Source organism: Camellia sinensis, chromosome 8 (assembly GCF_055761805.1).
Source record: "Camellia sinensis isolate YWXY chromosome 8, ASM5576180v1, whole genome shotgun sequence".
Lineage (NCBI taxonomy): Eukaryota > Viridiplantae > Streptophyta > Magnoliopsida > Ericales > Theaceae > Camellia > Camellia sinensis.
Window position 1 is genome coordinate 48,218,937 of NC_138968.1, and position 72,089 is coordinate 48,291,025.

A 72,089-nucleotide genomic window follows, 5' to 3' on the forward strand; every position below is an offset into this window, starting at 1 on the left:
ACTTTGAATGGTCTGGGGTGCACTGTCTTGTTATACTTCTTGGAGAGCTCTTGTTGGTAGGCGGCCACATGGATGAGGGCTTTCTCCCGGCGCTCTTCCGCTAGGTCCAGCTCCAATGCAATAGCCTCGGCATTTAGCTCGGGCTCAAAACTGTCGGTTCTGAGGGTGGGCATTTCAACTTCCAAGGGTATGACCGCCTCCATGTCGTAAGCCAAAGCAAATGGAGTTTCCCCGGTTGAACGTCGCGGGGTTGTTCGGTATGCCCAAAGTACACTGGGCAATTCCTCAGCCCACTTTCCCTTGGCCTTTTCCAGCCGTTTCTTCAACCCATCCAGTATAGTCTTGTTCGATGCTTCGGCTTGACCATTGGACTGCGGGTAGGCCGGGGTGGAGTTGTAGAATTCTATCTTCAGATCTTCACAAAATCCTCTGAATAGGCGACCGTCAAACTGGGTGCCGTTGTCAGAGATCAAAATCTTGGGGACGCCAAACCGCGTGACCACGTTCTGCCAGACAAATCGTTTCACGTCTTTCTCTTTGATGGTTGCCAAGGGCTCAGCTTCAACCCACTTTGTGAAGTAATCTGTGGCCGCGATGAAGAATTTCCGGTTGCCCAGTGCTGTTGGCAGTGGTCCCACTATATCTAGCCCCCACATGGCGAAAGGCCAAGGACTGGTGAGGGGAAGAAGTTCCCTGGCAGGCTGGTGGATCTGATGGGCGAATTTCTGGCATTTTTCGCACTTGCAGACATATTTTTGCGCATCAGCCTGCATGCACGGCCACCAGTATCCCTGCGAAATAGCTCGGTAGGCCAAGGACCGGCCCCCTATGTGGCTGCCACAAATGCCTTCATGAATTTCAAACAAGAAGGCCTCCAAACTGTTCGGGTGCACGCACTTGAGATAAGGACCGGTGAACGACTTCTTATACAACGCGCCAGATGGAGAGAGCCAAAACCGCTCTGACTTCACCCGGATTTTGTGTGCTTCTTTCTTGTCTGTCGGAAGAGTCCGGTCTCTGAGGAACAAGATCAAGGGGTCCATCCATGAAGGATCTTGCGCGGCGCAGAGTACATCCGTCTGCCCGGCGTTTTCAATGCTCGGCCGCGGAAGAAAGTCAATTAACAGGGGGTTTGGAGACGTACTATCTACCATGGAAGCGAGGCCGGCGAGTTCATCAGCTCGGCTGTTTTCTTCCCGGCCAATCCGTTGGACTCTGATTGCCTCAAACTGCTTGATATGGTCCCTGACCAGAGCTTGGTACTTCGCCATCCTATCGTCCTTCGCTTCATAAATCCCCGAAACTTGGTTAACCACAAGCTGGGAATCACTGTATACCAGGAGCTCGGCGGCCTTCATTTGAATTGCGCTCTTGAGCCCGGCGAGAAACGCCTCGTACTCAGCCTCGTTGTTAGACGCCGGGAAGCCAAGTGTGATAGAATGCTCAATGGTTAGGCCATCCGGGGATATAAGAACAATACCTAGCCCGGCACCATGGCGGTTGGACACTCCATCAACAAAAAGCTTCCACACCACAAAAAGCTTCCAGCAGTCAGATGGGTCCTGAGAGTTGCGAAGGGCAATGGGATCACAACTGCTCGGCTGTGCGATGTCAAGTGTGGTGTTGACCGGTTCAAATTCAGTGCCCCTTTGTGATTCAACACCGGACTCAGCAAGTTTGTCTGTAATGCTCAAGTCCGTAGGCGAATCACCAAGTTACGGTGTGAAGCCGGCCGCAAGTTCTAAGCTGTCTGGAACCATTCCTTCCCCCCTTGATGATTCGGCACCGGACTCAGCAAGTCGGTTCAGAATGCCCAAGTCCGTAGGCGAATCATCAAGTTCTGAGCGGTGTGGAACCATTCCTTCCCCCCTTGGTGATGCGGTACCGGACAGAGTGAATGGGTTGGCGATAGACAACTCCGTCATCGCATCGCCGGGTGGTATGACCGTGAAAACTGAGGGAACTTTGTTGGTGCGCGCTAACTCCGCGGCGCGACCTTCTTCAGCTGGTTGTGCCTCGGTTGGCATTGTGTGCGGCTCATCATCTGCCTCGGCAATGTCGACCGGGCATACCGGATGAGTGCCAGGGGAGAACTCGACAACAAAATCGGCCAAGGTTTGGGCTTTGATTGCGGTGCGCGGCTGGAACTTCACATCGAACTGTCCCAACTCGACCGCCCATTTTAAAATTCGGCCTGAAAAGTCTGCGCGCTCAAACAAGGCCTTGAGGGGAAACTCGGTCAGTACGACGATGGTATGGGCGTGAAAATAATGTGCCAATTTCCTCGAAGCCATCATCAGAGCCAACGCAAGCTTTTCCAGCGGTAAGTACCTCGTCTCAGCCGGCAGCAAGGTCTTACTTACGTAAAAAATTGGGAGGTGCTTGATTCCTTCAGCCCAGACTAACACCGCACTTACTGCGTGCTGGGAGACGGCAAGGTAAAGGTAGAGTTCCTCACCGGGCTCTGGTGTAACCAACAGCGGCGGAGAAGACAAATAATCCTTGAGCTCGGCCAAAGCTCGGTCACACTCGTCATCCCATGAGAACTTTGACTTCAATGCTTGAAAGAAAGGGCGGCAGTGATCTGATGACCGGCTTATAAATCGATTAAGCGCGGCGGCCATCCCGGCCAGATGCTGCACGTCCTTAGCCGAGATGGGCTGCTTCAACTCTTGCACGGCTCTAATCTGAGTAGGGTCTGCTTCGATGCCTCGGTTTGCGACTAAGAAACCCAAAAATTTCCCGGATCCCACACCAAAGGCACACTTCGAGGCGTTCAAGCGCAGCTTGCGTTTCTTCAGAATGGCGAACATCTCGGTTAAGTCGGACAAATGGTTTGCCTCATGTCGGCTCTTTACCACCATATCATCGATGTAAGCCTCCATTGTCCGACCGAGCAGAGGAGCAAACATTTTGGTCACCATCCTCTGAAAGGTTGCCCCGGCGTTTTTCAAACCAAAGGGCATAACTCGATAGCAGAAGAGTCCCCTTGGAGTCGTGAAAGAGGTGATCTCTTGGTCAGGCCCATGCATGGCAATCTGATGGTAGCCGCGGTACGCATCCAAGAAACTGAACCGATTGTGTCCAGCCGTCAAATCCACTAGCTGGTCAATGCGCGGCAAAGGAAAGCTGTCTTTTGGACAAGCTCGGTTGACTGTCTTGTAGTCGACACAAACTCGCCACTTTCCGTTCTTCTTAGGCATCACTACCGTGTTGGAAATCCACCGAGGGTAGTGCACTTCCTGTATTGCTCGTGCCTCAAGCAAGTTCTTTACCTCCTCTGCTACTACCTCGGCGTGATGCAGCGCCGATCTCCTTGTTCGCTGGATGACTGGCTTTGCTCCAGGGAAGACATTGAGGTGATGGCAGATAAAACTTGGGTCAAGGCCAGGCATGTCGTAGGGCGACCATGCAAAGACTTCGATATTCGCCATCAAAAACTCAATCATCTCGGTTCTCTCCATGGCCGAGAGACTTGAACCGAGCAAGAAGAATCTGTCCGGCTGCTCGGCATCAGTCCGCACCTCTACCAATTCTTCAACAGCCTTGTCTTCGGCTTTGGTGCCAACATCATCCAAGACACTCTGGTCCTGCGGTCCCTCGATCAATTGAACGAATCCTTTGGCAGCCCGGCTCCCGTTGACCGCCACGAAGCATTGCTTGGACATGACCTGATCACCCCAAATCTCCTCAATTGCCCCCATAGCCGAGAGGAATCTCATCACCTGGTGGTAGGTCGATGCCACGGCTTGCATGGCGTGAAGCCATCCTCTTCCAAGGATAAGGTTGTACGTTGAAGGCACTTGTAGGACCCAAAACTCCACTTACTTGACCACGGATCCCGCTTTGACCGGCAGGATAATCTTTCCCAATGGCCACTCCGGCTGCGAGTTAAATCCAACCAGTGGCGAAGTGGCCGGAGCCAAATCTGTCTCACGGAGTTTGAGCTGTTTGAACGCATCATAATACATGATCTCGACCGAGCTTCCCTGATCGATCAAGATCCGTCTAACATCAAATTCTTTGACGCGTAGTGTTACTACAAGAGCATCGTTGTGCGGCGTCTGGATACGCTCTAAATCCCTTGAAGTGAAACTAATCACGTCTTTCTCTTCTGTCTTTCCCCTTTTGATGGCAGGCTGTACTGACAGAACTTCCCTCATATGTTCTGCCTTCTCATGCCCCGGAGTTCGCAAACACGCTCCGGTTCCACGATGCCGTGGATGACATTAATAACTCCCTGCGGTGGTGCATCCCGGTCGTCCTGTCCCCTGGGATCGACCGGAGCCTGATTTGGTTTCACGCCGCCATCAATGTAAAGGTCCAGGTGCCCGGCCGCAACCAGTTCTTCCAAGTGTTGTCGCAAAGGCAAACAATCCTCAGTCCGGTGGCCCCTCTCCCGGTGAAACATACAACGATACCGCGGGTTGTAGCCCTTTTGTCCATCGCCCAACTTAACAGGAAACCGGACATACTCCTCGTCTCGGATTTCACTAAGTATGCGATAAATTGGAATCTTGAAGACCGTGGTTATGCCAGTCCTTGCCTTCATTCTTCTGTTTGCGTCTTCAACGTCATCTCGGGGGTAATCATCCCGGTCATTCCGACGTCCTCTACCCCTGTTTCTTCGATTTGAACCTCGGTCTGATTCCTCTGCTCGGTCATTTGAGCGGCTGGACTCTTGCCCAACTGCGTGCACTTTGCCTGCTGTCTTCTTGTCTGTTCCGACCGGAGTAGCCTTCACGGTGGAAGCCGACGCATCATCCTCTACTCGGATGTGCTCATTGATGCGCTGCATGAGCTGGCCCATGGAGGTCGGTTGGTGCATGGTAAGCGAGTCCCGCAGTCTATGTCCGACCGGGAGACCGCGCTTGTATTGCGTGATAGCAAGGTTGACCGGGCAGTCTAAGATCTCGTTGAAGGTTTCCCAATACCTCGAATTATACGCCTTCAATGTGTCGCACGGTTCCATCTTGACACTTAGTAAGTGATCGACTTCCTTTGGTGTTTTTGTGTTGGTTTTGAAGCGCGTAACAAACGCTTCGGCCAACTGATGCCACCTTTGTATGCTCCCTTCCGGCAACCTCTCGAACCACTTTAAGCCCAGCTCGCCTAAACTCGACGGGAAGATTAGGCACATAAGTCCGTCATTGCGTCGATGTCCGGCCATAACCTGTCGGAAGTGGCTCACATGCATGTACGGATCGGTTTTTCCGTCGTAAAGAGTGAACTTAGGCTGGTGGAAGCCTGCCGGAAGCGGTGTTGTTTCTATTTCCAGGGAAAAAGGAGTGGCACTCAGCCTTGCCAAGTCTGTATCTTCAAATATTGGCACTGCTTGGCGGGGTGGAGGCATTCCGACCTCCTCGCTGCCGTGAACCCCGTAGGAGAGCCGCTGGAAAGCTGGTATTCTCTGAGCTTCGCGTCGGCGAGCCCGCTCCCTTAACACTACCCGTAGGTCCTCTGACTGAGCAGAATAAGAGTACCTCGACGTCGTCGCCGGACGTGAGGGTTTGTAGGTGCTGTCTTGCGCGCTAGACTTTTCTGCGCGCATGTCGGAATCACCAACCTGGTAACTCCTGGTGATGGAAATGGACTGAGTACGTCGCTGACTCTGATCGCCTGACCGGCGGGATGGGGTGCGCTCACTGTGGTCTCCCACTCCAGCTACACCCTTCCCTTTGACATGCCGCTTAAGATCCTCCATCTCCGCCGCCATCCGCCTGATGACAGCGTCTTGGTCCCTTAACTTGCTTTCCAGTCGCCTGGCGTGTGAGTCTCTCCGCCGGTGACCGTCTGGACTCCGTGAATGCCCATGACTCCTTCCGCGCTTATCCCGCGCGTCTCCTGACTGTCCTCTAGCGAGCGTCCCCAAGTCAGCCATTGGGTGGACGGCAGGAGGTCCCTCTCTCCTTCGGGTATACTCCGGGGTGGCTCCGTCGATGGCGGACAACGGGAACTCGTCGTTGTTCGCCATGGACGGCGATCAGATGAACCTGGAAGACAAGGTTTTGTCTGTCAAGCTTCCCACAGACGGCGCCAATTGTACGGGGAGCAAATATTCCGGCGTGCCCGTATTCCTTTCTTCCGAGTTCCGTCAATATCCGATCACCTGCGCACAGGTATGGGTGAGCTACCCGGGGGTGTGTGGCCGGAAAAACCCTCCGACGATCAAGTTAGCACACACCTTAGAGGGAATAGAGAGAAGGGAGAGAGTGTTTGAGTGTAAGGATTTTCTTACAGATATGTTCGTCTGTCGTATGGGGGGCGCAGACATGCTAATATACCTACTGACCCCCATATCCACTCCCTGTCATCTCCTGACACGTGGCTCTGCTATCCCATCTGTCAGCATAAACCATGCCATTCATCACCTGCTCTCAACTGCCTGTCAGCACAGCTGGAGCTCGGCAGCCGGGCTGCCCTTCCTCGGTCATACCATGCTTCATACCTCAAGCGTTTAACCAGATAAACACGCGGAAGACCGGGCTGAGCGGCATCCCGGCCGAGCCTAGCCCGGATACTTACTTTGATCGGCCTTCCTGCCGATCATACGGTCTCCTCGGCTTACCACGCCTTTCCGGGCACCGGCCTCTCAACTTCCTCGGTTGTCCATGCCTTCCTGGATGCCCGGTCACTCGGCCAATCCAGCTTTGGCCGTCCTCGGACCGAGCATCCTGGACCGACCGAGCGCTGCCTTGCCGAGCAGTTTCTGTCCGGTCCGGGGTGACACTCTGCCCGGCCCAAGTTCTGGCAGCCCATTTTGGCCAAACAGTCGATCATTTCGGACCCATGCACCGTTGGGCCCTCCACTTGCTCGGCCGTTACCTCGGCCCAACTTCAGATCACAATTCACCCTCTCAGAAGACATTAAAAAAAAAGAAAAAGAAAACATTTAAAAATCACAATTCACATATATTGATAATTGTAAACACAATCCGTGCATAGCACGGGTGATATGCTAGTATATATTAAGGAAAAAAGGAGTTTTTCAAATCCCAAGCCTTATAGGAGCTCCAATCTTCCAACCTTAATTTTCTAAATTTTTTATTTAAAAAAAAAACTCAGCATTTATTGATTTGATCAAAATCTCTTTATCAGCATTTATTAACTTTTTTCAATCTACATGTTTTTCCACATGTCTGCGTTTATTGATTTGATCAAAATCCCTGATCAGTATTTAAAATATCCTCATACAAATAATAATAGATACAGCCTGTGCATAGTTACTGCAGTAGCCTTTTTTAAAAAAAATTATTTAAAAAAAAAACCTTAATATTTATTGATTCAATCAAAATCCCCTGATCAACATTTATTAACTTTTTTTCAATCTGCATGTCTTTCCACATGTCTGCATTTATTGGTTTGATCAAAATCCCTGATCAGTATTTAAAATCCCCTCATACAAATAATTATAGATACAGCCCGTGCATAATTACTGCAGTAGCCTTTTTAATTTCTCATATACATTATGGTTAGTGATAAGATTGTTAAATTATTTTTATAAAAAATCTTTAAAAACATAATTTATATATTAAAAAAATTAATAACAAATATAAATATTTATAATTATCCCGCGCATAGCACGGGTGATAAGCTAGTTGTAAGAAAAAAGAAAAAGAAACAAAAATAAAATTTAAAAGAAGAATAAAATAATAATATCTATTTACATAAACTTCATTTCCCACGCACGCAAAAGCTCATTTAAGTACATATTTCAAATGTAAAATAAATACAATTGAAGGGGGAAAAAATGCTTGTAACTTGACTTTAATGCAAGATTTTTTAAGCACCGTGAAAAGGAGTTAAAAAAGGACTCAATATTGATTGTGCTTATCATCTTTTCTTTTCAATCTCCTCTTCCTGAATCCTTTTGCAAACACTTATTTTTATATTGAAAAGATTAAGTTTAGACAAAAGATATTGAAATTTTATCATATTTAAAATTTATGTGAATAATTAATTGATAATTTTAAAAGATAAAATATTAAATTCAACTTGAAAATAAACTTTTAAAGATTAAGTTGAAATATATGGATATTTTACAACAATCATGTTCAAATAAAAAATTTTAAAAAAAAATCAAAATTTTAAATTAGATTTGTTTAGATAAACTTCAAAGATTTTTAAAATTTAAAATTAGATATTGAGAAGTAAAATAAAGATTTTAACTGAATAGATAGAGATCAAATTTATTGATTTTATTGTATATTTGATTTTTTATATTTTTGTTATGTTTATTATAAATAAAATTAGAAATTAAGAAAATGAGTAACTGAGACTCCAGAGGATGTCATATTAGAAAAACAGTGCCTGACAGGTTAGCATTAACAGATTGGAGGTCTTTATTCTTATAATATATAAAATATATATATATATATATACTAAAAAAAAGGTTATTTCGAAACAAATTATATGATGTATATATGAAATCTAATATGATATGAATTGCAATTGAAATAAATTTGATTTATATTATATTATTTTATTTTAAAGGTCATGTCGACATATTTTTTGAGGATTGCATTTCAATAGGAAGAATTTAAATAATTATAAAAACACGAAAGTGCAAGTAGAGTTTCAGTTAAAAAAATAAAAATTCAAAATAATTATAAAAATATGAATGTGTAACTGCAAAAAATCATGTTAATTAGACATATATGTAGTCTTATAACAAGACCATATTTATTTTTTAAAAAATAAATAATTAACATGATTTTAATAATTTTTTTATAAAATAATTAAAACTTTATCATGAAGCTATAAATATCTAATTGACTTCATTTTTTTTATAGATAATATATTTAACAAATCAAACAATATAAACAATCTAAATCATCAAAATAGAGTCGGAATAATTTCCATAAAACACAACGGCCCTCTTAAAGTTTGTCCTACTCAAACCAAACCGGGAAAGGGGTATCTGCTGTACAACAGGTACTTCTGTGCGCCAAAAAAAAAAAAAAAAAAAAAAATCTACCGTTTTTGCATGCACGGCACACCCTGCTGTGCTTTAAGCACAGCAGGTACCCTTGTCCACTCAAACCCCATCCTTCTCTCTCTCTCTCTATATATATATTATTTTTTTTGGATGCGTAATGAAATAGGTCGGTCCAAGCACAACTAGCGAACAAGAGAGACATGTTGTCATAATTATCAGTTAGTAAATGTTCATTTAAATTCTGTTCTCACATCAAGCCCACCCTCTCTCTCTCTCTCTCTAACAATGTCTACTACATCGTCTTCTTCGTCCTCATCATGGAGAACCCTGAAGATAGGTATAATAGGCTTCGGCACCTTTGGACAGTTCCTCTCCAAAACCATGATCAAACAAGGCCACTCCATTACAGCTACTTCTCGCTCCGACCATTCACAGCTCTGTCACGATTTGGGTATCTCCTTCTACAGGTATATATATATATATATATATTGTGTGTGTGTTCCATGTTTTTGTAAGAGTCAACACCCATGTAAATTACAATTCACCCCTTTAATTTAAGACTAATATAATTCAAGTTAAAACTAATAATGATTTAAAGTAAAATTTGAATTAAACTACCTTGCTAAAAAAGTGTAATTTATCTTATATTTTTGTTTTATGACAAAGAATAACTGCTGATAAGACCAGTCAACAGAGCTTTGAAGGGTGGATAGCTTGGTCCTGTAACTTTACAATCTTTCCAAAGCACTGGGAACGATTTTAACTTTTTCTACTAAAAACTTAGTATTCGTAAGATATGACGTGACCCCTAAATTAAAATAATAAAAAAACAAACAAACAAATTAGACCCCTAACTGAAGGTATTAAAGTAAAACATCACAATAGTTTAGAGGGTCTATTTTAGAAAGCAAAATGATACTTTTCAATAGTTTAGAGAATCTATTTATATGCTTTTATAGTTTGAGAAATCAAAACAATAATAGTTTTCAATAGTTTAAGGGATTTTCATATAAATAATCCTTAAGTTCAATCCACTGTCGGTGATTAGTCTGCAGAGTCTCTTCATTTTTAATTCATCTTACAGATTACATGTTTTGCAACTCCTAGGGACATGGATAGATTTCTTGAGGCAGAAAACGATGTGATATTGCTATGTACATCAATCCTGTCCCTATCCAATGTCGTAAACTCAATTCCCTTGCACCGCCTGAAACGGCCAACGCTCTTTGTGGATGTACTCTCTGTCAAGGAACACCCAAAAGAAGTTCTATTGCAAGTACACACTATCACACCCCCTTTTTAACTACAGTACAGAACCTAAGTTTGATTTGTGTCTCCTACTAAGAATGTTTATGTATGTATCATAATGTGCACTTGGAAGGTACTACCCCCAGAGTTGGACCTGCTTTGCACTCACCCGATGTTTGGACCACAAAGCGGGCGAGATAGCTGGGAAGGCCTAAATTTTATGTACGACAGGGTCCGAATAAGGGATGAAGCTGTGTGCTCCAGTTTCCTTCAAATTTTTGCAAGGAAGGTATGTATTAGACAGAAACTGGGATTATAACTCGCAAAAACTCCCCTTGTTTCCTGTTCCCACTCACCACTAGACGGATCTCTCTTAACTCTGATCATACAATAGGCAGCATGTTGTGTAGGTTTGCTAAATCTACCTTATTGGAGATTGCTAAATCTCACATGGTAGACCCTATGTTGTGAAAGTGAGAGTTGTGGAAAGGGTTAAGTATACCAACTCCATCAACTATTAATAAATATCACTTTACCCCCCACCTATGAACACATACATTTTGATCCCCTGAACACTTTCACCCCTCCAGATCACCTCCAAAATGGATGTATTTGCAAGGGTTGTATCACAGCAGGAATTAATACATGAGGGAAGCAAAGTGATATTTACTAATAGTAAAGGGGTCTTGGTGTAGTTAACCCTTGTGGAAATAAATGCAAGTAACTCGTTAAAAAAAGTTATCTAAGAGCAAGACATTTGAAAATAAACACAACCGTAAGCATGTCAGGACCAAAATCTAAGAAAGCTATGCAACCTTCCATTTAATCAGTAAACAACCTTTCACATTCATATCCCAAAACCAACCTAGAGTTGCCAAAACGACTGCCAAAAATGTAAAGTTCATTTAAACTGTGTCAAGAATTGATCTCATCAACATATTCTTTTGTTCTATCCTGTTACCATCTATTACCTACCGGTATGCCAAAATGTCAAGGTTGGACTAGAACCGAGCTTCCATATTCTTCCGATGAACTTAACATATACCTCATCAGTTTCCATCAAAAGAAGTTGTCTTTAAGACCAAGTGAAAACATTCAATAAATTTACCCAATTCAACCCCTCCATCTGATCTCCTTCCACCTATAGTTTTTACAAACTTTGTCCGAGAAACTTAAAAAGAAAGGCAAGAGTCATGATGCCTAATTCAAAATACATGTTTACCTTGCTCATATATCAAGTGGTTGATCCAGGGTTGCAAAATGCTGGAAATGTCTTGTGAAGAACATGACAAACTGGCTGCTAGAAGTCAATTTCTCACTCACACAATTGCCAGGTATTACAATGTTTCCCCCCACCTACTCACCTATGAACAAACTACAGAAAAAGTCAGTCTTGGGACTTCAAATTTCATTGTTTGGCAGGGTCTTATCGGAAATGAAGGTCAAGTCTACGCCTATCGACACCAAGAACTTTCAGACACTTGTTCAATTGGTAAAAGTTCAATGCTTCATATCTTTCCTCTTTGTTTTCCTTTATTCAGCTTCATCTTCTTGCTCCAAGAATGAAGGAAAAGATTCTATTTTCCTTTTCCTTTTCCTATATCTTCTAGGCAACCTAACAAAGTCCAAACTACATATTATGATGAAGAACACTAACATGGGATTATTGGCAGAAAGAAACCACAATGAATAACAGTTACGATCTGTTCAGCGGGCTATTCATCCATAATAAGTATGCCCAAGAAGAGGTATGGAGCTGATTCTTATGTTCTAACAATTGATTTAAATTATGAAAATAATGGTGTATAGATACTTTGTTGAAGAGACTAAGGTTGAAATTATAAATCATGGCGCAGCTGAAGAACCTAGAAGTGGCTCTTGAGAAGGTTAAACAGAATCTGTTGGATAGGATGAACGAGGAGCTGGATCCGAGTGTCTCTAAACACTAACGAGGAAACACTGAGCAAGCAAATTGTTATGACGATAATTCAACTCATGTCTTTTTAATATATGTACTCTTTTTAATATGTACTTTCTATTATTATTCTCATAATTACTTTTACATTATAAGGACAACGAAACCTCTGAGATCAAGGATGACAAACTTCATTTATTTGATTCGTCCGTCTATCATATTTGTTGGGACCTAGAAATACAATCTCTTAAATGTTAAGATGTTCACACTTTTTCAAACAATTTAATGTCCTGAAGTCAATAATAGAAATTAGTGTATAAATATGGTAATTGATTGAATCAAGTTTTCACATAATGAAGTATTCTTTCTTTGGGACAGTTCTATTCTAAAATGTAACGAGTAGCAGTTGGCTAACCCAAAGGATAGTTGAATGGATTGGATCCCACTTAGATATGGAATTGATTCACCAATATTAGCAACTTAATCATAAAATTTTAAATATACCACTTAAAAACAAAGGTTAACTGTGCATAATGAAAGAAATTGCAGTGATTTTTAAGTTCACTACAAAAGTGGACACAATGGTCCAAAGTTATTGCGATGAAATTTTCTATATTGGAGCAGCACTGTTTTGGAGCAGATCAGCTCCCTTTTTTGTATTTTGCATACTTGGTATTCCATCCGCAACAAATAACTATAACCTCACTCGTATACAGAAAGATACCTAATACAACTGATAAAAGTTTTTCAATTTCTAATATAAAATTATTTATTTCCGGATCTAGAGTCCATTAAACTGACAAATAATAGCAAGTTCACATTACCAGCTACACCTGTGTCCCCGAATTTTGCAATGCAAGGAAGCATAAGAAGGAAAGAACTGAACAATTTGTTAAAGTAAACTGCAGACCTTAGTGATCTCCGACAAAGCTGAGACTATATTTAATCACAGATAGGAGACAGAATTCACTTGATACCATGAAATGATGGCAAGACCGCAATAAGAGGATCCCCGTAACCAACAGCTTCTGTAAACCAGTGTAAGAAAAAACAATAAGCAGAAGTGTGGAGCCAAACATATTAACAAACCAACGCGCCAACTATAGAAGCTTAGACTACTGGACAACATATAAAGATTTCTTTTTCCTTCTTTCTTCTTCACATTTTATTTATTTTATTTTATTTTTGCGGATTCTGATTATGAAATACATAAATTGCTTGTGCATAGAAGCAGCATCACCTCAACCTCAAAGATATAGCATGTCAGTATCACCTCAAAAACGTGTCATGTTTCAAGAACATAAACAAAATGATATCGTTGGTGCCATTTTATAAGTACAGTTCTTCCATTAATTTTCATCTGTAAAGTTATCTCTTAGGTGCAAAAAAACTAGCCTTCATTTAATTTGTCAATGAATACTACATCTGCAACTGGCTTATCTGACCCAATAATGCTTGGTTGCATAACAAGTCAACTAAATTATGGTTTGAAACCTGTTCTATCATCAATCACACTGAATCAACTAGAGTATGACAATCATATATATCTGTTCTAGGGATTTCACCATGGTTTGTGTTCACTTGAATTGTCCCTACACTGTCCATGAAACAAATTTGATAGCAATTGACCAATATTTTGTGGGCAGCACATGGGGTGCCCTACATGAAAGCACATGTAGTGCACAACTCCTACTAATAATATTGCATCATCGTACTAAAGCCCAATAAGTCTTACATATTTCCTGAAGCAATTTGAGATGTCAGAGACCCAAAAACATTAAAAAGAACTTGCAAATAAAAAAAAATAGGACATCATACCTCCATCATTGAAGAGAAGCTTTATGACCTCTCCAGCAACATCGGACTGCTCAATGAATGTCACAAAAGAAACAGTCATCAGACACATCCATCTTAAGGGCCACAACCAAAGGAGCTTAAACCAAAAGGCTCACCTTGACAGGAAGTTCAGTGCCAAACTGATCTAGAAAGCCTATCACTTGTCCTTCTTTGATTACTTCACCCTGTTTATAATCAAAAAAGAAGGAAGAAAAATAAATGAGAGACAGAGACTGAAAAAATATCAATTTGGATCTCAGTATTTAGGTTAAATTTAAAATAGTAGCTTTAAGCAGAGGTGCACAACGTGGTTCCTTTACTGTTGTTAGAATAGTCATATGTTATTATTTTATTAGTTTAGGGTACTATGGTCATATTGTAATATGTCTTCATAGAAATATATACTGCGGGAGTAGGGTTGATTTTCACAACTCTAAACCAATTAGTCAAACCATCTTCTCTTCTCTCTCTTCCTCTCTAACCCTAACCTTAATATTCAACTCTTGTGCATTCTAACTTGGTATCAGAGCAAAGCTCCTGCCTTCTCGAGTGTTCATCAAAATCTGGAGACAATTGTGAGGTGACAGCAATGTGCTGATGTCATCATCCGTATGATGTCATCATCCGTACGATGACATCAGCGTGACATCATCATCCATACGGACAAGTTAGGCTCTCAAGGATAGATTCTTCCTTCTGAGTTCAATGGTGATTTTTGTGGAATTTTTTGGAGCCATTTGATGTAAGTTTTGTATTTTTGAATGATTTTCAAATATTTTTGGTGAAAAATCAAAAATACTACTTCTGCTCTACTTGTGCGAGTTCTACCTGTCTATAGGGGCCGAAAATCATCAAGGTCTTCCTTGAGGTTTGTTTTGAGATTTGGTACTGTTTTGTTGGATTTTTGGTACTTTTTTGCCTCCTTCCCTATTCGGCATCTCTGGGTTTGGTCATAGACTTCTCTGTTTGGTGTTTTCCGCTATTATTTGGCTGCTTTGGCTGTTTTGGTCACAGACTTCTCTTACTTTGGCTGTGTCGCTGTCACAGACTTCTCTGTTTGGTGTTTTCTGCTATTATTTGGCTGCTTTGGCTGTGTTATTTGGCTGTTTTCTGCTAGTGTGATCACAGACTTCTCTTACTTTGGCTGTGCTGCTGTTCCCTCTTTTTTTTTTTTTTTTTGGCTGTGTGTTTTCCATGGCTGAAACCATACCTCCTGTGGTTAAAGATGATGAGTTGCCTAAGTCTATCACTACCAAGAAACTTAATGGCTTAAATTATCTGGCTTGGGCTCATGCCATTAAAATCTTTTTGCAGGGAAGAAAAAATCTCGTTTTCATACTGAACTTCCTCTTGCTGTTGATGATAAAACCTATGATGACTGGTGTAGTGAGGATTCTTGTGTTATGAGATGGCTCTGGCATAGCTTGGAACCTCATGTTGCTACTACTGTGGAATTTTGTGACACCTCGAAAGAAATTTGGGACTCCCTTGTTGAGTCATTTTCAAATCAAGTAGTGTCTCCCAGGTCTGAGTTATATGAGGAGATTTTTGCTACTCGACAGTCTGGTCATTCTCTTTCGAATTATTACAATGGCCTTAAGAATGTATGGTATCAGTTACTACAACACAGACCTTTTACTATTGATTTAGCACAACAAAAGCGGAATTGAGAGGAGTTTATAACGGCCTCTATACTTGTGGGCTTAGATTTTGATTTACGGGGTTTCAAAGATCAGATCCTTGCTAGTGAGACGTTACCTTCCGTTGCTAATGCCTATTCTCGGCTATTGCGTTCTTCTATGGGACAGGGTTCACCTTCATCTAGTTTCGCCTCTCAGACTTTGGCCTCTTCTGCATTGATCTCTAGTAGTGGCAACCGTGAGTCTCCCCGTGGAAGTTTTCAAGGCCACTCTAGTCAACGTGGCTCGTATAGTGGTCTTCGTGGTTCCTGCGGTGGTCATTCTTCTCATGGTTCTCATCATGGTGGTGGGCATGGAAATGGTTCTGCGTCCCGTAGTGATTGGAAGTGTACTCACTGTGGTTCCTTGGGTCATTTTGAGCCTTGGTGTTGGCAGAAGTATGGTAAACCTGATCATGTGAATCAGGTTATGGATTCTCCATCCTCCCAGTCGACACATTTTCCCTCTAGCACAATTGCTTTCCCAGCTGATTCTCATGACGCACTCACTACTCAAATTAGCGAGCTTACTGAGCTAGTCCTCTTCATACTACTAACCCTTTATACTCCACAGCTACAATGGCTGGTTCAGGTAATCTTGCCTATGTGGCTCAATCTCCCCAATCTTAGCTCATAGACTCTGGTGCTCATTCCCATATCTCCAGTAATTCATCTCTTTTCCATACTCTTCATCCTGTTACACACAATATTATACTAGCTGATGGATCCTTCCTTCCTATTAGTGGCAAGGGTATTCTTTAGCCTACTCCGTCTCTCTTCTTACCCTGTAGTCTTTATGTTCCTACTTTTCCATTTAATTTACTTTCTGTTTGTCAATTGACTAAAGCTCTTCACTGTTCCATAACCTTTTCTCCCACTACGTGTGTTTTGCAAGACCGACCTCCAGACCAAGAGGATGATTGGTTCGGGGCATGAGAAGGATGACTTATATTTTCTTGACACTGATAGCCCGTCTCGTTCTACTTCTGTTGTTTTGAGTGCTACAATGTCTCCTCTGCAATGGCATTTTTGCTTGGGTCATCCGTCTTTAGCCAAGCTGAAATTAGCCATTCTTAGCTTGAGTCATGTGTTTAACCTTGAGTGTGATGCTTGTCAGCTTGGCAAGCACCACCGTAGTTCATTTCCTAGTCATAGTGTTAGTCGTGTGTCCGCATCTTTTGATGTAGTCCATACAGACATATGGGGTCCATCTCGAACTCCCACTGTTAATAGCTTTCTTTAATTTGTTATTTTTATGGATGATTACTCTTAGATGACTTGGTTGTTTTTACTAAAGCAGCGGTTTGAATTACCCCATATAATTTCTAAGTTTTATAATGAAATCTTTACTCAGTTTGGAAAACGTATTAAAATATTCCGGTCTGATAATGCCTTAGAATATATGCTATCTACTGTGGATCTTTTTTGTGCTAATTGCAGTATTATTCATCAGACTAGTTGTGTTCACACATCACCCCAAAATGGTGTTACTGAGCGGAAACACCACCATTTGTTAGATGTTGCTCGTGCATTGTTGTTTAACATGCGCGTTCCTAAACAGTTTTGGGGTGATGTTGTGCTCACTGCTTACTCTCTTATTAATTGCATGCGAGGTTGTGTTACAAAACCAATCTCCCTTCTCTCAGTTATACCCTGATTGTTCCCCGTTTCCTCTTTCTCCTCGTATTTTTGGCTGTGTGGCTTTTGTCCATGTCCTTGATCTGGGCCTGGATAAGTTATCTTCTTGTGCTTATAAGTGTGCGTTTTTAGGTTATTCTCTTACTCAAAGAGGTTATCGATGTTATCACCCTGAGTCTCGTCCTCGTCGATTCTTTGTCAGTGCTGATGTTACCTTTTTTTAATCCACCCCGTTTTTTTCTTCGTCTGGCGGCAGCAATTATTAGTCGATCTTATATCTTGTCGTGAGGGAGAGCCAGCTCCTCCCACACCTACTTTTCCAGTGCCTTGTGTCTCCTCCTCCTCTGTTTCACCCTCCATCAATGTAGATCCCTCTTCTTCACCTCCATCACCTCTCGAAGTTTATCAGTAGTCCCAAAATCGTCGCCTTGTTTCTTATGGCCCGAACAATTCATCTTCTTTGTCAGAGGCTCCTGGCCCTCCTACCGTTTTGGACTCATGATGATCTTCCCATTACTTTACGTTGAGGTAAACGTGCTTGCACCCAACATCCCATTGCCCATTTTGTTTCTTATGATCGTCTTTCCACTAGTCTTCACTCATTTGCTTGTAGCTTGTCTTGTGTTTCCATTCCATCTTCTTATAAGCAAGATATGTCTATGTCGAGTTGGAAGCATGCTATAGATGAGGAAATGAGTGCTCTTCATCAGAATCAGACTTGGAAACTTACTCCATTGCCTTCTAGGAAACCTAGTGTCGGTTGTTGTTGGATTTATACTATCAAGTATCTTCTTGATGGTACTGTTGAGTGGCTTAACGCCCGCTTGGTGGCCAAAGGCTATAAACAAACTTATGGTTTTGATTATCTAGAAACCTTCTCCCCTGTGGCTCGCCTTAATTCTATTCGGATTCTCCTCTCTATTGCCATTAGTCAATCTTGGCCTTTATATCAGCTTGATATAAAGAATGCCTTTCTTCATAGTGATCTCCAAGAGAAGGTCTATATGGATCAGCCGCCTAACTATGTTGTTCCCGAAAGTGAGCATATGGTTTGTCGATTGCGGAAAGCCTTGTATGGTCTCAAACAATCTCCATGTGCTTGGTTTGATCGCTTCAGTGCAGTTGTACTTTCATATGGGTTCCGTTGTTCCATTTCTGATCATTCTGTTTTTGTTCGCCATTCGTATACTGGGAGTATTGCTCTCCTTGTCTATGTGGATGGCATCATCATTTCTGACAGTGCCTCCACTGGTATTGCTGAATTTAAAACGGTCTTTAGGTCAGCACTTTCACAACAAGAGCTTGGGTCATCTTCGCTATTTTCTTAGGATTGAGGTTACTCGGCCTTCTCGGGGGTTGTTTCTTTCGCAACGCAAGTATGTGCTTGATCTTCACTCTGAGACTGGCCTCTTAGGATACTCGTCCGAGTGATACTCCCATGGACTCTTGTGTTAAACTGGATGGTGATACTAGGGACTTATTTCCTAATATTGGTCATTATCGTCGTTTAGTTGAGAAATTAATTTATCTCACTGTCACTCTTCCTAATATTACATATACTGTCAGTGTGGTTAATCAGTTTATGCATGCTCCTCGTAACCCTCATTTTGAAGTTGTTTGTCGTAACTTGCGTTATCTGAAGAGTGCCCCAGGTCGTGGTCTACTCTATCATCTATCTTCCTTGTCTGTCACTGGTTTTAGTAATGCTAATTGGGCTAGCAGTCAAACTAATCGCCGTTCTACCTAGGGCTATTGCACCTTCGTTGGAGGTAATCTTGTTACTTGGCATAGCAAGAAACAGACAGTTGTTGCTCGTTCGAGTGCCGAGACTGAGTACCGTGCCATGGCCCATATCGCATCTAAGATGTTGTGGGCTCACTCTCTTCTATAGGATTTTGGTATTCTTGTTCCCACTCCTATGACTATGTGTTGTGATAATCAGGCTGCTATCTTTATTGCCAATAATCCAGTATTTCATGAACGTACGAAGCATATTGAAATTGATTGTCATTTTATTCACAACCTCTTACTGAGAAAGCAACTTGTGACTCCTTATGTTCGTTCTGAAGATCAATTAGGTAATATCCTCACCAAACCCTTGGCTCAGTCTTCCTTTCATCGCTTATCTACCAAGCTGGGCATGTTTGATCTCTATGCTCCAGCTTAAGGGAGAGTGTTAGAATAGTCATATGTTATTATGTTATTATTTTATTAGTTGAGGGTACTATGGTCATATTGTAATATGTCTTCATAGAAATATATACTGCTAGAGTAGGGTTGATTTTCACAACTCTAAACCAATTAGTCAAACCATCTTCTCTTCTCTGTCTCTTCCTCTCTAAGCCTAACCCTAATATTCAACTCTTGTACATTCTAACTACTGTAACCACCAAAAGATGCAGTTTAATAAATAAATCAATTATCGGCTAATAAGATTAGTTACGTGGCCATTTCAGACTCCATGTTGCTTGATCATTCACCCTTTTTATCTTTTGCATATTCAGAATGTTTATTCTAAAGTTCTTCCCCAGCACATTGCCTCGTTTGGCAAGTAGCTGTTTTAGCTTAAAAGTCAAAAGTTACTAAAAAAACCAAAAAGCCTATAACCTATACCAAAAAGTCAAAGATTCCCTCTTCTCTCTACTTTTTGCACAGCTTTTCGTGAAAAGCCAAAAAGTCACCCCAAACATACTAATTTTTTTTACCTCATATTTTAGTCAAAAAGTCAAAAAGTTACTAAAATAGTCTGTTCCCAAACGAGGCGGTAGATAATAGTTGCTCAAATAGGATAGTTGCTCAAAGTTCATCATTCCTGGTCATATTAAAGGTTCAACAGTAATGAAGATCTCAAAATATGGCACATAGATAGCTGAACCAAAAAATTTGTAGCACTAAGTTTTAACAGGTAATGAAGATCACAAAATATGGAACATATACAGGTGAACCAACAAATTTGGAAACTTGAGAATACTAGAACTCTAGTATGCCAAAGATAAGTAGGTGCTGCGACAACTTAAAAAGACATATGTTGAGTTTAGGATTTCAATCTCCACCAACTATGAAGCACAGACATTTCTAAGAACATGGCATATATGTGTCCGTGTCCATGTCCGTGTCCAACTGTCAGACTGACACTTCGCATGCCAAACACTTGTCCAAATGTGTCTTGTTATTATTATTTTTCTTTTTTAGACCAGACACACTTCAGATGTCGGAGATATACTTGTCGATCGCTTAGACACACATGGAACATAATATAAGTTTGAATAAAATAATAACTCTAAGACACTAGGGTAAAAGAAAAACAATTTAGATTCATACCTATTAATCCCTCATCTAAACTTTAAGAATTACTGATACGTAACAATTTTTTATTTTTTTTAATTATCTTTGAATGCAATATTCATATATATATAACATATAACATATAATAAATATACAAAATTATTTGTTTTATGCATGCCCCCCACATGTCATGTCCTGCATTTTTTTTATTGTGCCAATGTGTCCGTGTCTTGTTGCATTTGTGTTTCTTAGCCCACAAATAATGACCCCACAAAAGCATAAATTGCAATGCCTACCTCTTTGCAAATAGGAGGTTGCTTCTTTCCTTTCAATGTTCTTCCCCTTCGGAATGAACCAACCTATCAGAAAAGGGATAATAACAACATTAAGAACTTTATCTTACAATACTAGGTGACAAGGGCACCAACCACACATACAATTGAAGACAACACTAGAACATATCCACTGGCTCCAGAAGCCTCCAATGCTGCTAACTTTGATGATTTCTCTGCAGGGACATTTGTAAAAGGACTGATTTTTTCTGTAGAAGATTTTGGCAGTGGTGATATTGGGGAAGCAGGAACTGATTCAATCATCAATTTATTAGAAATTGGTGGTGGTGTTGCAGGAGAAACAACTGGCATGGGAACTACTGTGGGAGCAATATTACGCTTGAGATGCATTTCAAAGTCTCCAACCTATAGCAATGAATGCTCGGTTAAATAAGAGAAAATTTGAAACAATATACACATTGACACAATCAAAACTTATTAATGATAAGGACAAGCAACTATCGTGTTTCAAAGTTGAAAATGGAAGATTCCCACATCATTCACTTAAATGGAGTGTTATCTGCTGGCTCAATCAAACATATAGTAAATCATACCCAGAACTCGTCATTCCTCAATTATCTGACAGCTGTTCATAGCAAGTTCCTGCTTGGATTGCAATATCACTATTTCACTGTAGATCTCTCTAATCAATTAAATGTGCAATTTTCCATATCACATCTTATTTTTCATTTATACTTGGCATGGCATCATCAACCCTACTTAGGGTATCAGTGGCTGAATAGCTCATCATTATGACTCACATCCAATGGCGGAGTTAGGATTTTGGTTTAGAGGGGTCAATAATAAGATAGAATGTTATGCCTACAATAGTACTCCCTCATCGTGCGTTGGCCCTAATGCAGTAAACCCTCAACCCTAACCACAACACTGACTTGGACAGCAATAGTCATCCCTATAGTAAATCAGTGGCTGAATAGCTCATCATTATGACTCACATCCAATGGCGGAGTTAGGATTTTGGTTTAGAGGGGTCAATAATAAGATAGAATGTTATGCCTACAATAGTACTCCCTCATCGTGGGTTGGCCCTAATGCAGTAAACCCTCAACCCTAACCACAACACTGACTTGGACAGCAATAGTCATCCCTATAGTAAAATAAGTACTTTATTGAAAGATTTTATCAAATCACAAGTAAGCATTTATATACTTGCATGCATATTTATCACAAAAAAAAAAAAAAAAAAAAAAAAACAAATATCAACAAAAATAAATTAGCAAGCATTGTAAAAATAATAATAATATTTAAAATTTAAAAGTAGACTTTACAACATAATAAAGGGAAGGGGCAATTTTTCATAAATTTCTTTTCTACTACTCAAGTTCCAATCAATCCAAATCATTTTCTTATGTTCCAATAAGTCTCATAGATGGCATAGTTACCAAAGTACCCTTGTTTGAATAAGCCTAATCCCAATTTGAGACAACTTAATGTGTCACTCATGGACCTTCACACAGTCAGAAGAACATGAAATCAGTCGGCACATTGTTTTCCGTTTGGATGGAGGTTGCACCTCCTTGTGCTGCTCTTGCAATTAATACAAACAATAATTTTGGTGGTGTATAAATGAGTAGCGATGTGAAACACGCAATGTGTCTTCGTAAAATATTTTAGGTTGTTGATCTTCACATCGTATTAAGAACAATACTTGGCTTTTGATTACTTTTTTTCTTTTGTGCATGTTGTCATTGTGTGTTAATCATGATTATTTAAATATTCACATCACATGTTAACATCATGAAATCTGTGGACATTTTTCTCGTCATGGTCAAGTGAATATCCTCATTATCTTTTATTTATGTTTTTGTGAATGTTCACATCATGGAATTCGTGGACATTTTCTCGTTATGGTATTTTGAGCATTCATATTGTGTGTTGCCATTGTGAACATTCATATTATGAATGAGAGGTAGGTAACATTCGCAATGGCAATTGAGAAAATGTAGACTTTTAATATTGAAATCAAATCTGAACAAATACGAAATTCAATGTGCAAAATCATCTCACATTAATAACTATAATTTCAGTCACACTGTCAATTTTTTTTTTATTTTTTTATTTTACATAATTACTGAAGTCTTATTTGATAGATCTTGTTAAAAAGGTTTCAATTTTCAAAGATACAAATTTCATCAAAAAAAAAAATATATATATATATATACACACACACATAACAGAAGTAATGAATTTTTAAAATTTAATATACAAAAAGTCAAAAACAGTCCAAATTAATGCATAAGAAGTTGCAAAGAGTTCAAAAAATATCTATAAGGGTAAAATTATCAATAAAAGACCTCAAATATAGGAATTAGGATTTGGTGGATCAAATCTCCAAATTAACAGGACTTATTGGAATAAAAGAATATCTTATGGACTAATTGAGATAAAAGTACTTGAAAGGGGATTTTCCACTAAATTCCCCAAAAGGAAACTTGGTCATTAAATAAACATTTAAAGGGAGAAAATTTCTTCAAAATAAAGAAAAAATAAGAGTATGTATTAAACTTTAGAGGGGGAAATTGAATAACCATTTCATAAACCAATACGAAATTCTAACTGCTAGTCGGAATAGTTTTTGGCCTAATTCTTCTTCTGATGATCAATTCAACCGGATCCATGCTTATTTTCAACTCCCCGAAGCATTTCATCGCTTACTACATAAGCCTTTCCTCGTTTGAACCTCGTCCTTCACTTTAAGGCTATGACATGCCAAGGTGCTGCTAGATGGAAGGCTTTTATCAACGTCCATGAATGATAAATCATAGATCGAACTGCCAAATCTGAAAAATTGGGTGCTATCATATACCTTTGTATCGGCTAAGTTCACGAGTTGGAGATAAGCGAACTTGAACCGCTGACATCCGCCGCAGGGTAAACCACCGCCTCTTAGATATAAATTTCATAAAGTTGAGGGGGGCAAATGGTCCATGCTCCATCCATCCCTGCTCCCATCATCCTCAAGACCCAAGAGCATGAGTTACATACTAGTCTACATCTACAACTAATTTCCACTCTCCAATGCATGTATTCAGAATGTTTCATCCACCCACCACACTCAATTCTGAAAAGACAAATTTTAAGGCTTTTCCATGTAGCTTATTGAATCACCAACCAGTATTATATCATATTTAACTTTCAAACAACCACCATCACTTTCTAGAAGACCGCAACTCACTGCATTTCCTAACCAGACCATTACGGAAAGCCAATGATTTTCAAACTTAAATGCAAGCATAAACACTTTAGAGGTTTACCTTCAGTTTCAGCTCAGCAACCTCTGTCTCATCACAGACCTCCAGGACCAAGGCCTGACACAAGAAAACAAAGGTCACTGTTAATGGTTCTAGTGAAAATTAGATAAACAATTACACTTCAAGGTGAAGGAAGAAAGAAGTGTAATACTACCAAATTATGAGCAATAGGAAGGCAAAACTAAATGAGAAAAGCAAACCATACACATGACAAAAAGGACTAGCTATTCCAGGCATGGAAATGCCCCAACCACCTGGTTTTACTTTGAAAATATCTTGAGGTTTCAAACTTGTTAATGCTTGAGATATTTAATGCAATTTTCTGTTTGTGAAAACACAGAATCAAATAAATTCAATCAACAACTAAATCATGAGAATTTGTAGGAAAAACACCTCCCTTAATTAACTAATCTAATGTTCCAGCATGAATCGAGTGAAGCATTTTATATATGCCTGGGTTAACATTGGGTTTTCAATTTTCAATCTCAATCTGAAAAAACATTGGGTTTTCAACTTTCCTGCAAATCTAAGAATGAATTTGAAAAAAAATAATAATATCTATATATATATTAATTTATATTAGCCCAGGCAGAATCAAGCACACTTCTAATTTTTCACAAAGTAACCTCAACTTTGGCGCGCCTTTCAGCATTACTGGATGCAAAAATATGATCCTAAGAACATCTCCAGCTGTGTAGTAGTATTTAGGAGTACCACAGTTGAAATAGAACAGTGTAGCATAAAACATTTATTCCAATGGTGTAGTATATGTTGTGCTAACATAACACTGAACTATTTTATATTACATCTTTGACCCCTTTTTTTTTGGGCAAATTACAAATAAACCCCCTGAGGTTTGCTTAAAATAGAGATTACACCCTGTAGTTCTAGAAATTACATCCCACCCCTTCAAGTTTCTAATCACATAACAAATAACCCTTTTTATTAATAAATCATCAAATCAATTAACAGTTTTTAATGATACCATAAATATATTTTAATTAACAATTCAAGTAATTTTATTGTTGTATAGAGGATACTGGTTTTAAGCTATAGTATAGTGGCAATGGTAAACACACGAATGGGGTAGGAATAATAGTTGCCAAGAGTCTTGTAGAAAATGTAGTTGCGGTTTTTGATTGGATTGTGTTAGTTAAACTAATTATTGGAGAGAATATAGTGAACGTTATCAGAGCATATGCCACCCAAGTAGGATTAGATGATCAGACTAAAAGAGTTTTTTGGGACCAAATAGATGAGGTATTACAGGAGATACCCATAAGAGAGAACCTAGATATAGGTGGTGATTTCAATGGCCATGTAGGAGTAGATAAACTAGGGTATGAGAGGGTGCATGGTGTGTATGGTTTTGGTGATAGAAATGAGGCTGGAGAGAATATTTTAGATTTTGGGTCAACTAGGAGGCCAAATAGATTACTTTCTAGTAAGGAAAGGGGACCGTCTAAAATACAGCGACTGTAAAGTGATTCCTGGAGACAGCTTGACGTCTCAACATAGGATTTTGGTACTAAATTTATGCTTTAAAGGGCAATACCAAACTCGGAAAGATAGTGAGTGTCGTAGGACTAGATGGTGGGACCTAAAAGGGGCTAAACTAGACACATTTAAGAATAGAATGGATAAAGAAGGTACTTGGGACTTGGAAGATGATACTAACACTAAGTGGAACTCGATTGCCAATTATATGAGGAGAGTCTCAGGAGAAGTTCTGGTAGAGTTGAAAGGAAAGGGACCCAACTTTAAGGAAACTTGGTGGTGGAGGAAAGGGGTCTAAGCGGTAATAAAGACGAAAAAAGAGAGTTTTAAAAAAGTGGCAAAATAATAGAACTACGGAAAACCTTAAGCGCTACAAATAGGCTAATAAGGAGGTCAAAAAAGTAGTGAGGGTGACTAAATTAAAAGCTTATGATGACCTATACACTAGAGAGGATATACAAACTTGCTAAGATAAGAGAGAGGAAAACAAGAGATTTTAATTAGGTTAAGTGCATCAAGAGTGAGGATTCTAAAGTGTTAGTGAATGATGAAGAGATTAAGGAAAGGTGAAAGAACTATTTTGAGAAGTTAAATGAGGAACATAGAGGTAGGTCAAAAGAGGAGAAAGTAAACAGTAATAAAGAAAACCTATTGAAGTAGGGATTTTAAAGTGGAGTTTGATTCTTCTATAGGTTCTATCATAGGATTAGGGATTTTGAAGTGGAGTTTGCACTTAAGAAGATGAAATTAATAAGGCTTTACGACCCGATGATATACCTATTGAAGTATGGAAATGTTGGGGTAAGAAGAGGGTTGTTTGATTAACTAGGTTATTTAGGAAAATTTTGTTGACTAGGAAAATGTCAGAAGAGTGGAAGAAGAGTATTTTAGTGCCAATATATAAAAATAAAGAAGATGTCCAGAGTTGTAATAACTATAGAGGAATCAAGCTAATGTGTCACACAATGAAAGTGTGGGAGAGAGTGATGGAATGTCGATTGCGAGATATTACAGAGGTGTCAAAGAATCAATTTGGGATTATGCCTAGTAGGTCAACAATCGAAGCAATCTATCTTTTGAGGAGAGTGATAAAAAAATATAGAGAAAAGAAAAAAAATATTCATATGGTTTTTATCGATCTTAAGAAAGAATATGATAGAGTGCCTCGGGATATAATTTAATGGGTGCTAGAGAAGAAAAAGGTGACAAAGGTTTATATTGATGTAATTAGGTATATGTATGAAGGTGTTGTGACCACTATTAGATCGCCTACTGGATAGACGAGTGGATTTCTAATTTCTGTAGGGTTACACCAAGGATCAACCTTAAGTCCTTATCTTTTTGCTTTAGTTATGGATGAGTTGACGCACAATATTCAGGATGATGTGCCATGGTGTATGTTTTTTGAAGATGATATCGTGTTAGTGGATGAAACTAGAGAAGGAGTTAACACTAAGTTCGTGATTTAAAAAAAAGTACTTGAATCTAAAACATTTAGGATAAACAGAACTAAGACAGAGTATATGGAGTGTAATTTTAGTCACAATAGAAGTAAAGGATAAGTGAAGATTGAGAACCAAGAACTACCTAAGAGTGAACATTTTCGTTATTTAGGATCAATTATCACAACTACTGAGGAGATTGGAGCGGATGTGGTTTACAGAATTAAGGCGGCGGGGTGACTTAAGTGGAGGAGTGTGTTTGGAGTACTGTACGATAAACGAGTATCCATTAGACTAAAAGGGAAGATCTATAGAACGGCTATTAGACCAACGATATTGTATAGGGTAGAATGTTGGACAACTAAGAAACAATATGTAGAAAAGATAAGTGTTGCTAATGTAGCGATCCCGATTTCGATCCTTCTTTCATGTTTTGCCACTTCGACTGGGCCGGTCGGGGATCGAGCTGCCCGGTCAGCTCGCGCGGGTCCGGGGGCAACGCCCCTTGGCGAATCCGAGGGCAGCGCCCTAGCGGGGTCGAGGGGTAGCGCTCCCGAAGCAAAAAATACAAAATGCATTCGAAGTTGCTTGTCCGCTCGAGCGGCCGTTTATGCGCTCGAGCAGAGAATGTTTAGTTTCAGAAGTTTGACATGTCTACAAAAGTACTGGGTTAGTGAATTTGATGCTCGAGCGGGGCTTTCCACGCACGAGCGGACCGTGTTATATCAGTTCGCAAATCTAATATTTCATATCACTTTTTCAGTCCTCTCTCTCTCTAAACTCTCTAGAATTCCAGATCAGGAGCTTCTCTCTCTAAAAGTCATCTTCTCTCTTTGATATCTCCAAATCCATTGGGATTTAGACCTAAATTCTTCACCAAAGTTGGTTATCATCTCGAGGGCTTCGTTATGTGCGGTGAAGATCGAGTTTCGACACCATTGATTTTGGGGATTTTTTTCTCACTTCTTCTTTAAAACTTGAGGTAGGGATTTTCTTAGAGTTATATATATATTTTTGCAAGATCTATATGATTTTCGAAATCATCTTTCGATAGTTTTGAAAATTGATTGTTGATTCAAGAAGTTAAGCGATTTTGAAAGCGGATTTGTCTTTTGTTCTTTTAAAATGATTTTATGGGTTTTGATCTTCGTTGATTAAAAGAAAGATGATTTTGGAAAGTTTTCTTTCAAAAGATTTGAGATATATAGTTTTAGTGAGAAAACCTAAAATTTGAGAATTTTTTAAAAGAGACAGAAAATCCATGAATGTTATTGTTTTATTTATTTTGTGGGTCAAAATAAATAGATGTTTGGAAAATTTCTTATTTATATTTATATAAATGATGAATTTCAGGGAATACGAGAATTGTTGTTCATTTTGGAAATTATTATTCAAAATGTTGAAATATTCTTGAAATGACTAATTGTTGAGGATACTTGAGAAGAGGAAATTGTGTTATTCCTTGGATGATGAATTGGAATAAAAGTATTTATATTCATCTTGTGTTATTGGCATAACAATTCATTTTATTACATTAAACTTTGAAAGTTGATTTGAAAACTTGCATTGAGAAAAGAATGTTGAGAAACAAGTTTTCATGAAATAGTTTTGGGGTAAATACGTTGGCAAGTCTTGATAGGTGGTGTAGATGATATTGAATAAGTTGGCCTGAGAGTCCGAGGTGAAAGACTGAAAACCCGTGCGGATAGGTGTCGAGCCTTCCGATTAATACCGGTAAAAATAACAATTTGACAATACTTGTATAGTCTATTTGCAGACACCGACCTAGGAATTACCAGAGTCGTATTTACCGCCCTTGAAATAAATTGTTAAGTTTTGAACAATTGAAATTGCATGACATCATTGAGCATGACGGTTTTCAAAAGATGAAAAAGTGATTTATCTTCAAAAGGGGGCATAGCATGGCATGTGCATTTCATCTCTTGAGACTTATATAAAATGTATATACTTTGTTAAGGATTTCCTACTGGGCTTTATACTCACCCTACGGGATTTTTGTGCAGGAAAAGATGTGGTGATGCCGCCTAACTAAAGGGGAGGAAATGTGAGTTAAGAGTACGAGACTCTCATTTTGCTGTAACTCTGTGTGTAAGCCAAGGGTTGTATGTGTGTGGGTTTGAATAATCGTTTTGTGTAACCAGACTCAATCCTTGGAAACTTATAAACCCTTGGGGTTATTTATTTGTTTATTTACTTGTTGTTGGATTAATGTATTGTTGCATGAAGAACTATTGTATCATATAATGTAAGTTTGCAGATTTATATTCAATTTTCCTTGAAAGAGCCATGATTGTTGTACTATCATTTGGGCTAGAAATTTGGGGCGTTACAGCTAAGTTGAGGATGCTAAGGTGGATGTATGGCAAGACTAGAAAAGACATAGTTAGGAATGAGTACATTCGAGAATGGGTAGGAGTAGTACCAATAGAAGATAAGTTGAGAGAGAATAGATTGAGATGTTTTAGTCATATACAACGGAGACCAACAGGGGCAGTAGTAAAGAGATGTGATACAATGATGATAGATGGTAGTGTTAGGGGGGGATAGACTTAGATTGACGTGGACTAGTGTAGTAAATAGAGATATGAATCTCTTTAATGTGATTAACGAAATGGGCTTAAATAGAGTTGAGTGAAAAAGAAGGATTCATGCAGCCGATCCAATTTTATGGGACTTAAAGCTTGGTTTGGTTTGCTTATAGAAAAGTACTTAGAAATTTCATTTTTCTATTAATTGTGTTAAATAAAAAATTCTAATAAGGGAGTATTTGTATTTTTCAAAATCACAGGAGGCAATCCGTATTTTAAACAAACCTCAGAGGGTGTATTTGTAATTTATCCTTGATTTTTTGCTATCAAAATAACATATATGTTGTTATAATTGGAGTTCAATTAATCAGTAATTACAACTATATTGTGTGAAGATTAAATGAGTGAAAATTAATTTGGCACAAATAAATTAGGTTAAATTAAATTTTAAAATACATCTAATCACAAGCCGTTAAATCAAAGTTCAACAAATAAATCAAGTTTTAAAGGGAAAATTCCCAAAATGTACTACGTTTCCCTCAAGATTATTATTGAGTCCTATCAAATTTCAATGTAGAGAACCGTGTTCTATTCTCATTAACTTATTCCAAAAAAGTTCAAATCTTCATAATGGGTGTCCGACAAAGGTATTTGATTTATTTTGAAGAGTCATGTAAGATAGCATAAAATTCATTATTTTCTATCGTCCCACACTGTGAGAAGTATATTCGGCAAACAACCCAAAAAGGCTTTAATTTTATTAATATTCCATCAAAAGAAGAACAATGTGAAAATGACATTGTGGTAAATCCATGCATTTATAAAAGTGTGCAAGGATAGAAAATGATGAATCTTATGGCAAAACTTTTTTGATTAGATTGTTTATGCTTTTGTTTTTTAGAATTTCCATAATTTATACGATTCAAAAAATAGTTTTAATATACATTAAAATTAATTATAGAAGCATAATTCACATTTTAATGAGAAGTGGTAAAATTGGAATAGAATAATTAAGGAAATTTTATTTTTTTTATTTTTTTGGGGGGGGGGGGGGGGCTCTCAAGTCCAAATCTGAACTGGAGAGAATATGAGGGGGCAGTGGGACCATCACAACTCTCATTTCAATGATCTAAACCGTTCACTTTTTACAACCCCCTGTGTACATAATTCATGAAAAAAATTTGATTGATTTAATAATTGTAGCCTTTTCATTTTACTGCATTTATACCCAAAAAGTGGATAGTCTATTTTCAAAAACATACTTATCTTCTATTGTTTCAAAGATAAATTCAATTTGAAATGAAAAGGTTACGATTATCGAGTCAACCTAAATTTTTCCATGGATAATATACATTGAAAATCCTATAAAATGAATAGCTCAAATCATCAAACGAAACTCATGGTGGGCTCCACAGGCCACTCAAGTTCTTTCAAGTTTAGGCTTGAACTTGAGCCCAATCCTTTTTATAACAAGTTATCAAGAATAGGACTTTTAATTGTCTACATTGAAATTTGATAAGACTCACTAGTAATAATCAAGGAAAAGTGATACTAATTTATAATTTTCCCAAGTTCAAAACCCTGTTGTTGGGGAACAGAAAGGAATTGGCTGAAGAAATAAGGTTTAATAATTATTTGATAATATTTTACACTTTGAGATTTATTTTATTTTTGGTAACTTCTAATTTATCTAGAGTTTCCGATGATGCCTACATACATGGCTTTGTGTAATAGTTTTGAGGCTAGACAGTGATTTTAAATATTGATTATTGAAGTTTTAGATATTTGTTTTGGGATTGTGATCCCGGTTGATTTTTCTTGGTTCTTCTATTCTTCTTGTTCTTGGTGCTACATCACTTGCTTAATACAATGGAAAACTCAAATGGAAATGTTTCATGCATGTGTCGTCATGCCGATATGCATTATTACACTTAAGCTAAGAGTACAAATCAAAAAAAGTATAACGTAAGCTCAGGAAAAAAAAATTCTTAGAATTTATTTATTTTTAAATACGTGAAAGGATAGTAAATAACAACTCCGTAATGTTAGAAGTTTTCTTCATGGAATTCATCAATGAATGAAATTCAATAACTAGACTCACAAAGTTGCAAGTGAATATCTGCTTTGAAAAGATGACTCACCTCAAATCCATTAGGGAATATTGCACTTCCCAGACAATTCTTCTCCAACAATCCTTGTTTTCGGCTATCTAAAGGAACTGCACCATTATGGTTTCCAAATTTATGGATATTAAGGCAAAGATGAAATGCTCAGGAATACCATACAATTAAATGTGTGTATATCTAATACACATCTAAATAAAATAAAGACTCTCTAGACTACTCTTTACTCATAGACCCAGCAAATTAGTAAGAATAAGGGTAAGAACAAAAAACACTTAAATTCATCAATGTACCAAATGTCTCACTTTTTATTTTATTTTATTTATTAAGAAAGAAATTGTTAGTAATCACGAAAGGGATTTGGAAAAATAAAAATAAATCAGATGTCTGCTAAAATCAAGAGAATATAATAACAGTGCATAAGATTAGAGAGGCACAGCATTTTTTAACCAAAATAGACTAAACCTGCACATAAATTTCAAGTAAAGCAACTCACCATCAGATTTAGCTGCCAGGGTAACTTCAGATGTCTTTACACATGATACAACCATTCCTTCCTGCTTAATTGGATAAGAAACAAGCTTCCCACCAAATGTGAAGCCTTGGATGTGTGATTTACTTAAGTTGGGCCAGGTAGAATTATGCATGGCAACCATGCAAGGCCTCTCAAGTACGGACCGCACATGTGAGACAGTGCCTACAGAACCTAACATACAGTGACTAACATATCAGAATCAAGTTACAATTTAAGCTTTAATTGCAGTTGATAAGTTTGTTACAATGATTGAAAATAAATTTATACATAGATATATAGATGAATAGATAGCTAAGGAAACTCCTACATAGGGGGTTGCATAAAAAGATCAAATATTGAATACAAATGGATCGATGAGAAAACTCCTATCATATGGCATAAAAGGGTTGCATAAAAAGATCAAACACAGATGATATGATGGCAATAGTCCTTCAAATATAGCAGACTTAATTCACATATATGTCACAAATCAAAAGAACATAATGCTAAAAGACATAGTCGTGGTCGGTAAAAGACCATCATCTCAGAGGTAAGAGTCAACGTATCAGATTCCCCCAGAAATACTCCATAGAATAATATGCCCACATACTCCAAGGCATAAAGAACCACTTCAATTACAGTATTTTGCCTACGCCAAGCACAATTTGCTCTATTTGAGCAAGACAAAAAACTAAAGCAAGAGAAGTACAATCAATAAATGCTACAAAGATGAATTACATAAAACTTACATGGCCACACAAAAGTTACATATGCATCTTAGTCAGCCTTAGTAGCCGCAAAGACTGGTTATAATTAAATAAATAGACAAAAAGAACACCTAAAGTGTTTTTTAGAATGACTAAAAGATAACCAATTGTTACAAATGGATTAAGCTGTTATTTAGGGCGGGACTTAGATCTCCCTTTTAACATTGTATAGGCTCGCAACTGCATACATGATAGGCAGCGGCCAGTCATTACTTTTCCTAAAATGTATTTTGGGATGAGAATTTCTATCCCAAAAAAGAATTTTTTTTTTCTTTTTTTCTGGAAGATGCAGCATTCCACTCCCCAACAAACTTAATTACAAAGTCTGCATATTTAAATTGCATAAGTTAGCTCAAGAAATACACAAAGGACATGAGTTTAATATTACTACCAGATCAGAAAGAGCAATCCAACCAACGCGAACCCAATTTCATACGTTCCTAGACAGTACTACCATACTTAATAGACAAAATTATGAATGTTTTCATACAACATAAATCAAGGCATGATGAATCTGAATCATGAAGGTAATAAGCGAATTAACAAATGTTGAATTAAAGCAACATTGAAGACGCGATTCATAATTACAGAAAATCCAGATCAGGCTAAAAGCTAGGGATCGTACAACCGAACAACAAAAATTATTGCCAAAGTTCTACACATTGACATATCACGCCGTACAAATATATAGATATAGATATAGATATAGATACAGGTCTATACATGGAGAGAGGGACTTACAGTGGAAGGAACGAAGAACAGCGGCGGACTCCATAGAAAAAGGACGGTAGGGAAAACAAAATGCAGGAGGTGGAAAATCGCTCTCTCTCTCTCTCTCTCTCTCTGAGAAATGGAACGAGAAATGAAGTCAGGTTGGGAGAGAGAACAATTTAAAGGAGGAAATTTTGAAGAAACCGAGAGAGTTTGGTTATGCACAGTCGTGAGTGGGGTGTATGCATGTATATGTGACGTTATTGAAAACTCCGTCCCCTCTTAGTCAGTTTCTCCACCCTCTGCCACCGTTTGCAGCTCCGATTGTTACTATGCGCCGTTCAAACTACATTAATTATTTTCATCTTTTTTTTAAGGATAAAAAATTGACAATTTGAGCCCTTTTGATTCCATCTCTATAAATTGATAACGGAAAAATATTTTATTTTTAAATTATGTGTTGTTAGTTTCTTAAATTTTAATTTTATTATTTTAGTTTTTAAAATTATTAATTTAAATTAGGGAGTTTTTTTTAGTAAATCCACTCTATAAGAGTCCTATTCCATTAGACCCATAGGGTGCGTTTGTTTGGACGGACTGGATAAGAAGGGATTGTAATCTATCGGACTGTTAGTCCTGGATACATTGTCCCTGGACTATTTGGTCGGACTAGATTTGTATTCTATGTTTGTTTAGTCATGGGATTAGAGGTCTGGATTGGACTATTCTATTGAATCCCATGTTTGTTTGGGATATTATGGAGAAGGATAAATGTTCAAAAGACTATTTTGCCCTTTTGAATTATTTACTAAATAATAAGAATATTAAATCTAAAATTTTACTTTTATACAGAGTAAAATTTTACCTTTAGTTTCAGAGTGTAAAATTTTACTTTCATACAGAGTAAAATTTTACTTTCATACAGAGTAAAATTTTACTTTTAGTTTCAGACTGTAACATTTTACTCTTATTCAGAGTAAAATTTTACTTTCATACAGAGTAAAATTTTACTTTTAGTTTCAGAATGTAAAATTTTACTTTTATACAGAGTAAAATTTTACTTTCATACAGAGTAAAATTTTACTTTTAGTTTCAGAATGTAAAATTTTACTTTAATACAGAGTAAAATTTTACTTTCATATAAAGTAAAATTTTACTTTTAGTTTCAGAAAGTAAAATTTTACTTTTATACAGAGTAAAATTTTACTTTCATACAGAGTAAAGTTTTACTTTCATACAGAGTAAAATTTTGAATTTGGACAAGCTAAGAGAAAGATGAGAGGGTCAAAGATGTAATAAAGCTAGCCAATCCCATGGGATACATTATCCCATAGATTCTGTCCCAGGCCCCCCCAGGGATACAATAAGCCAGTGAATTCCGGATTAATAGTCCGGAGGGATTATTAATCCGGACCAAAAAATCCATACCAAACAACGGACTATTAATCCCTCCGGATTAATAGTCCAATCCCATGAGTTATCCTTCAAAACAAACGAGCTGATAGTGTTTTGTAATATTCTATTAGGTCTTATTTCATACTAAAAGACTGAAAGACCCTCAAACAAACACGCGCCTATCTTTGAATCAAATAGTCATCTCTCTCTTCCCCTCTCTTCTTGCAGAAAATCATGTACAATATCTCTACTATTTCAAAAATCCAAAATCAAATTCCATATCATCTCAACGCCCAGAAGACTCTCCTTATCGCATCATCGCATCGTCTTCTTCGTCATCCCTACGCCGTCAGTCGCTGAAATCATGGAAATCACCATTGTTGAACATCTGTAAGTTCTATCTTCGTCAAAATCACCATCGACGACCATTTGTGACAACGCAATCATCGAAATGGGCAAAAAATGTAAGTAATCTAATCATTCTTGTATTGCAAACCCTAAATCTCTTCTTCAACAAACAACATTGTGAACTTTCACCAATATCTCCTGTTTCTATTCATACAATATATGGATCTTCATATTTTTATTGTTCATGCCCTAATCGTTAATTTGAACCCTCAATCCCTATCCCCAATTCTATGGGTTTTTTCACCCAAAAACATTACAGTTGCCATTATGTTGTGTTTAAATCTGTGAACATTCAAATGGATTGAAAGATGTTGGGCCAATCAAATTATTTCAGATGTTATTGCTATTATTGTTGAAAGATGTGAATATTCACATGAAATTGAAAATTGTTGGGCAAGAAAATTGTTTTAGTTGTTGTTGTTAAAAGATATGAACATTTACATGGATTGAAAGATGTTGAGCCAATCAAATTATTTCAGATGTTATTGTTGTTGTTGTTGAAAGATGTGAACATTCACATAGAATTGAAATTTGTTGGGCAAGCAAATTGTTTCAGTTGTTGTTGTTGAAAGATGTGAACATTCATATGGATTGAAAAATGTTGGGCCAATCAGATTATTTCAGATGCTATTGTTGTTGTTGAGAGATGTAAACATTCACATGAAATTGAAATTGTTGGACACACAAATAATTTCAATTGTTGTTGTTGTTGTTGTTGTTAAAAGATGTGAACATTTACATGGATTAAAAAATGTTGGGCCAATCAAATTATTTTAGATGGTATTGTTGTTGTTGTTGAAAGATATGAACATTCACATGGATTGAAAATGTTTGGCCAATCAAATTGTTGTTGTTAACCACAGTGAACATTCACATGAAAACAAAGAATCATGGTCCAATTCCTTGTATTAGATGTTGTTGTGATATATAATTATGTTGTGAACATTCACAACATATGTAAATTAATTAGACACTTTGTGAACATTTACCACTATCTTTAGAGAAAATTTATCACTTTTGTTATCCCATGTTTGAAATCATATTTCAATTTTAAGGTTGTACTATAAAATTAACATAACATGATTGTAGTAAGTTTGTGCATTGTTAGCCAAATTAATACTGTGAATGTTCACAACATCCTTTAATCTATTTGGGTTAACATCCAAATGTTCTTGAATGTTATTCATCAATATATAAACATACATTGATTTTTACATACACACACACTATGCACATTGTGTTTTTGTTGACACAGTGAACGTCCATATCCATGGACAGATGTGGATATTTGCATCTATGCACACAACTGTAGACATTCACACCCATGCACACAACTATGAACATTCACATCTATGCCAATGTTGTGAATGTTTACATTTGTGCCACTATTTTAATCACATAAGTCTTGTCTTAATTTTTTTTATGCTTTATTTTGCAAATATTGCACAAAAGAAAACCTTAAAGTGAAAAAGAGATAAGTACCACATCAAAGAAGAAAGCCCATATGCAAATACTTGCAACAATGTTGACATGTAGCAGGTCGACCCAACGTTTGTGTCTTTTCGTTCTCCAACCATTCCACCGTTATCGAAGCGTTGTCGGCTATTGGAACCATACTCCAACGAAGAAGAAACAACGATGTGAACAATTCTATATATCAGAGTGTATCAACTCAACATGGAGACCAAATGTAAGCACCTTTTTTTCCTTTTTTTGTGTAATCAAATTACATTTTTTTTTGTCCTAATGCAAACTTTCTCACATGTTACCATTATTATTTTTGGTCCTTGTTGTTCATGATTTTGCTGTTATTTTCCATCTTTTTGTTGTTGTTGGTATTGTTGAAATTATGTAAACTCCCAAATTTGTTACTTTCCTAGAAAACATAAAATTGTCGTTGTTTCAGATATTGTTGTTGCTGTCGTTGGCATGATGTCAACATTTACATGGGGACATGTCCTGAATAAATTTGTTACATGATTGTGAATATTGTGTCAAGCAAATCTCCAAATAAAAACGTTTCTTCTACTTGTAGTTCGATTTTGACGTGAACCTTGACATTGTGAGCATTAATGTTGTTCATATTTGTCCACTTATTATTCACATCACAGTTGTGTACACTGAAAATATGTGGTTTGTAGGTAATGAATAGGTGATGCTGTCATGTTGTTTGGTTGTTTATAGCCACTATGAATATTCACATTGGTACTATTTGCTTATAAATGTGTACATATAATCATTGTCTTACTGTGAATTGTTGTAACCAAATGTTGATGTGAACTTTAACATTCTTTTCTATACACATAAACATAGCTGGATGTATAAATATTAACATTCGGTGTGACCACTACTATTTGTACCCTAGTAATAATGTGAATATTCACATCTCCAATGATGTGAATGTTCACATTGCTATGTTTGTCACTTAAATAGCACTTTGTTGCTTTTGCTTATATGAATATCGTTGAACGTGAACATCCACACTAATTAATGATGTGCTGATGTCAATGTACATGCCTACCTTACCAATTCTATTGAAATCAAATTTAATGTTCATACAAACACTCACTATTTGTGCATGCCCATGTAACAGATGTTGCATCTAAATTTTGCACAAAAAATAAGAGGAATGAGTATCATGTCAAAGAAGAGAGCATGCCTTTAAAGAGCAACACCCACGTCGACATGCGACATGTCAATTATCGATCAAACATTACAGGCTTAGTAAAACCGATGAGAAGCACCAAGTTCTCAAATTTTCAACTGGACTACTTGAGGCAAACTTCGTTGTTCGATAGTTGGGGTTGTCCACCATTCACTAGCTATACCAAAATACAGTGCTAGTTTTTTTTTTTTTTTTTTTTTTTTTTTTTTTTTTTTTTTTGTAACTTTGATAACTTGCAGTTGAAAACACTTGACAACATATATATAAATCAATGATATACTTCTCACATACCTATGTGTTTTGATGGTATATTTGGTGTTAATGTGTTGTGTGTGCTAAACAATATGGACTGTGAACATTTACATCTGTTTTCTTATGTTGCAGTTTGTGTGAATGTTTACATCTTAATTTATGTTCAATAAATGTGAATGTTCAAATTATGTCTTATGTTTATTGTGGTTGATTACAGATGTTAATATTCACATTATACATTAATTAGATATATGATCATATTAGAATAAACGTGAATGTTCACATCTATTTATTGCATTGTGAATATTCACATCAAACTGTGGTTGACTACAAATGTTAATATTCACATTATACATTAATTAGGTGTACGACCCATGAACAAACATATCATAATTAATGTGAATCTTCACATTTATTTATTGCATTGTGAATATTAACGTCATGTTTGTGTCTAAAACAAAATGGTCCTTGAATATTCATATCATCAATATTACGTAATGGTGATGAACACAACAAAAACATATACACCATTCAATATTATATAAAAGTGCAAATATTAACATTAATTGACAATACATATGACAAAATTCTAGTACAAAAAACCAGAAATCCAGAAAAAAAAAAAAAAAACCCAAGAAATCTCAAACTCTCCAAAAACAAAAAAACCATCACCCACATTCTCATCTTCATCATCTTCATCATTATCACTACCCATGCAATTCCAACATTGCATCAATCCAACAACAACCTTTGTATGTTGAACCCTTATTGATTTGGCAAGCAAGAACATACTTTGAAGCTCTTCATCACTGTCCAAAATAACACCTATTAATCCCAAGTAGCCGATAGAACAATGAAACACAATCAGTAGATAACGCGCTCCATTTTTCACACACATACTCCACGAAAAATGAATAAGACAGAGCTCGCACCACATTTATTACAATAGTACTACACCCATATGAGCACACCAACAACATGAATGTATCAATTTGTTGCAAAAACACAAAAACAATGAAATGAATAAACACATTATAGCCAATGATATGTGAACATTTACATTGTTCACATATTCTGAATTATTTAACCAAACAGAGATGAAACAAAACAAGGAAGTGAATATTTATATCATTTTTGTATCTAAATAAACATTGTGGCTTGTGATTATATGATTGAATACAATGGTCTGATGTGAACTTTAACATTTTGCATAGTGGCAATGAACACAGTGAAAATATATACACTATTCAATATTATATGGATGTGTGAATATTCACACTGATTGATAAAACAAATGACAAATTTCCATTATAAATAATGTGAATATTAACACTGATTAATAATGAGGTTAACAAAAAAATCAAAATAACTGTATATGTACCTTTTCACCAATGATCCACCACAATCAATTTGTTCAAACAATTGTATATGCATCTCTGTTAAATATCCGAAACTCAAACAACAAAAATATACATGCATTACTAGTAAAAAAATCAGAACCTCATTCATCAAACATGCACTTGCATTACCCATGTATTCTAGAAAATGCACATGAATAAAAAACAGAGCATGCAATCCTTCACATAAATGAATATGCATTCATAAACAAAATGATACTAACCTTGAGAAAGAAATTCTATAATCGTTCTCCACCTTTGATCAATGACCGATCTCCAACAATTATGTAACGAACCAAAGCACACAAAAACACCAAACTACGAAAACGAACACACTGATGGACAGAAACCCGTCGTCTTCGTCTTTTCTCACACGGTACAGAAACTCATCGTCGTCTTCTCTCCACTGCACTGAATCCCTACCACAATGAAACCCTACCATAAACAATCAACATTGATTAACTGAACCAGAATCATCAACGTGAATAACGCTAACAAACAAAACAGAAACATGTATTTCCTTTTTTTGTGTATGTTATGTATCAACATAATATATAAGGGTATAATAGTCCAAAAAAATATAGAATTAGGAAAAAAGGACTTCATGGAATAAAAGTACAAACATATAGGACTAATTAGGTTATAAACTTCCTTTATGGACTTATTGGGTTAGAACATCCTTAAATGGGATTTATCAATAAAAAACCCTTTAAATTATGATCAAATTAATTCAAATTGATAATTTTGATAATCAAAATGACATAGTTAAAACTTAAAATGACTAAAATAACAAGTAATGCATCTTCGGGGGGCTAAAATTATCTTTTATCTATTTTCTATTATCAATATAGATGAACATTGGATCTATAACTAAATTTATTCAAATTGACAATTTTGAAGATCAAAATGACAAAATTAAATTTAAGAGACTAAAATGACAAACAACCATCCTTTTTTTTAAAGGAAAATTAGTCTAAAGTCCCTCCCCATATTTAGTAATGCAAGAGATCCACAATATTATTTTATTATGTCTAAGGTCCTCAACTCATACACTCATATATACCACAGAGAAATTTCCAAATCAATCCCATCTCTCTCTCTCTCTCTCCCCGATCTCATCACTTTACCTTCGCCGCAGCTGCCGCCTCTTCCACTGTTGCTGCCACTGCCACTGCCACCTCCATCGCCACCGCCACCGCTGCCACTGCCTCTCCCTTCAGATCAACTTCGCAGATTGACGAATCTGCCGCCATCATCACCCGCACTCAATTTAGACACTTGGATCCTTTATGTATTGAGATCTCATTAAAATACCCTAGTGTGATATAATGTTTATGCTTGTTGGTTCTGATTAGTTGATTTCTATCCAGGTCACTACAGGTCTGAGACAATTTCAAGGCGATGCACCCGATCAAATTTTGCAAGCGGTAATCTTAATTCTATCTTCTATTTGTATTATTGTTATTGTTATTAAGTAGTTTATTCATACTTACATGGATTTAAATTTTTACATTCCAAAGGTCAGGGATTTTTTTGAAGGATAAGAGCACCTTGAAATCTAAGGCTGATTGGGTCACAGTATTGGATGGGGCTTAAGAAGGTGCTTATCAGTGGGTATGTGTTTATGTGTTGGTAGATTAGGCCTCCTCTTTATTTGTGTTATTTATTTTCACTACTGGCTGTGTTATGTGGAACCTGATGTGCAAATGAAGATGTATTCGAGAAATTTCTCTAGATTTCATAAAATGATATTGTGTTTTACAGTTCAAAGAAAATTGGTCAAAATAAACCCAGAGAAATTTGAAAACCCAGAGAAAATTGGTCAAAATGAACCCAGAGAAAATTTTCTCTGGGTTTGAGTGAATTTTTTCTTTGTATTTTCTCTTTGTATTATTGTTATTGTTATTAAGTAGTTTATTCATACTTACATGGATTTAAATTTTTACATTCCAAATATCAGAGATTTTTTGAAGGATAAAGAGCACCTTGAAATCTAAGGCTGATTGGGTCACAGTATTGGATGAACCCAGAGAAATTTGAAAACCCAGAGAAAATTAGTCAAAATGAACCCAGAGAAATCTGAATTTTCTTTGGGTTTGAGTGAATTTCTCTAGGATGAAGAGGGGAATTTCTCTAGGTTGAAGTGAAAGTCCAGAGAAATTCTTTAGAATATCTCTAGTGAGATTTTCTCTGTGAAGTTGAATTTTTTCTGGATCAATTTTAGGGACCTTAGACATTATTAAAATATTAAATGTCCTTTATGTTATAAATCTTAATAATAGGGACCTTAAATTTTATTTTTTTTTTAAAATTAGAATAGTGAGTAAATCATTAAATTTCACCTCTATCAAATAAATTTTCAAATTAGTCAGTTTAGTTTTGATAGTTTTAACCCAACAAATATAATTAGTGAATTTGTCTAGTCAAACATTAAAAATATATTTACTTTTTATATTTTGAAGTTAATTGGGTTGAATTTATAAAATATAATTTTAAATTAAAATGAATAAAATAATATTTAAATAGTACCAAAAAAGCAAATTAGTGTGATAGTCAAAAAATATTCACCTTGCTTTATTAGGTTTTTCAAAAAGCACTTTTGAGAAAATTTTATTTTCTTGTTTTTCGTATTTTTTGTTTTTATTAATTTTTTTTAATATTTTAAGTAATTTTTTTTACTTTTTAGACATATCTAACATAAATATACCTAAAAAGTAAAAAAATTGTGAAAAAAACCTTTTAAAAATTTACTAAATACCAAAAATACAAAAAAAAAAAAAACAAAAATTTAGTATATTTTTTATATTTTTATGTATTTATTAATTTTTTAAAATATTTTTTCACAAATTTTTTACTTTTTAGATACATCTATGTAAGGTGCATCTAAAAAAACTAAAAAAAATGTTTAAAATTTTAAAAACATTCACTAAAAACAAAAAATCACTAAAACCAAAAAACTCATTTTTTAAAAAACTTAATGAAAAAAACTCAAATCAAACACACTGATTTGCATTGGGCATGGCTTCTGTCCAGTCCTTAATCGGACTAGACCGTATTGTTGGGCCCGTGGGGGCCCGGGCCCCATCATGGGTCTCATTTTGATAATCTGAACCGTTCAATGTGTAGAACTCGTCGAGTACTATATACTTATAAAAAATCACGTTAATCGGATATCGATAGCTATGTGATCAAATCAGTTTTGTATAAAAAAAAATGGACGGTGAATAAATTAACGATTGACAAAAATTTGTTTTGATTACATAGCTATCGATATCCGATCAATGTGATTTTTTACAGGCATATAGTACTCGACGAGTTCTACTTATTGAACGGTTCAGATTATCAAAACGGGACCCGTGGTGGGCCTCCACAGGCCCAACAGCACTATTCAATCTGATTAAGGACTGGACAGAAGCCATTTCCCTTGTATTTTAGTAGTGGTGCAAATGTCTTGTGTGCATGAGGCAAGTTTATCTTGTGTCTAGTGCAGCTCCTCATATATGAGTTGCACCATAAAAAATTTCATCTATTATGCATTTATTTTTCTACTGTCGCACCCATTTACAATTTTTTCTAAAAAAATAATAGAGAATTTGTTAATAAATGAATTTTTGCAGCATATTATTCTCAACAAATAAATTATAAAAATGGAGTTCATAAATGAAAAAATTATTTCATGCTCATGTGATAATGTCATAAATCAATGTTAACCATTCATTAGTGTTGAATCCACGTAACTCTCATATCAATAAATAATGAGATTGATTTGTAATATGAGCACGCTAATACTTTTAAGGCAATAAATAATTACTCTCATAAACGGGTCCCATCAACCCACGATAAAAGTATCTCGCTTTTGAGTTATAATTATTATTATTATTTATTTTATTTTATTTTTTTTGAGAAAGCTTTTGAGATATAATTGTAATGTTAAAATTTGTGTGAATTAGAATTTTACCCAATAGTGTACTCTTTGCCATGGCATAGGAAAAATTGGTAAAATCGATGGTAAGTTTTTCTTTGATTTTGTAAGTTTTACATCAAAACAAATTAAACCAACGAAACATAATATTTAAATACTTTTATATATTAATTTTTCAATCAGTTGAAGATAAGTGATTAATTTACATTTTTTAATAAAAATTAAGGAGAAGTCACTACTAAAGAAAGGGCCTTTTGAGTCGGTTTTTTGAGTCGGCAAATTTTACCGTCACAAAAGGTAGCCTTTTTGAGACGGCACAGAGTTACCGACTCAAATACCAAACCTTTAGTGTCGGCATCATTGGCCGACACAAAAAATTAATATTTGATAGTATTATTTGAGTCGGTTGAATTTACCGACGCAAAAGATAGACCTTTTGAGTCGGCATAGACCTTTTGCGTCGGCAAATTTTTGCCGACGCAAAAAATTAGACCTTTTTGTGTCGGCAACTGATGCCGTAGCAAAAAAAAAAAATTTATAACCAAGATATATATTTATTTACTTGATTATATTTAATAAATATATTTATTTATACATATACTTTTATATTAATATTGAGTGTATATACTATAAATAATATATATCTCGTTTAATATCTGAAAGAGGTATGGTGGTGAAGTGGGTTTAGTGCGTTGACCTTGAGTCAACTTGTCCAAATGGGTGTGTGTTCGAACCTTGGGAGCCTCAGTGAGAAAATTATGAGTTAAATTTTTTAAAACATTTAACCACTTTTTGAGTCGGCAATCTACCGTCTCAAAAAATTAAAACTTTTTGCGTCGGCAGATTGCCGACTCAAAAACTTTTTGCGACCCCACCATTTTCGTCCCTTGAGTTGCCGTCGAAACGCCGTCGCAAAAAGTTTTTGCATCGGTAAATCCGCTATTTGCGACGGCAAACTGCCGACTCAAAAGCCCTGTTTTCTAGTAGTGAGTGCATTTACAGAATATCTTTCACCATTTTCCTTCATTTATTAGTTCATATGTAAGATTCTGTGAATTTTATAAAGGGTTTGGCTTTCCTAAGGTTTGTCATCTCAACTTCAGATAGCGTTTGGATTTGATAAACTCATTTTAGAATTGATTTCAGTAATCCAAACCATTCATTTTTTAAGACTCGTTAAGTATAATGTTTGTGCAAAAAAATTTAAATAATTGGACATCCAAAACTATATGTTTGAATCAAATTTATATTAAAAAAATAGATAACTATTTTTGAAATTATATTTATCATCAATTTTGAAAAACCTAAGTGATTCGTGATTAGATCAAGAACTAATTGTACCAATTCCCAAACAGCAAAACTTACCAATTTAAATCATCAAGCACGTATGAATGTGATTTAGATTGTTATTTCCGAAACAAATAAATCGACACAAACGATTTTTACATGGAAAAATCACAATTGAAGCACTTCCAATTGTGATTAAAAATCACGGGCGAAACGCCACAAATCAATCCACTACTGAAGAAAGAAAGATTACAAAGATACCAAACAAATTACACAAACGCTTCCAATTTATCTTCAAATCTTCTGTATATCTTTCACCGCAACCTTCGTCTCGGAATTGATTAGATTGATGATGAATCTACAACATCTATTGTTGAATCAACGACTGCACATAGTATCAAACTCCTTTGATTACTCTATACTTGAATCTTTGGATTCCACCGAAGAAGAATACGCTCAAAGAAGATCAAACAAACTCCTTGATGTGTGCTTATCAGAACATGAGTTCAATATTCAATCAAACATCAAGGAAAACTAGAAAAATATCCCCAAAAGAAAACCCTGAGACCCTTAAAAAAGATCTAGAAAACATAACCCTAGATTTGAGCAACTTGAGGTTTTATAGAAACTGAAATTGCGAGGTCCGCTCGAGCGTAGCAATGGACGCTCGAGCGGGGACCCTATATCTCGTGTTCCAAACCAAAGTTCACGCTCGAGCGTAAGATCCCATGCTTGAGCGTAAAAACACACCACTCAGTATATTTTGCAGACAAGCCAAAATACTGTGACGGTGGAATCTCCACTTGAGCGCCACGTTCCTCGCTCGAGCGGGAAGACAAAAACCAAAGGAAAATTACAACTCAATAAATTCCAAGTTTGTCCACAAAATTTGACAACTAGTAGGGTCTTAACAATCTCTCCCTTTGTCAATTCCCGGACAAATTTTTTTTAACAATTTTCCTAACAAACAAACACACTAACTAACACAATCAACAACCTGGACTTTAACGGAAAAAAAAAAACAAAAACAAAAACAAAAACACTACGGGTGTATTTGGTAACGTTTACGTTTTCAGTTTATATTTACAAAAATTTTATAAACTGGTTTTTGTTTATTTTTAAGAAAACATAAACTACAAACACGTTTAGTAATTGACAAAATGTTTAAAAAATTTTAAAAATATAAAAAATAGTGAGAAATGACAAGTGGCGGCGGAAGACGGTGTTGGAAAGTGGTGACGGTGGGTGGTGGGTAGCTGGTGGTGGTGGCGGGTGGGTGGTGGTGGTTGGTGAGTGGGTGACAGTGGCGGGTGGTAGGTGGTAGTGAGTGGGAGGTGGTGGTGGCAGGTGGTGGTGGGTGGCAAGTGGCCGATGGTGGGTGGCGGATAGGTGGCAGGTAGGTGGCGAGTGGTAGTGGTGGTGGGTGGGTAGGTGACGGTGGCGGGTGGTGGGTGGTAGCAAGTGGGTGGTGGTGGTGGTGGCGGTGGCGGGTCGGTGGCAGATGGCGGGTGGTAGTAGGTGGTGGCGGGTGGGTGGTGACGGTGGGTGGGTGGTGGTGGTGGTGGTGGTGGCGGCGGATGGTGGGTGGTGGGTGAGTGGTGATGGTGGGTGGGTGGGTGGGTGGTGGTGGTGGGAGGCGGATGGCGGGTGGTGGTGGGTAGTGAGTGGCCAATGGCGGGTGGTGGTGGATAGCGGGTAGGTGGCGACTGGTGGTGGTGGTGGTGGATGGGTGGGTGACGGTGGCAGGTGGTGGGTGGTAGCGAGTGGGTGGCGATGGCGGTGGCGGGTGGGTGGTGGATGGCGGGTGGTAGTGGGTAGTGGCGGGTGGGTGGTGATGGTGGGTAGGTGGGTGGGTGGGTGACGGTGGCGGGTGATGGGTGGTAGCGAGTGGGTGGTGGTGGCGGTGGGTGGTGGTAGCAAGTGGGTGGCGGATAGCGGGTAGGTGACGGGTGGTGGTGGGTGGGTGGATAACGGTGATGGGTGGTAGATGGTAGCGAGTGAGTGGTGGTGGTGGGTGGTAGGTGGTGGTGGGAAGTGGGTGGTAGGTGGTAGTGGCAGGTGGTAAGTGGTAGCAAGTGGGTGGTGGGTGAAGATGGTAGTGGTGGTGGTGGTAGTGGTGGCGGGTGGGTGGCAGGTGGTGGCAGGTGGGTGGTGAGTGGTGGTCGCAAGTAAGTGGCGGGCGGTGAATGGTAGTGGCAGGTGGTGGGTGGTGGCGGGTGCATGACAGGTGGGTGGTGGTGGTGGTGGTGGTGGTGGCGGCGAGGGGTGGGTGGTGGTGGCGAGTGGGTGGCAGGTGGGTGGCGGTGGCGGGTGGTGGCTGGTGGTAGCAGGTGGATGGTGAGTGGTGGTGGATGGTGGTGGCGGAAGACGGTGGTGGAAAATGGTGGCGGGTGGTGGCTAATGTTGGATGATAAAAAAAAAAAAACTAAAAACTCAAAATGGAAACACATTTTTTGTGTTTTCATTTTTTGGCTAAATTTATAAACTGAGACCACTAATTTATAAATCAAAAATTTTACCAAACAGGTTTTTATTTGAGTTTTTAAAATTTTTGTAAATATAAACAGAAAACTGAAAACGTAAGTGTTACCAAACGGCACCTACAAAACCACTACAAAACCACAAGAGCTGAATGCGAATATGAAACACTTATAACTTGAGCAATCCACCTGTGGAAACAACAATACAAACCAAAACTGTGGAACTGGATAAAGAACCAAATATATATCTAAACAGAATTCAAATATATATCTAAACAAATGTCAAAGTATCCCAATATCCATGTATCAAAAATATCTCAATATCCATTCCCAAAACCCAACACTTATCCAAGCAAAATGTAAAGTATCTCCAAAAATAAGCAAAATGTAAAGTATCTCCAAAAATACTCCCCTTTTTTTGTTCGGGAGGAAAACATAAGTGAAAAAGAAACAAAAAACAAGAAAAAAAAACTGTGCAAAGAGTATACTAGCCAAGAAAATAGATATCATGGAGCTGGTGGCTGTGGAGGTGGCTGCATCTGAAGGAGGGACAGGATCTAGGAAAGATGAATGGAGGACTGAGCTACTGACTCCTTAATGCGCCTGGATGAGGCCTCCAATGCTGTGAGCCGAGCATCGGCAGTAGTCTTCAGATCAGTAAGCTAGGCTTCGATGATATCCATCCGGTCCTCCAAGCGATCAAAATGTGAAACCATGGACTGTTCGAATTAACATAGCTGGCCTTGGATAGTACGAACCAGAGGAAGCTGCTCCCCCTCACCAGCAACCTCACCGGCAGCAGCAGCATCATACTCGGCCTCCTCGGCCATAGCAACATCCCTTGCACCAGCACCAGAACTACCGACTCCAGAAAGGACCTCCCTGACATGAGACTGACTCTAAGAGACAGTCTTTTTGGTGAAAGGCCGAGAATGAGGAGCAAAGTCATCCTCATCAAAAGAGGAAACCTCAAACTTGGCAAGAAGCCAATTAATGAGGCAACCGTAAGGAAGACCAAGGTTATTGTGCTCAAAAGCAACAACCAATTTTTGAATGATCAAGGTGGCAAGGTCAATAGATCGGTGGTAAGCAATGCAATAAAGGACAAAACCTTGTTCTTGATTTATCTTGAAGATGTGGGTGGTCACAATGACGTTGGTACAAACAATGAGACTGAGTAAACGAAACTGGAGAAGGAGCACATTTTGTTTGATCAAAGAGCCCGGGAGCCACCAACAAGATGTACCACATAAAGCAGTGGCTACCTTGTTGAACTCACAGGTGGGTCGAACAGGGAAAGGATAGTAAATAGGAAAGACTTTACCAATACCCAATAGCTCACGAATAAGGTTAGGGGTAATTGTGATAGACTTAGACCTGACCCAAGTCTTGAACGAAGGACTAACATCATCAATCCCCTCCATATTACAGTAAAATTCCCGCACCCAATCAAGATTTTGACGGCCTGAGAAAGAAATAACCAAATCCCCACCCAAAGGATCAAACAAATGGCGAATGTGGATGGACTCAAAAGTGTTTGGCTGGACATTGCGTTCAAGATGAACAGTCCTAAAGGGGTAGGACTCTCTAAACAACTTGGTTTTTTCAGCCGAGGAAAACCGGTCTGTACTAAAAGAGGGGCAGGAGGCAGTTGACTTCTTACATTTAGAAGTGGACATGACTAAACCAAGGATTACCTAAAAGAAATAACCACAAACCCCCCAACCCAAGACAAGAATCAAAACCAAAAACATACAAACAAACCATTAGTAGCAAAGTCAAATTTGTCAGAATTAAATAGCCAGGAGCAGTATGAAAATCAATATGACCAACCCTCAATGAGATCACAATATATCAGAATGCAGAATAGAACAACCAATGAGAACATAGTGACCATAACCAAATAGCTAGTGATCATACCAAATACACAACTTAATATCCCATAACTCATGAGAGCACACAACCACAGATTCGAGAGAATGATAAACGATAATCACATTGCATACAAAAATGCCCAAACCAACAGACCATAAATAGGAGAAATCATGACACACATTCTAGAATAGTACTCACGAGTATAGATGATGAAGATGAGAAGGAACAAAGACAACCAAAAACAAATAAAGAAAATAAATTGACAAACGAAGATAGAATCATACTTGAGATAACGATACAGTAAGAGAAACAAGGAACTGAGAGGAGCACACCAATCAACAACCGAAGGAGAGATGATCACAGAGTTGCCAAAGGAACCCTAGGAGGGAGAGAGAAAGAATTTGGGGGAAAAATGGTGAAGAGTCAAGGATTGGGTTTTTAAATCGAACCAGTCCACTCGAGCATGGGTTTGGACGCTCGATCGCACACCTGAACACGCGTGGCTATGCTTGAGCAAGGAATCATACGCTCGAGCGCCAAAAACACTTGCTCAGAAGTTTGAAAAACTCTACAAAAATGCTGGAAGGATGAAATCTACGCTCGAGCGTGAAAGTCTCCGCTCGAGCGGGGACTAAAAACACCAATGACCAAAACACCTTTCTGAGCAAATAAAACCAACTCGTACTGGGAAGTGTAACCTAAAACAAAACAGAGGTGAGCATAACAGCAAAAATGTGACACTAAGATGGGATAATGCACAAACCATGAAGCCTGCAAACTTGCAAATTTTGACATTATGAACCACAAAATCATGAGCAAATCAGATAAAATTTAAACAATGATCATAAGCTACATGAGAATGCACAACTCAAAAGCAAACATGAAAGCTCACATAATGAATGTGTGTGTATGCAATCCTTGAGAAGCCACAGAGCTAGAGTTAATCCTCGTAGTGATCAGATAGCTAGACCTCCGACAAGAGTAACGAAACATCACAGAGAAAAGTCAAACCACTAGGAATTAAGGGGTATTTATTGAGTAAACGCGGAGGTTCCCCCTCAATCAATGAGTCCCCTTTTTTTTAATTTTTATTTTGTGACTTTTCTTTTTTGTGGGCACTCATTGGTGGCTTGCACACTCAAGAGTATGGAGACCAAACCAGAGAAGCATGAAATCAGAAAGGATGGACTAGTTGGTGTCTCTAAGGTAGTCTTTTCCTAATGCTCGGACTTCAATGAACTAAGAGAGGAACTGTGAAAGTGAAAAACAATAGTAGATGGTTAAGAGACTCAACATCGCCCATGATATACCAGTATAGGTCAATTCCTTCAATAATGTAAAAGATACACTATTAGCGGCCTATAAAGAACTTTGATCACTTGTGCGGAAACCCTGCAACAGTTTATCTTAAGAATGTGTACAAAATGAGATCATGAAGTCAATGAGCACGGGCATTCAGAATGAGCTATAAACAAAGAAAAATGAAATCTAGCAAGTAGCATGAGAGGTGTTCATAGAAGTCTAAATGCAGGGATGACAGGAATCAATAAGAATGAGATTATAGCACCCAAATACACATAAAAACAATCACTCACGCCCCTTCAAGTAATAGGTAACACCCTAGTAACTGAGCACTACACCCAAGGTCTTTCTAAGGAACTCAAACCTAAGAAGTTCAAGGGGTTTTGTAAAAATATCAGCTTTTTGATGCTCAGTGGGTACATGTTCAAGAACAACAAGGCTTTCTTCCACTAACTCTCGGATAAAATGATAATGAATATCAATGTGTTTGGTACGAGAGTGTTGGACAAGATTTTTAGAAATGTTAATGGCACTTGTGTTATCACAGAAAAGAGTGAGAGTGTTCTAGTCAATTCCATAATCATGAAGCATTTGCTTCATCCACAGCATTTGTGCACAACAACTCCCTGCAACAATGTACTCAGCCTCAGTTGTTGAAAGAGAAATGACATTTTACTTTTTGCTATGCTAGGCAACCAAATTATTCCCAAGGTAAAAACACCTCCCAGATATGCTCTTATGAGCATCAGCACACCTTACCCAGTCGACATCAGAAAAACTAGTGATTTCAGCTGTAGTGTCGGTCGAGAACCAAATCCCATAACCCAATGTCCCATTCACATACTTAATGATGCGTTTGACAACAATCAGATGAGACTCTTTAGGACAGGCTTGGTAATGGGCACAAACACCTACACTAAATGCAATGTCAGGACGACTGGTTGTGAGGTACAAAAGACTCCCTATCATACTCCTATAAAGGGTAGGATCAACATCAGTACCAGAGAAATCTTTGGAAAGGTGAATACTGGTGCTCATAGGAGTGCGTGCATGTTTGGCCGACTCAAGACCGAACTTTGACACAAGGTTTTTGGCATACTTAGTCTGAGAAACAAACATACCCGAAGGAGATTGGTTAATTTGAAGACCTAAGAAAAAAGGCAACTCTCCCATCATGCTCATCTCAAACTCATATGTCATGCAATCCAAAAAGTATTTAATAAGATGATCAGTTATGGATCCAAACATAATATCATCAACATAAATCTGTGCAACAAGTATACGAGACTTGTTATGTTTCACAAATAAAGTTTTGTCCACACTACCCCTTTGAAAATCATTATCGAGAAGAAAGGTAGTAAGTCTATCATACCAAGCCTGAGGGGCTTGTTTCAATCCATACAAAGCCTTGTCTAACTTGTAGACATGGTCTGAACATTTAGGGTCCTCAAACCCTTTTGCTTGCTCAACATAAGCCTCTTCTTTTAAGTATCCATTTGGAAAGGCACTTTTCACATCCATTTGAAATAGTTTGAAACCAAGGAAGCATGCAACACCAAGTAAAGTACGAATAGATTCGAGATATGCAACTGGGGCAAACGTCTCATCATAATGTAGACACCCCATTTTTGACCGCCCTTAAGACTTGGGCGCCACTGATGGCTTACTTGGTGATGAAAGTTATGCAGTGCAAAGGTTTGATTTCTTTGGCAAGGAGAGCGTCAAATCCCAACCTTACACCCCATTTTTGGACCAAAATTATTTTGACCAAAAATATTTTGGGACCTTTAAACCCTTTCTTTCAGAATATTTTTGAAAAATATTTCTACGATGTTCCGAGACTCGTATTTCGTTAAATGTTGCGTTTTTCGATAAAACGAGCAAATACAAAGTGAAAATGAATGAAAGAGAGGTGAACTCTTTGAAAAATCTTCCAAAACACCTTATTTAGGGGTTTGGAGTTAAAGAAAGTTGGAGGAGAGGGAAGAAACCAAGTTGGGGGAGAAGACGGGCATGAATCGTTAAGAGAGAGTCGAGCAACCCTCGCTAAATCAGGCCTATCCGTTTGTACACTTGGATTTCAGCTATGAGGCCACCACCATTGGAGAGTGGACTTTCAGGGCTTCATTTTGCACTCAATAATCTCCTAAAGCCGAGTCCGGATGGAGGAGATATGGTTGGTTGAAGTTGGGCATCAATCTGGTTGGACTGAAACTGAGCAGTCTTCACTAAAAGAGGGATATCTCTTAGCAACTTGGAATTTTGATGTGAGGCTGCACCATTGAAAAGAATACTTCCGATGCTTCAGTTTAGGCTCAAGAATGACCTGAAAAGGAGTCCAGATGAAGGAGTTATGCTTGTTGGAAGTCGGGGACAAGGACTAGTTTTTGCTGCCGGCCACTAGGGGAGTGTGCCGGCCACAAATGGAGCTTGCCGGCCATAGGTCGGCCAGAAGTGACCCTAGTCAGCCACCATTAGTGGCTGGTCGGCCACAAATGTCTAGAAAGCTCAGAATTTGCAGATATTTTGCTCCAGCCGTCTTCCAAATATTCCAACTGTCTCTAAATCAGATATTTTTGACCCAAGGCTTATATTTCTCTATATATAAAATCCATATCTCTCATATTGAAAGGCTAGGAAGTTTGGGAGCCTCTCTCTCTAAAATCTCTCTCTCTCTCTCTCTCTATAATCCTTTCTCTCTAGATTTCTCTCTCTCTTGCTCTTTTGTGCATAGAAGTAGAGATACACCTCTTCTTTGCCAAGACATCTTTAACCAAAGTATCATAACTTTAGGATGAGGTCCCTTGGAACCTATTTTGGGCTGTTGGAAGGGTGGTTAAGCTCAGAATAGTGGCTGTATTTGTGCTGTGCTTTAAGAGGTAAAGTCTCACCTTGTAAGCTTTGTTTTGACTACCTGTTGTGGCCATCTTTTACACTATTTTTGAGCTGATTTTCAACTGTAAAAACCTCTGTTTTTCAGTCCTAAAAATGGTGGTTTGAGCCTATTTTGAGCTGGGGGTTGTCTCCTCTTTTTGCTCTTTGGCTTATGAAGCATTTTGTACCATTTTTCAAAGCTTTTAAAACAAATTTTTTTGGCCTTTTAACCACTGAATTCCAGGGGAATTCCAGTGGCAAAAAGTATGTTTTGAGGTCCAATATAGGAGAGGGTGGCCTCTCCTCCTTGTGTCTTGTTTGTATGTGTAGATGGCCTAGCATGTGAGCATGTTTTTTTCCACCTTTTTGTGACTTAATCTAAGCATGTTTTGGCTACTAATTTGTCATGATTTAGCTCTGTTTTGAGCTGTCTTGATCATATGAGCCATGTATTGTATAGCTATAGTGCAAATGCCTTTACTAGCTTTGTGTTTTAAGGCCTCTAACATGTCTTACTTGAGAAGATTGCATGTTGTAGCATCATTTAGCATGTAATTTCAGCACCATAACCTCTGTCATGTGCGCATGTATTTCACTCTTTCATTGCTTTTGAGAGGTGTGCTTTGAGCCTTGCTTGTGAGCTAAAAAATGAGCATGTTTTTCTTGCCTTTTGTACTACCATCTCAGCATGCTTTAGGCACTGATTTGGCATGTTTAAGCTCTACCAGAGCTGGTTTGATCATTTGAGCTTGATATTGCATGCCTTTAGTGTAATGCTCTTCATTAGCTTTAATGCTTTTGGCTTTGAACATATTGTGCATGTGTTGCTTGCATGTTGTAGCACTATTTTCCATGCCGTATCAGCAATGAAAAGTCTGCAACCTCCCTCATTTCTTCATTTTTCTATTTGTTTTGAGGGTTGGTTAACCTTATGATTGTGTTTAAGCTTGAGATAGAGCTTGTGCTCAATGACTTTAACTCACCTTTGAGGGTTTCTACTAGCCAAAGACATAATCTCTCTCATGTCTTAAACCATCCTTTGGTTGACCCCTCTCTCATTAGAGGACTTTCACATTGGACTTAACCGGTTAGAGAATGGCTCGGTAATGTAAAATGTGTAAATAAAATGAGCAAAGTAAAACTTGTGCAAGATAAGCATTTGTGTTGCATTGCATGTGTTTGGATCATACGTTAATCCAAACACAAGAAATGTGAGACGTTTCATACTCAAAGTGATGAAACGTGTCACGTTTTTTAGTCGCCGTCACCCTTGATCATGCATGATAGGGTGCTGGCCATTTGAGTCTTGTTTATGCATTCATTGAACTTGTACAAGCTTGGTTCTTTGGCCATCATGCATGAAAATGCTTGGTTGATGGCTTGAGAGCCAAGAGCTACACTCCTTTGAGCTTGAGAAATGATAAGGAGTGTAGCAGTACACACATTTCTTAAAAATGCTTTATTTTGCCTCTGTTGCTCTCTGTTGCAACAAAAGCAGAAGTCCAGAAAATGGGGGTGGCCAACCAACCACTTGAAGTAGCCGACCGGCCATTTAAACTAGTCAACTGGCCAGTTAAGGTGGCCGACAGCCACTTTTTGTAGCCGACCGGCCACTAGTGAATTTTTGTGCAAGTGTGTTCCTGTGTTGGAGCAGAGGCAATCTGGAAGTTGGTGCAATGTTCAAAGATCAAAGCAAAGTGTAAACAGAGGCATCCGATGGCAAGGCAAGAGCATTTTCGAGAGGAAGCAACCGAGCATGCATGCAACCCTCGTTTCTCGAGGCTGTTTAAATTGCTTTACTAGTTAGTTAGCATAGCTAATCATTCAATTATTGTAATATTTTAATTAGCTTAGCCTAGCTAGTTATTCAAATTGGTTTGTAATAATTAATTAGCTAGAATAGTTAATTAGTTGGTTTGTAATAATTAGCTTAGCTTAGTGTAGCTTAGCTTAATTATTCGGACCCTCCTTCAAGAAGGCGCAATGTTGTAATAAGTGTGCATATGTGTGTGCATATCTTCCAATCCCACTTCTTTCTTCCTTTTACTTAACTACTTTCGGTGGTTAGTTTAGGGCATGTTTTAATTAGCATACCTTATGCTTGCATGTTTGCATCATTCATTTGTCTTGCATGCACCGGGCTCGGCGCATCATTCAAACTGCATCGTATTTCGATTACACTTACTTGAATACGTGTTTCGAAGCATGTTACCAAGTTGCATTCATATGCCATCTTAGATAGCTAAGCCTATTAATTGCATGTTGCATGTGTTGCATTAGGCATTCTGTATAGTTAGGAGCATGCATATTTCTAACTAGTTTTTGTTTTGGCTCGGAGTACACTGTAAGTGTTACGCTTTAGCATACTTGCATGAGTGTGGGTGTTGCCATGATAGCATGCTTGCCATAAAGTTATGTGCTTATTTGTTAAAACTGAATGAATGCCTGTGGGTGAAGGCTTGGTTACTTGAATTGGGATAATTCGTTAAATGTGAGTTTTAAGCCCACTTTGCGAAGTGGCAAATCATGTTTTAAGCCCATCATGTTTGGTGGCAAATCCGCGCTTTAGCCCACTTGTGAGTGGCACTTTCAAACTATTTTCAAAAACAAACATGAGTCGATTTGTTCCAAGTCTTGCGACTTAGTCTATACTTGTATGTGTGTGTCACATAGTAAAGTTTGTTAATAACCAAATAAGAACACATGAGGTTTATAAAACAACATATCATGTTTAGTAGAGGCCGATCTTTGATCGGGTGAGCGGGGGTGCTCATTTCAGGACCTTCCCCTCTTATACCCAAGTTTCCGAGCTAAGGTAACTTTGGTGATGACGGACACGTGGCCTTTGGCACGAGTCAGGGTTTCCTAAATTTCTCAAAAATAAAATATTTAGGTGGCGACTCTGTAATCTGGCAAAGCAGTCCAGTTTTGGCATTATTTGATTCAAAATTGATTTTCCAAAATGATTTTTCGGATTGGACTCTTTAGTGTTTGTCAGTCTCACATTACACTTTATGAGATTAGATTCAGAACCATGACAGGAGTCCGAACTGTAGGAGACCAATTCGAGCCACTCCGAAAGGGGGCGCGTGAAGAAAGTCGAGTCTACAGTTTCTAGCGACTCCGCTGGGGATTTAGAGAACTTGACTCGAACTCATGATATGTTGTTTTATCTACATTTGTGTGTTTCTTTGCATTGCATTTGCATAGGTGCGCCTAAGTCACAGTGTTTTCCGTTTGTTATTCTTGAGCGGTTTGCTGGAGGCTTGCTTGGAAAAATGTACCATAAGGCTGACCGGTTACGGGCTCTGCCACGATGGGAACACAAACCTTGGATCGGGATCACTGCTGTGCCATTTGATCCTCCTTTCACTTCTCGGTGTTAGAAGCGAGAGGTATATTAGGTGGTCTTGCTGAGGCACCTTTTTTGACCAATCGACCTAGTTGCATATCGGAAGCCATAGAGATTGTTCCAAACTAGGACATGTTGCTCACCCGAATGCAGGATTGTTTGAAATCGCATGCGTGCATAATGAAGCCCTATTTCCTGACGAAACTAGGACAGGAAACCCTACCCCACCATAGGGGTGTTTTGGCTCTCTTTAACTGGTGTGTGCTTTATAGTGAAATTGTACAGGGATGTGCATATTAGTTGCCAAGTTGGCATTTGTTCTGGGGCAAAATTCAATAGAGAGTACAGTCATTCAGCTATGCTCATATCTGTTCTAGTGAAACGAAGCTGAGGTGCTGTCTGTTTTCTCTTTTGCTAGATAGTCTTGGAACCATAGCTTCAGAAGGCTCCAATATCCCCCAGGTACATTGGACTTCTGTTGATAGACTTTGTCAGGTTGGAGATTTAGTTCAAGGGCAACCAGTGTTTCCTTCACTAGAGGCAAGGCAAAGAAAGGTCTGTCAGGGCTTACCAGTTTAACTGATTTGACAGTCACCAGTCACATCACCTTTGTTCAAACTCAGCAGACCGTGATGGCGCAGAGTCCGGAAGAAGTTATGGCCATGATAGCGGCGTTAAACTAGGGAATCGCCAGGCAGGATGAGACCAATGTTGAAATGCAACGCCCATCTGGGGCACCAGCCACGCATCCAGTCTCGGGACCCCAGCTGAACTTTGACCCACTTCCGCCAACTGAAGATTCGCCTGGTTCGGATCCCCGAGAAGGGTTGGCTCAAGCTCGAGTTTTCAGACCCCTGGTGCGGCCTAATGAGAGGCTTTATCCCCTTGATACTAATGATCTCGATCCGACCTCTGTGAAAGTTACGAATCTTGAGAAGCAATTCAAAAAGGCATAAGGCCTTAACTCCATTCCCAACATTGAGGATGGGTACACCGAGGCTACCGTACGGCTCCCAGACAGATTCAAAATGCCACACCTTGACCGTTTCGACGGGTCTGGAGATCCTATGGTACATATTCGACTTTTCTTGAACATCCTGAAACCGATGGGTCTGACTAAGCCGCAGAAGCTCTCTCTGTATGGAAGAACCCTGTCGGGCATAGCAGCCACTTGGTACGCCAAGTTGGAGGATATAGTGAGGCTGAACTAGGAAGAGTTAGCTGAGGCCTTTGTCGATCAGTATTCTTATAATACCCAAGTTGAAATGACCACTCCAGAGCTTGAAACAACCCACCAGAACCCAACAGAACCTTTTATGGAATTTGTTGCAAGGTGGAGAGCAAAGGTAGCACAGATGATAGATCGCCCTTTTGAGAGGGATCAAGTGTGGATAATGGTGCAGAACCTTGAGCCTGATATGCTGCAAAAGTTAATAGTGGCGCCACTGTTCACTTTCAAAAGTTTGCATGAACTCGGGGTTCAGATTGAGAGTGCGTTCAACACAGGGATTATTCCCAAAACAAGTGAACCAATGAGAAGGATGATTTCTGGGACCCATGCTGGTAGTAGCACTATTCCCAAACCCATTGAATTCAATACAGTTATCATAGCCGACCTTTTTGCCAAACCAAACCTACAAACAGCCAGCCCAACCCGAGCACAAGGCAGAACTTTCACCCCTCTATATGAGCCTAACTAGCGCACTAAAAGTCCTGATGGAAAAAGGGTATCTCAGACCCGTTGATTCTCAACCTTTGCCTGACCCACTCCCTGCTAGACATAACCCCACCAAATACTACGTGTATCATCAACAGTGCGGTCATGGCACCGATCGTTGCTACCGCATTCGTTATGAGGTCTAGAATCTTATCAACAACCAGACGATAGCTCCACCTCCAGACCCTAATGACCAAATATCTCTTGCCTACCTCAACCTCATCTATACACTGCCATCCACATACAATCCCAGCATATACATCACCCCGGCCTATCTACCCAAGCTTGAGGTTTTTTATCCTAGAAAACATGGACTTATGCATGATGGATGCATTTGAACCCCAATCATCTCAAACATGTGAACCCACTACTTCTGAGCTGATGAAAATGATTGAAGATCTTCAGAGAATTGTGGTAGATCTGGCCTTTGAGATATTGGCTCCGTCATCAACCATATCACATGCCAAAAATTTCACGCCAAAAGGCTCCTCAATCTTGGGATGGGCTGCTTTGGAAGAATGCTAATCCCTTAGTAAAGTGGAGGCAAATGGTAAGAACAAGGTAGGGACAGGCATTGGTCCCCGTGAACACCTTCAGTGGGCTGTTGAGGCTTTGAAAGCCGAAGGGCTGAACAAACAGCAAGTGCTCGTAGTTGTTGCAAAAACTGTGGATGACACTTTTGCCACTCAAGTTCGGGGAATTCCGAATCAAGGGGCAAGTCGAGAAAAGGGCTGTTGTACCAGAAACGTTCCTTTCAGCTCCAATCCTATTCTTGGAAGAGATTAGCAAACCCAGCCAGCACCGGGCAACCCTTTTGCCGGTATATCCAACATTTCACCAACCTCGATGTACCAACCCAAAGGCCAGAGGGTCTTCAATCCCCACTACATGACCTTGTCCAAAGCTTTCCAACTCCTTATAGGAAAGGGCCATCTCAAACCCCTTGAGCCTCGGCCTCTCCCGGATCTCCTTCCGGCCAAACAAGATGCTGCCAAGTACTGTGCCTTCCATTAACAAACCGATCATGACACTGACCTTTGTTTTCGTCTTTGCCATCGCACCAGGTCCTACAAAGTCTATCGATACTAGATCGATGAACTTGGGGGATAATGTGACTATGTGATAAGAGGATGAACCACCTACTGATGGCGCTCAGTTTACTCCAGATATGGGGATGACACGCACTGTTTTGGGCAATTTGCGAATGTTGTTTATTTTACTTCCTGACTTAGGTATTGAGTCAATTTTGTTATGTTGTTTTGAGTCTGTCTTGTTGTATTGAGTCAGTCTTGTTGTGTTGTATTAGAGTCAAGTGATTTAGGGGGTGTTACCTCGAACATCACTATCTTGTTTTGTGTTTGTCTTTTACACCCTTTCTTTTGCGTCTGTTTTTGCCTTTGAGCTAGTTATGCCAAAAGTTTTGAATGAAATGGCACTGCTTTTCACCTACTTTTTTGTGCCTTAAAATCATTGCATTGACCTAACTTTTTGAAAACTTTTCTAACACTGTGATGAAAACAAAGAGGAAGGAATTCCTCGAGATTTGTAAAAATTTGATCGACTAAGAGAAAGAGAGGCATGCTAAGCCCTTCATGAATGAGATCATGTTTGTTAATGTGAGTACTGAGAAAGATCCTGCCTTGATCTAGATTGGTTCTACATTGTCTTCAGCGCAAGCGACTAATTGCTTTCTTAAAAGATTTCAAAAAACTGTTTTGCGTGGTCTTGTGAAAACATACGTGGAATTGATTTTGAGATTGTGCAGCATAGGATTACTCTCAGCCTCAAGACTCAACCCCTTTTGCTTTCAAACCATGAACTTGGATTTAGAATGTTCAACGGTCAACCACAATGTGAGGCTTTTATGGCCAGATTTGAAGCAGCCCATGAACTAGGGGCAATAAGGTCGTATGACATCAAAGGAGGCCTGCCAGGCCAGATTTGAAGTAGCACTCGAACTAGGGGCAAGGAAAGTCAAATCAAGAAGATCAGATGTTATCAAAGGAAGCTTGTGAAGCTAGATCAGAAGCATCTCTTGAACTAGGGGCAAAAATGTCAGATGTGCTCAAAGATTCAAAAGATGGGTCATTCCGCAAACCAAAGAAGACTGGCAAGAAATCCAAATTCCAAAATGGAGAAAAAAAAGTTTTTGCTGAAGGACAACCGAGTTCCTATCCACAACACTAGAGGCAAATTCAGCCTCGATTGGATAGACTCCTACATCATCAGCGAACAACAGCCATTCTCCCGGATTCAGATAGCTTCGAGATCTTATGACCAGTCAATATGGACAAGTTACTCTTTTTTTATCCTTGAGAGGCTCGCTGGCCGAAAACCCGGAAGGGCGACCCAGGCAAAAGTTAGAGCAGAGAAAAAGAAGAAAAAGAACAAAAATGAAAAATGCAAAGAAAAAAAAAAGAAAAATGAAAAAAAAAAGAAAAGAAATGAAAAGAAAAGAAAAACAGAGCTCGCAAGGTTGAAAACCCCGAAGGGCGGCTTTGGCAAAAGTTAGAGCACAAAAGGAGAGTGTTAATACTTCAGTGAACCTCAACCCAAAACTACGTACGGCCTGATTCCCATGTTTGGGATACATAGGCAACTTCATCCTGAAGTCCGGCCCCAACCATTTTCAGCCTACTGGTCTCATCCATATTGATTGGTTTATCCTTGTTCAACTCGGCTATCTTATCCATGGGCAAATTGTCTCGTCTTCGTGCTCATCTTGGTTCAAAATTGATTGTCCTACCCTGTTAGAAGATTCAGCTGCAAGATAATTCAAGTTCAGATCTGAGGTTGTGCATCTCAAGAGTAAAACCACGTTGTTTGAGCATTGTCTATTTGCAAAAATAGTTTTGAGAATTTTTAATGAGGTTGACTAATTTTCTTGAAAATTATTCTATTTTTCCAAAACTAGACCCTTTCTTGGACCCAAAAAAAGAAAATTTTCAGTGCTCATAGTATGACTTGCATGATTTCAAATCAGAAAATCGAACAAGCATGTTAATCTAACTCTCATTTTGGTCAAAATTGTTTTAGTAGAAAGCCAAAACACAAAAATGGTCAAAATGATGAACTAGGAGCACAGTTGAGTCAGGTTTTCTATCTTTTTCTTGCTGTCAACATACTTGTTAGAAAGGGCACCATACTTGCCCGAAAGGGCACTATATTCGCCAAAATGGGCACAACTGATATAGCGATCCCGGTTTTACCCTTGTTGTGTAGTGATCCGGACATGTGTCCGTGGATGATAGTAGTTGATTATTACCTAGTGTACATCCTTTCTTACTTTGTATTTGAGTTATAAGATGTGTTGGGCAGATTTGTTACAGGTTGGTTGAGATTAGAAACCAAAACTGGTTGCCCAGATTTTGACCTGTCCGCTCGAGCGGGGGTTTTGGCGCTCGAGCGGGAGTTTCACCCATCCAGTATTTCCTGTGCAGTGTTCGACGCTCGAGCGTGGGATTGGCCGCTCGAGCGGGATTGTGTGAGTGCCGCTCGAGCGGGGAGTTGGAAGCTTGAGCGGGAGACCTGTCTGCAAAAGTTTTGGGAGTGTGTATTCGCCGCTTGAGCGGGATTGTTGACGCTCGAGCGGGAGTCTATGAGTGACGCTCGAGCGGGGAGACTGGGTTTAAGTTCCGAGTTTTGACTTTTCAAATCACTTTTTCACTTTCTCTTCTCTCTCCTACTTTTTCAAAAACACCATTGCTGAGCCTCTCACTCTAGAACTCTACATTCTCTCTAGGTTTTGATCTAGTAGGAGTGATTTGTTCATCTTTGGCCTTTACAAAAAAGCTGTTGATCGTCGAGAGCTACTTTTTAATCTGAAAATTTCAGGATTTGGAGCACGTTGGGTTTTGTCATCTTCTCCCTTGGGGCTCCGGATTTGAGGTAGGGATATCCTACTCCTTTCTATGAGCTTTGTCTTTAAATTTTAGTATTTTGAGATGTTGGGGTTGGTTTGGTAATTTGGTGTAAATTTACAAAGTTGGGGTTTTAGCTATATAAAAGCCTAGATGCATGTTTGGCATGGAAAAGTGGAATTAATGATAAAACATTAATGAAAATGGAACCTAAGGGTTGTAATGTCAATTAAGGAAAATGCCCTAATTACATTGATCGATTAATTTGTGTAATTAATTGTTGGAAACGAGGAATTGAATTGAGAATATGGAAATTGAAAAGGGAAGGGGTTAAAGGGTGTAGTTGGATTATTTATCGCTCACCTAATTAAAATGTTGATTATATATCCATTGTTGCATTTATTTTCTGTATAGAAATAACTGCTGTGGGCTATCGGTGGAGGATAGTCGTGATTGTTGTAGACAATGCATGATGATTAGGCAAACTGAAACTAATCACTGAAATGTGTCATTGAGATTGACGATTGAAAGAATATATCAAATTTATGTATTGTGTGGTGATGTGTATAATTGTTGTTTATATGCATTGTGTTGTGTTGGAGGAGATAAGGGATGTACTCCACGGTTTAGGGGAAGATAGGAGATGGACCTCTAAACCAGATGTTGTTGGGAGGAGATAGGGGATGGACTCCGTAGATAGAGCTCATATGCTTATCTAGTGATGTATTGACAGAGCTCATATGCTTGTCATTGGAAGTGTGATAGTGCTCATATGCATATCTGTGGAAGTGATGATATAGCTTGTATGCTTATCTGTTGGTGTGTGATATAGCTAGTATGCCTATCTGTTATGAAATAGGAAGTGTTTGATATGAGTTATTGTCTCATATGAGTTGTTTGGCCAGGTTTTGAGCCACTGTTATAAATTGAGAATTGAAAGGAAATGTAATTGGACTGTAATATGGACTTGTGTGTCATGAAACCGTAAAGTGTGATAAGAGAAAGTATCAGTGTTAGCCATCTATCAACTACTAATCTTTTAGTCATTGTTCGTGTTTGGTTTAGTGTATTTCCACTGGGCTGTGGCTCACCCTATATGGGAATATCATTTTCAGGTATAGGTAGCATGTCACCTCCAAGGACATAGCTTGGGAGGCTAGAGGCGGACACACTTTTGTCGTTTTATTTTTGATGTGTTACATGTAAATTCAAGCCAAGGGCTTAATGTGTAAATGAGTTAGTACTCTTTCGTGGTAACCAAGTGTTAACTTGGAAAGCTGTAAGCCCTTAGGGCATTTGCTTTTGTTGTTAACATGTAATACTTTTTGTAATAGAACTCTGATGAATAGAAAAATGTGGAATTTTTATATATCAATGTTTGTCTATATTGATGGGTTTATTGTTGTTATTTTGAGGGCGTTACAACTTGGTATCAGAGCGTATCGGGTTCGAATACTTTGGGTACGTGGGAAGTGATTAGTATCACAGTGGGTTTGTCTCACTTGATAGAGACTTAGATGTAGTGTCATATGCTATGTGCTTAATTGATAACATGCTTATGTGACTATGTGGGTATGGAATGTAGTTTCTAGGATGTTGATTGGATCCTTGGGTTTCTGGGAGTCTTGTTGGAAAAGCACTTGATCAATGCTGTTTCTAACCGAAACTCTAGTAACGCCTCGGGACTATCATTATTCGGAAATGAAATTCGTGAGTGCTTATGTGTTTATGTGCTTACGTGGAGTGAACTACTGTTGTCCATGCATTAGGACGCGAGTGTTTAGTTTTGGCACATTTGTGAATGTGCTAACGTTCTGTATTACCTTTATTAGGATGTCAGGACGAGGAAGAGGTGCTAGACGTGGTAGACCTGCGAGGCAGGAAGTACCTTTACCGGATGATATTCCGGCAGTGCAGGAGGGAGTTGGCCAGGCCAATGTGGCCGAGCCAGCGGGCCAACAGGCTATGAGTGCCTTGGCACGAGAGATAGCAGGAGCTTTGGGTATTCTCAAAGCTGGGAATCAGGTAGTTGAGGCAGGGCCTTCCTTCTTAAAGAGGGAGTTCTTCCGGTCTAACCCGGATGAGTTTGTTGGAGATCCGAAGGAACCACCGAAGGCTGACGAGTGGTTGGAACAGATGAGTAAGACGTTCGAGATGCTTGGCATCAAGGACGGAGCATTGAAAGTGACCTTGGCATCCTTCCAGCTGAAGGGAGATGCGGGTCAATGGTGGAAGTACGAGAAGGCTCGTGTTGGTGGTACATGGGAGGCGTTTGTAAATGCTTTCCAAGAGAGGTTCTTATCTGCAGTGGCTAGGGAGAAGCTGAGGGATCAGTTTAGCCGGCTTAATCAGCAGGGCATGTCTGTGGCAGAGTTTGAGGCCACTTTCACTAGTTTGTCCAGGTTTGCACCTGAGTTGGTGGCGTCCGAAGAACGCCGTTGCTATGAGTTTGAGCGGAAGTTGAGGCGGGGCCTCAAGCTGAGAGTTGGTGGGTCTTACATCCGAGAGTATAGACATTTAGTGGATGCTGCAGCTCATATGGAGCTCATGATGCAGGAGGAGGATGAGGGGCAGAGAGGCTCCAAGAGGAGCCAAGATGGTCAGGGTGATGGCAGGAGACAGAGGGGTCCTAATCCTCAGCAGTCTCAGGGTGGAGTTGCTTGACCGACCTTTCCAGTCCCGAGTGCAGGCTCTGGGAGAGGTAGTCAGGGGGATTTTACTTGTTACAAGTGTGGCCAGCTGGGTCACAAAGCTTCGGTTTGCCCGTAGAAGGGAGGGGGTCAGCGAGCTGCTTCCTCTTCAGCTAGACCTCAGGGCCAGAGTCAGGGCAGGGGCCAGCCTTTGTCTTGCTATCAGTGTGGTCAGCCTGGGCACCTGAAGAGGTATTGCCCACAGTTGGGCGCCACATCGGGAGCGTTTGGTTCTAGGCAAACGCAGAGTTTTCAGCCAGCTCAGTCTGTGCAGGCCTCGAGGGCCAATCCGAGAGCTTCGTCATCCCAGTCTGTGCAGCAGTCTTTTGCTCCGAGAGGTGAGCAGGTAGATCAGGGGCCTACAGGGCACGTGTATGCTGTTGCTGCGCAGGATTTAGTACCGGCTCCATCAGTAGTGAGAGGTACTTTTCTGTTTTGTAACTCGGTTGCTAGTGTGTTGATTGACATGGGTGCATCTCATTCTTTTGTATCTGCTGCATTTGCATCTGTTTTGGAATTGGAGTTAGCACAGTTGGCATCTCCTATTTGTGTGGTATCGCCTATCGGTGGGGAGTTGATCCTGAAACAGGGTGTTAGAGGTTGTGATATAGAGGTCGCCGACCATAGGCTTCCTTTTCCATTTGTGGTCATACCCATGAAGGGCTTTGATGTTATTTTGGGTATGGACTGGCTATCGTCATACTGGGCTGTTATTGATTGCTACCGCCAGAGGGTCACGTTATGTACCTTGAGCGGGGAGTGGTTCCATTTCTTGGGAGACCGGGTTGGTAGTGTTTTGCCACCGGGGTATGATTCGCGAGGGCGAAGTGAGCTTAGTGGTCTACTTGCTAGCTTTGAGAGTGGTGAGGGTGATGAAACCCAGGTTGTATTGCTGAGGGTGGTTTGTGAGTATTTGGATGTCTTTCCCGAAGACCTTGTTAGTTGCCACCTCACCGAGGGATAGAGTTCTCTATCGATTTAGTGCCCGGCACGGCGCCGATTTCTATGGCACCTTACCGTTTTGCTCCAGCAGAGTTGATTGAGCTGAAAGTTCAGCTCTAGGAATTGTTAGATAAGGGTTTTGTCCGCCCTAGTGTTTCACCGTGGGGAGCACCGGCCCTCTTTGCTAAAAAGAAAGATGGTGCCTTGAGATTGTGTATAGACTACCGGAAGTTGAATCAGGCTACGGTCAAGAATAAGTACCCTATGCCCCGTATAGATGATCTGTTTGACCAGTTGAAAGGTTCCCGTTGTTTCTCTAAGATAGATTTGAGATCGGGTTACCACCAGTTGAGGGTCAGGGAGGAGGATATTCCTAAGACGGTATTCCGTACACGGTATGGCCATTATGAGTTTCTGGTGATGCCATTTGGGCTTACCAATGCACCGGCAGTCTTTATGGACTTGATGAACCAGATCTTCCGGGAATTCTTAGATCGATTTGTGGTCGTTTTCGTGGACGACATTCTTATCTATTCGCCTTCAGAGGAGGAGCACGAGGAACACTTGAGAGTGGTGCTTGAGTTGCTTAGGGCCCATAGGCTGTATGCCAAGTTTGGGAAGTGTGAGTTCTGGCTAGGAGAGGTGAAATTCTTAGGCCATGTGGTATCCAGGGAAGGGGTGTCTGTTGATACATCCAAGGTAGAGGCAGTGCAAGATTGGGCACAGCCTAAGAGTGTGTTTGAGATCCGCAGTTTTCTGGGATTAGCTGGTTATTACCGTCGGTTCGTGAAGGATTTCTCCAGGCTAGCTTCGCCGTTGACTAGATTGACGCGGAAAGGGGTCAAGTTTGTATGGAGTGAGACTTGTGAAAAGTCGTTCCAAGAGCTAAAGGTTAGATTGACCACCGCTCCGGTTTTGATTATTCCGGAGAGAGGGTTGGGTTATGCGGTTTATTGTGATGCCTCGCGAGAGGGTTTGGGTTGTGTGTTAATGCAAGAAGGGAAAGTGGTAGCTTATGGCTCACATCAGTTGAAAATTCACGAGAAGAATTACCCTACACATGACCTAGAGTTAGCAGCAGTGATATTTGCCTTGAAGATTTGGAGGCACTACCTTTATGGTGAGAAGTTTGAGGTGTTCTCGGACCACAAGAGTTTGAAGTATCTGTTTACACAGAGAGACTTGAATTTAAGGCAGAGGAGATGGATGGAGTTCATTGAGGACTACGACTTTGAGTTGCACTATCACCCAGGAAAGGCCAATGTTGTGGCCGATGCCCTTAGTAGGAAATTCATTAGTGATGTAGCTTGTATAGCCATCCGGGAATGGGGAATGTTGGGTGTACTCGGCGAGTTTGATTTGCATCTGGGCGAATCTGGTGAGGCTGCAGCCTTGTTTTCTGTTGTTGCATAGCCCACACTTGTGACTAGAGTGTTAGAGGCACAGAGAGGTGACCTTGAGGTAGAGTCCTTCCGAGAGAAGATCTCCAGTGGGAAAGTTGAGAAGGGTTTGACGGTGTATCCCGACTTGAGTGTGAGATACCGAGACCGTTTGTTTGTGCCGGAGTCTTGCCGAGAGGAAGTACTCCGAGAGTTTCACCATTCACGTCTTGCGGTGCATCCGGGAGGAACTAAGATGTATCGGGATTTGAGTCGCCAGTTTTGGTGGCGGGGTATGAAAAGAGATGTGGCTATTTTCGTATTGAAGTGCCTTACTTGCCAGCAAGTGAAGGCCGAGCATCAGAGGCCAGTGGGTTTGTTGCAACCCTTGCCTATTGCCGAGTGGAAGTGGGAGCATGTCACTATGGACTTCGTTGTAGGTCTTCCGAGGACTCAGCGGCGTAGTGACGCTATTTGGGTGGTTGTAGACCGGTTGACTAAGTCGGCGCACTTTATTCCTATGCGCGTATGAGATTCGGTAGATCATCTTGCCGACTTGTATATTCGGGACATAGTGAGATTGCACGGGGTCCCAGTGACGATCGTCTCAGATAGAGACCCTCGTTTTACTGCTAGGTTGTGGCAGAGTTTGCAGAGTGCCTTGGGCACTAAGTTGACCTTTAGTACGACTTATCATCCGCAGACTGACGGGCAGTCCGAGCGTACTATTCAGATCCTTGAGGATATGCTTCGAGGTTGTGTCCTTGACTTTAGTGGGACGTGGGAGAGGCACTTGCCATTGGTAGAGTTTGCCTACAACAACAGTTTCTAGTCTAGTATCGGTATGGCACCGTTTGAGGCCTTGTACAGCCGACCGTGTAGGTCTCCAGTTTGTTGGGCCGAGGTGGGTGATGCACCTTTGTTGGGTCCGGAGTTGGTTAGGGAGACGACGGAGAAAGTTGAACTTATCCGTAGGAGGCTTGTTACAGCCCAGAGTCGTCAGAAATCTTATGCCGACCGTAGGAGGAGGCCTTTGGTGTTTGAGGTAGGTGATCATGTCTTTTTGAAGATATTACCTAGGCGAGGCTTGATGAGGTTTGGGAAGAGTGGGAAGTTATCCCCTCGGTTTATTGGGCCTTTTGAGATCCTTGAGAGGATTGGCGAGGTTGCTTATCATTTAGCCTTACCGCCGCAGTTGTCCGGAGTGCATGACGTGTTTCATGTGAGTATGCTTCGGAAGTATAAGCCGGATCCGTCCCATGTGTTAGATTGGACCGACTTAGAGGTAGATGAGGATGCCTCGTATGAGGAGAGACCGGTTCGGGTCTTGGATAGACGGGATCAAGTCCTGCGTGGCAAGACCATCCCTTTAGTGAAGGTTTTGTGGAAACATCACGGAGTGGAGGAGGCCACCTGGGAACGTGAGTTGGAGGTCCGCGAGAAATATCCGGACTTGTTTATTGATGAGTAATCTTGTATTTATATTGTAATATTGTTGGACTTAAGAGCTTTATATATGTCTTAAGTTGTAAAACATTGGTAATGTTTTGATTTAATGGAAATATGTTGTAGAACTTACCCTGATATGGGAGTTGATTATAATATTGCATATGTTGGCTATATTGTAGAAATGGTTGGAAATGGAAGGGTGATGCATGCTGATAATGCACTTGTAAATTATGTTGTGAAATGCCTCTTGAAAAGAGATGGAATTGACCGGTAATGGGTCTAGTTTTTGAATGTTAAAATGTAACATTGTTAAAAATGGAGAAAAACCTGTTTTTGAAAGCTTGTGCTTAATTTCGGGGACGAAATTCTTCAAGGGGGGGAGGTTATAGCGATCCCGGTTTTACCCTTGTTGTGTAGTGATCCGGACATGTGTCCGTGGATGATAGTAGTTGATTATTACCTGGTGTACATCCTTTCTTACTTTGTATTTGAGTTATAAGATGTGTTGGGCAGATTTGTTACAGGTTGGTTGAGATTAGAAACCAAAACTAGTTGCCCAGATTTTGACCTGTCCACTCGAGCGGGGGTTTTGGCTCTCGAGCAGGAGTTTCACCCATCCAGTATTTCCTGTGCAGTGTTCGATGCTCGAGCGTGGGATTGGCCGCTCGAGCGGGATTGTGTGAGTGCCGCTTGAGCGGGGAGTTGGAAGCTCGAGCGGGAGACCTGTCTGCAAAAGTTCTGGGAGTGTGTATTCGCCGCTCGAGCGGGGCGTTGGACGCTCGAGCGGGGAGACTGGGTTTAAGTTCCGAGTTTTGACTTTTCAAATCACTTTTTCACTTTCTCTTTTCTCTCCTACTTTTCCAAAAACACCATTGTTGAGCCTCTCACTCTAGAACTCTACCTTCTCTCTAGGTTTTGATCTAGTAGGAGTGATTTGTTCATCTTTGGCCTTTACAAAAAAGTTGTTGATCGTCGAGGGCTACTTTTTAATCTGAAAATTTCAGGATTTGGAGCACGTTGGGTTTTGTCATCTTCTCCCTTGGGGCTCCGGATTTGAGGTAGGGATATCCTACTCCTTTCTATGAGCTTTGTCTTTAAATTTTAGTATTTTGAGATGTTGGGGTTGGTTTGGTAATTTGGTGTAAATTTACAAAGTTGGGGTTTTAGCTATATAAAAGCCTAGATGCATGTTTGGCATGGAAAAGTGGAATTAATGTTAAAACATTAATGAAAATGGAACCTAAGGGTTGTAATGTTAATTAAGGAAAATGCCCTAATTACATTGATCGATTAATTTGTGTAATTAATTGTTGGAAACGAGGAATTGAATTGAGAATGTTGAAATTGAAAAGGGAAGGGGTTAAAGGGTGTAGTTGGATTATTTATCGCTCACCTAATTGAAATGTTGATTATATATTCATTGTTGCATTTATTTTCTGTATAGAAATAACTGCTGTGGGCTGTCGGTGGAGGATAGTCGTGATTGTTGTAGACAATGCATGATGATTAGGCAAACTGAAACTAATCACTGGAATGTGTCATTGAGATTGACGATTGAAAGAATACATCAAATTTATGTATTGTGTGGTGATGTGTATAATTGTTGTTTATATGCATTGTGTTGTGTTGGAGGAGATAGGGGATGTACTCCACGGTTTAGGGGAAGATAGGAGATGGACCTCTAAACCGGATGTTGTTGGGAGGAGATAGGGGATAGACTCCGTAGATAGAGCTCATATGCTTATCTAGTGATGTATTGACAGAGCTCATATGCTTGTCATTGGAAGTGTGATAGTGCTCATATGCATATCTATGGAAGTGATGATATAGCTTGTATGCTTATCTGTTGGTGTGTGATATAGCTAGTATGCCTATCTGTTATGAAATGGGAAGTGTTTGATATGAGTTATTGTCTCATATGAGTTGTTTGGCCAGGTTCTAAGCCACGGTTATAAATTGAGAATTGAAAGGAAATGTAATTGGACTGTAATATGGACTTGTGTGTCATGAAACCGTAAAGTGTGATAAGAGAAAGTATCAGTGTTAGCCATCTATCAACTGCTAATCTTTTAGTCATTGTTCGTGTTTGGTTTAGTGTATTTCTACTGGGCTGTGGCTCACCCTATATGGGAATATCATTTTCAGGTACAGGTAGCATGTCACCTCCAAGGACATAGCTTGGGAGGCTAGAGGCGGACACACTTTTGTCGTTTTATTTTTGATGTATTACATGTAAATTATTTTTGATGTATTACATGTAAATTCAAGCCAAGGGCTTAATGTGTAAATGAGTTAGTACTCTTTCGTGGTAACCAAGTGTTAACTTGGAAAGCTGTAAGCCCTTAGGGCATTTGCTTTTGTTGTTAACATGTAATACTTTTTGTAATAGAACTCTGATGAATAGAAAAATGTGGAATTTTTATATATCAATGTTTGTCTATATTGATGGGTTTATTGTTGTTATTTTGAGGGCGTTACAACTGAAGCTAACAGCAAAGGGCCGAAAGCTCTCTCATCCTCCAAGCAGTGAGGAATCAAGCCAAGTGCGAAGCACGAATTGAAAATGGAGCTGGATAATCATTTCTCTCATCTGGGACGATCACACCCAAATTGGCATCTGACCCGGAATGGGGACGTAGAAAATGCAATGTGCCAGGCCAATCAATTGTATACCTGGCCGGTAGGACATGCTGTAACTCACTTCAATCAAGCTAAACCAGTGGCGTCATCAACCGATGTCAGTTGCGGATCTGCTGCACACCCAATTGTACACAACCCCTCTGTGGGAAAGTTCACTGTTGTGAGCGAAAGAAAGAGAATCTAGTAGAATACTTGGGGCAAGAGCCCATAACTTCCTGTTTATCTATCAACCGCCCAGGGGAGGGATAAAAAAGAAGAGAGATTGAAGAATAGAGAGATGTGCGCTGAGATAAAAAAGGACTTTTTCAGAAAACTGGAGATTGAGTGCCAGAGTGATATGAGAATCACGAATGAGAAAGGGTGGGAAACAATACTTGGAGAAGCTGTGGGCTCTCTGTGAACCAAGAGGTCTCTCGCCATTGGAACACATTTGAGTGTTGTGTTTGTTATTTTTGTTT

At 39.3% G+C, this 72,089-nt stretch overlaps 2 protein-coding genes and 1 long non-coding RNA gene across 5 annotated transcripts; 2 read left to right on the forward strand and 1 right to left on the reverse strand.

Moving 5' to 3' along the window:
- The first annotated feature begins 9,094 nt into the window (after positions 1–9,094).
- Positions 9,095–12,382, forward strand: LOC114293661 (arogenate dehydrogenase 1, chloroplastic). Its single transcript, XM_028237773.2, has 7 exons — positions 9,095–9,405; positions 10,046–10,214; positions 10,320–10,475; positions 11,438–11,520; positions 11,609–11,678; positions 11,860–11,934; positions 12,043–12,382. Exons 1-7 carry the CDS (start codon positions 9,224–9,226, stop codon positions 12,133–12,135), a joined length of 828 nt encoding a protein of 275 aa, XP_028093574.2. The 5' UTR covers positions 9,095–9,223; the 3' UTR covers positions 12,136–12,382.
- A 253-nt stretch (positions 12,383–12,635) lies between these two features.
- Positions 12,636–34,133, reverse strand: LOC114293660 (uncharacterized). 3 transcript variants are annotated; one of them, XM_082882581.1, is made up of 9 exons: positions 33,776–34,133; positions 32,250–32,450; positions 31,772–31,848; positions 24,146–24,199; positions 20,976–21,236; positions 20,835–20,897; positions 14,054–14,122; positions 13,920–13,965; positions 12,636–13,129 (listed from the first exon to the last, which is right to left on the reverse strand). In XM_082882581.1, the coding sequence occupies exons 1-9, from the start codon at positions 33,807–33,809 to the stop codon at positions 13,068–13,070; spliced, it is 867 nt and encodes a 288-aa protein (XP_082738707.1). In that variant the 5' UTR covers positions 33,810–34,133; the 3' UTR covers positions 12,636–13,067. The 3 variants fall into 3 exon arrangements, with proteins under 3 accessions (XP_082738707.1, XP_082738706.1, XP_082738708.1); XM_082882580.1 differs by having other exon boundaries at positions 32,250–32,459; positions 33,776–34,107; XM_082882582.1 differs by having other exon boundaries at positions 32,250–32,473; positions 33,776–34,001.
- On the forward strand, positions 14,367–29,383 carry LOC145796919 (uncharacterized). Its single transcript, XR_014337656.1, has 2 exons — positions 14,367–14,679; positions 29,106–29,383. It is a non-coding gene; the product is annotated as an uncharacterized LOC145796919 (long non-coding RNA).
- Positions 34,134–72,089: the final 37,956 nt, after the last annotated feature.

Bases quoted from the DNA above. Each gene is read 5' to 3' on its own strand.
- LOC114293661 (XM_028237773.2), top strand. From the start codon at position 9,224: ATGTCTACTACATCGTCTTCTTCGTCCTCATCATGGAGAACCCTGAAG. The intron at 11,521-11,608 runs GTATTACAATGT...ATTGTTTGGCAG, and splicing joins CTCACTCACACAATTGCCAG to GGTCTTATCGGAAATGAAGG. The intron at 11,935-12,042 runs GTATGGAGCTGA...ATCATGGCGCAG, and splicing joins ATAAGTATGCCCAAGAAGAG to CTGAAGAACCTAGAAGTGGC.
- LOC114293660 (XM_082882580.1), bottom strand. From the start codon at position 33,809: ATGGAGTCCGCCGCTGTTCTTCGTTCCTTCCACT. The intron at 24,200-31,771 runs GTGAGTCATCTT...TTCTTGTGTCAG, and splicing joins TATTCCCTAATGGATTTGAG to GCCTTGGTCCTGGAGGTCTG. The intron at 20,898-20,975 runs GTATGTGTGGTT...CTTTTCTGATAG, and splicing joins TTCTAGTGTTGTCTTCAATT to GTTGGTTCATTCCGAAGGGG.